The following is a 72,089-nucleotide window of genomic DNA, read 5'->3' as shown; positions in this document are numbered from 1 at the left end:
TAGCCTCAATTCGGCTGCTGTCATAGCAGGTGACCTTGTATTTTACTTTCTGAGACATGTATTCATTCACTAAGGCTCATCTCCTCTCCTGAGAAACTGGTGAATCACTGAGAGCTGTTCCTGGTCCCTTCCCACACCTCTCCCCAAACACATTGTCGTTTTCTGTCCCTCTCCTCATTTTCAACCTTTCCCTCTTTATTGGTTCCTTTTTCTTATCCCGTGAGTATGCTCAAGCCTCTTCTATCTTAAAAACAAAACAAAACAAAATCCTCAAAACAATCTCCCTATATTCCACACTCTCTTCTAGAAACCATTTCCCTTTCTCCTGTGGATAACAGTCAAGCTTCATGACTTCACATTCAGGCTTCAAGCCACTGCCTTTGATTTCCATCCCTGTGCTTCTGAAAATTTCTGGCAGACAGTATGAGGGAACATCTGAGACTCAATCCGGAAGACTTTACAAGCCCCATCTTGCATGACCTTTCAGAAATGTTTAGTCTTATTGAATATGTCTGAGGACAAATGAACAGATTTCATTGGCTTCCTTATGACATTAATGGTCATGGGCTTGGGCTATTATGGTAATAGGAGTGACTTGCAAAAAAACTGCTTCAGTGTGAAGATAGGCTTAGTTCATATAACTTTTGGAGAAACCTACTATTTGGTCCCGTCTTGAGATGTGATATTATTTACTCCCTAGACATTGGTGTATATCACATAATAGGTGCTGAATAAATACTGGCAAAATACATAAATGAGGTCAGCAGAGAATCTAAATAATGGATAAATTCATCACATTCCTGACTTCATTATATTGACTCTAGTGGTTTCTAAAGGCTGTAAGTACTTAATGTAGGCTGCTGGATGTAGAGCATGGAACCCAGACTGATGATCCTGGCACTGAATTTAAGCATATGACTCCAAACTCTTCAACCTCTAATCCCAAAGAACCAGGAAGGCTAAATGATTCTTTTGATATTTGACATATGTTTTCCATGCTTTATATAAGCACAAAAAGTCTTTCTGGATGCAAGTGAAGAAAACATAAGCTTTTCTCTTTTGTATCGCACATGCAACAGTGCCCTTGGCCAAGACAAAGTTAAGGTATGGAATGAAAGACACAGACAAACAAAAGCTCAGGACATTGTGAGGGAGAAGAAAGAGTATCTAATTGAATTATTTTCCAGAGATAAGAGACCAGGGGAGGAGAAAAATTGCAATCTATACATAGAGTCGATTCTATTGGTTTTTCTAAAAGGATTATGTCATCGTGACAAATGTTGGGCAGATGGCCCTGGATGCTCAAGTCCATAGCTGAGTCAGAGTGCATGTGTAATGCTGGGCACCACCAGGCTGCTTGCTCTGAGCTTGATCCCAGAATCCTCTCCAGGACGAAAGAGTCTATGTTAGGCTTTCGTGAATGATGCTAATTTGTGACGGTATTTAATAATGATGAAAATGATATTTGTCCAGTATTTTCTTCTTTTTCAAGCTTATTAAAAAACATTGTCTCTCTTTTAGATTGTTGTTTACATTTCAAGTTTCTTAAGCTTATTCCTGCTTTTTGGGCCTTACCTCCTACTTTTTATCTGAAATATAGCTTCCAATTCACCCCACATTGATCTTCTCTGACCCTTGAAACTGTCTTGTACTTTCCTGTCTTTATGTATATATGTACATATATATGTTCATTTTACTTGCAATGCCTCTTTTTTCCTTTTTATCTCCCCAAATTCTTAAAAACATAGCTCAAGCTTTATCTTTTCTCTGGAAAGTCTTCCCTTGAACTTCTACCCTGAACTCCCATAACACTCATTATCTGTGCATCTTACTTGGCAGGAGTCTCTGTGCATTATTTAGAACTCTTTGGTTGGTGAAACCCAACTCAAACTATCTTAACTAAAAGAAGGAGATCTTTTGAGGGAGGTCACAAAACAGGGAAATTAAAAATTTACATTAAGCTTTAGGAGCAGCTGAAGTTAGAGGCTCGGTGATATGTCAGGATGCTTGCAGTCTCTCTTCTTTTCTCACGTTGGCTTCTTTCTCAGACAGGCTTTCTCCATGTATTTGATAAGTTTCCATTGGCAGACTCTGGCCCTTCTTTTCCCAATTTAGGAAATTTAGGACTTCCTGGTGGTAGATGGGGGTTTTCTTAGAGACTTCTAGCATGAGATTCCTGGGGAGGATCCTCATTTCAAACTTAATCCCTGATCATTTCTGCACCAATTGCTGTGGCCGCTTGCATGAGTTACTGTGGTGCTTGTTCTATCTGAACCACAGAGAGATACTCCTTGTAGTAATAGAAGAATGAAGGAAGGCGGGCAAAAACAAAGGATATTCATACTATCTAGTAGGACAAAATTTGTCTCATGTATTTAGTGGTTTTCCTTTTCCCCAAGAATGTAAACCTTTAAGGTTTGAGAACATATCCCAAAGTCCTTTATTTCCCTGACCATTCGTTACACATACATTCTGTTCAAAAATATATCAGAATGATTTTGCCATAATTATGTAGTATATCTGCAGATGGTTATTTTGATTGACTATGGTATGGTTTGAAACAGACCAAGCTGCTGAATATTACCCACACAAAGGCTACTTACCTGTACATTCTTCCAGAGCCATGGAATAGTCCTGAGATCTCAGACAGCTATCTTGCAAATATAGCCATCGGGCTGAGGGTGAGGGTGGAGGTGCAAATGAGAGCCTGGAAATGGATCTCTGCAAATCTAATCCCTTTGTTGGAAAGGCAATTCCATGTGCACAGTCTGATGGTGTATTATCTTCAAAAGAGAAAAACATGATTAATAATAGAACATAATATATGATGCTAGGGTGGCTGGGGAAAAAAGCCAATTTTCTTTTCGGCACTTGGACCCCCTTGGAAGTAAGTTGCTTTGTAAATTCAAAAAAGTGTTGTATAAATCTGGTAAAATTTCTATTGGATTTGATGACCTATTTAGTCTATTACATCTCTAGTTTCTACAATTTTGAGATTTCTTGGGGCATGTGCAGAATGGAGCAATCAAAGAATAGCAAATTTCACAGTACGGTCCACCATCTGTATAGGAGCAGCAAGAAAACTGATGGGATTTCTCTCCCTGGCAGATATTTATTTCTCAAGTGCCTTTAAAACAGGAGGTCTGCAAAATTCTTCATGAGTGGTTAAAACATGAAGATTGATTTACAAATGTATATTTACTAGGAGGAAATATTTCACAATGTGCCTAAATTTCCATTAAAAAATCTAACTCAAATATTTCCAGCTTCTCCCCAGACCCCTTAGCTCCCACAATTTTAATAAATCAAGGAACATTTGTAAGTGCTAAATGTTAAATGGTTATTCACAGTTAATTTTTAATCAACTAACAACAGTTATGTGTTAATTGAATGCCATTAACAAACCATAACTTGATGCATTAGCTCTTTTGTTATGCAAAGAAACTTTTCCCTACAGCTTTTATATATTGTCTTACTTCCTTCTAAATAGAACATCAATATCTACAGACTGAATTTAACAAGTGCATTTTTTGACAGGTGTGTGCAAGTGTACGTGTTTGTGCACCCATTTAAAACAAGTCAGAATGCACTGAAGTACTGAAAATGAAATCCAGATTTAGTCCTATGAAAGAAATCAGATAACTAGCAGCAGAACTAGAAGTCAATTTGATGTTTTGGAATTTTAATCTTAACTCATTGTTTTTACTTTGAATTGCTGAATAAGTTGCTTAATATTTCTTTGGCTTCTATCCTCAAGAATTAACTTTTGAAAACATGACTGAATTGATTTTGATGGAGGATATTTCTTCATCATAGGTTGCAACAGAAAGCTAACACCATTCTTGCAACTAAAAAGACAAATACAAAACTAATATAGAGCATCACCCTAATATAGTTCTGAAAATGTAGCATAGCTTTGAGGTCAAAATAAGATACAGCCTGGATCACAGTGTGCAAATTATCATGGCTTCAGTGGAATAGGCCAGAGTCATCAAGGCCCTAAGAACAGGGTCCAGGGAAGATGAAGAGACAATACTTGCATGGTCTGCCTGGTTGTCATGGTTGTCAGACATCCTGTCTGTAACTCCCTGGGGGGAAATCCTGGGGCAAAATACCTCTAAAACCAAAATCAGTCAAAGGGAAAAATAAAGTTAAGAAACCTGTTTATTTCTTACAAGCAGTTGTCCTGTCTCTTTCTGGACCAGGCTGCAGCAGAAGAGAGCTCCACCCAACCTTCCCGGTCCAGATAAACCCTCGCATGCCCTTCTAATTACCTATTGATATGTAGATGGACCACTACTCTCCACCCCTTGAGATACCTATTGAAATACAGATGCACTAAAGCCAGGCAAGATATTCTGGAAATACTACAATTTTACCCACAGCCCACCCATTCCAGAAATCTCACCTCACAATCTACACATTCCCCATCTTCCACAATGGCCCTTGTGTGAGGAAACTAGAGCATTGTAACCAGGCTAGTAACATAAAATAGCAACAGCAATAAAATCATGATAATCCTCAAGCCAGATGATTCAGCTAGGTTCAAAGTCCTATGCAGATTAAGTCCATAGCTCGCCCATTCCAGAGGCAGGCAGCAGCTGAACAGGTAGGGAGTTCAGAGCAATCAGCATGTGGCAGCTGCAGCCAGGGGATGCATCCAGGCCACAAGGACTGTAGAAGAGAATAAGCTGAAGGTTGATAAGATACATGTATTAATGACACCAGCATAGGCAAATTTTGTCCATCAGGTAGGATACATGCAAGAGAGTGGTCCTGTGATAGGATAGTGACAGGAATGGGATCTCATCCTGGTCTAGTATGTCAGACTTTCACCCCCCTCCCTGTGAGAGTTACAGATGGGTCAGTATATAGGGCTATGGGAGGTATATGCACTGGCCATAAAGATAAAACAAAACTTCTCCGTAAGATGCTCTTACCTCTTGGACGTTTTAAGTACTCTAATGTGACCCCTGGCAGCTGCTGTGCTGTTACTACAGAAATACGCATGAGGCCAGCTTCCAGGCCTTTTCCCCAAGGTGCCAGAAGGCCCAGCCATCTCTGGTTCATGTGTCTAGTAGAGAGGGTGCTACGCTGCTGTAAATATGTACCCCATTTGGCCAGTGTAGGCCTCTGTGCCATGCTACTCCATGGCCTTTGGATCCAGTCTTGCACTCACCCTATGATGGGACAGTTTGTTGTTACCCTTGATGGAGCTGTTCTGGTGATGGGCTCCATAGCCAGCAAAGTGTGGCACACAGCAGCCAGTTGCTTCTCTTTCAGGGTGTACCAGACCTCTGCTCCTTTCCATACTTGTGACCAGAATCCAAAGGGTTGGCATGTCCATTCAAGCTGCTGCCAAAGACCCTGTGCATAACCATCTTTGGTTACATGAACATCTAGCTCACAGGGCCTTGATGAGACCATTACACTCAAGGCCTGTACAGCCTTGACTGCTTGCTTAGCAGCAGTAAAAGCAGCTGCACATGTTTCATCCCAGTCCCACCTAATGCCCTTTTGTACCAACTGGTAAAGGGTTTCAGAATTTGTGCCAAGTTTGGGATAAACACTCTCCAGTAGCTCAGAAGACCCAAAATCTCTTGTAATACTGCCACAGTGGTAGGGGTGGGGAAAGCCTGGGCCTTGTCTATGCTTTAGGAATAACTTTAGTTTTACCCTACCAGACAACCCCAAAGAATTTTACAGACAAACTAAGGTCTCTAAGCCTTAGTGCTGTTCACAGCCCATCCTTTCTCCTGTAGATGTTGTAGCAGTCTAGGAACTGCCTCTTCTAAATTTGAAGGAGTGTCAGATGTGAGCATAATATCATCAATGTAGTGATACAGCCACGCCATTTGTGGCTTCTTCCATGTGGCCAAGTCTTGGGCTAAAGTCCATGAGAAATGGTGGGACTGTGGAGGTCTCCCTGTGGGAGGACAGTGAATGTCCACTGCCGGCCTTTCCATATGAAGGTAAACTGTTCCTGACTTTCCTGTACTATGTCAATAGAGAAGAAAGCATTAGCAAGGTCCACAACATAATGCTATGTCCCCAGTTCATGACTTAGTGTGTCCATAAGGGCTGCTATTGAGGGACAGCAGCATGCAGAGGGGGTGTGGCTTTATTCAATTCTCTATAATCCTCAGTCATAACCCAGGAGCCATCTGGCTGTTTCACTGGCCACACTGGTGAAATTAAAAGGACTATGAATGGGCTTTATGATACCCACCTTCTCCAACTGCTGTAAAGTTTCTCCAATTTCCTTGTGCCCCTCAGGCAAATTATACTGCTTAGTATTTGTCACCCACTGAAGTACAAGCAGAGCTACAGGTGTATGTCCCCTCAGAACTGCCTTTACCACATGTACCCTCAGTCTGAACTCACCTGCAGTGGTCTGTAACCACAGGTCCTGCAGGATATAGACCTCCAAAATATATTCAGTGATGAGAGAAATGTACACAGTATACTCCTTGGGGAGTAAACATCCAATCTCCAGTGGGATTTGGGCTTTCTTCACTCTAATTGCCTTACCCCATAGCCATCTATCACAGCACGGTCCAAGGAAGACTCTCAGGGTTGCCGTAAAGCATAACACATTCAGCTCCTCTGTCCACCAGTGCCAGGACATGCTGTGCATTCATGGGGGGACCAATGAACTGCTAATTCTACATGTGGCCTCCAGTCCCTACCACATCCCCAAAGTGGGCACTTTGACCCCCACCTCAGTCAAACTGCAATGCACAATTGTCCTCCTGTGGGGTGAGGGCACAGTTGGGCTCTGAGTACTGCTCCCTACGAAGTCTTGCAGGGACACAGGCCAGACATGGTTCTTTGCCTCCAGCTTCCACGTCCTGGACCTCAGCAGCTGGAAGTGCTGCTCTGGCTTCTATTGGTGCCTCAGTTCTAACAAGATCCTACTGGCCTGCCCATCAAGTTTTTCTTTCACTACCCTGGCCTTTATCAAATCAACCCACACATGGGTCCTCGAGACCTTCACAAGGCTCTTTGCACTTCTCCTTTCAGTTGTACCCCATACTTCCTTCCGTGCTCTTATTGTTTTAACCTCCCCCAGATCTGCTAAAGTCTGACTAGACTCACTTATGGGGTGCCCTATGAGGGGGACAATAATAGTCACTAGAAACCCAAAGAGAGATGGGGGAGCTGTATGAAGCACCAGATCATTCATTCCTACAGTGAATAACTTCTCATCGGGGCCCTGGGGGTCCATATTATAGATAATATTTTTCATGCCCAATTCCCACAACACCTGTTGGAGCTCTGCCAACGTTTTCAAGCTTGTGGATAAGTATGGTAAATCACCCTGATTAGGCCAAACTGCCCTGATGGCTGCTGTCAGCCAGTCCAGAAGCATCTGATTCCCTGAGGTGTGATGGGCACTTTGCAACCACTGCCGGAGAGAAGGGTGAGTAGTCAGGGAAGCCAGTCTACTCATTTCAGAACCCAACATAACAATGTTTTCCATCCCCATATCCCAGAGACATAAAAGTCATGTAGGCAGAGGTTCTGATGGCTTTTGCCAATATTGGATGCTCATGTCCACCCGCTCATCCTGGGTATAGGGGCAGAGCACAGAGTAGTCCACAACCGGAGGAGGAAGGGGCAGCTCATCCCCCTCAGGAACCCGAGGTAGTTGTGTTTTTGCTTTCTTAATTACAACAGGGTAGGCCTGTGATACAGAAGAGGCTGGTGCCTCAGTCGGTGGCCTCAGCAACAGATCAGTTCTCGGCCCCTCATCCTCTCCTGACACCTTCTCCACATCTCCAGAGCTGAAGGCACTCCTCTTTCCTCCCCCTCCCCCACAACATTCTGCAAAGCGGACTCTCCTGCTGCCTCCCCCACGCACTGCTGCCAAGGAATTTTCCAGGAGCGTGACCCATCCTCTCGATGAGGATTAGAGGTCTACCCCATTAGAGACCCTATCTGGATGAAAAGAGATCCTGCAATGCCAGCTGCTACATGGCCACTCAGGGCCTCTAAGCAGTCTTTTACCTGACGGAGAACTTAGTCTGCAGCTTCCAGTATCTCCACTGTTCCCCAATTCTGGGGAAGGCCCCACCCCTCTAGGAGGTGCTTTACCCTAGACCAGTTCCTCATTAGAGGCTCCCCAATTTGAAGCCCCACATATAGGGACTTCCAGAGTGAAGCTGCACCCTCTATTTCTGCAGCCACTGGGGCCTCCCCATCTTCCCTGGAGGCAGTTGCACCCATTTAGTCAGATTTCAGGTTCAGAGGTCCTGCTGACTACAGCCAGATGTAACTCCAGGGGTAAAATCCCATGGCAAAATACCTCTAAAACCTAAATCAGTCAAAGGGGGAAATAAAGTTAAGAAACCCATTTATTTCTTACATGCAGTCGTCCCATCTCTCTCTTGACCCGGCTGCAGCAGAAGAGGGCTCCACCCAACCTCTCAGGTCCAGATGAACCCTCACATGCCCTTGTTATTACCTATTAATATGTAGATGAACCGCTTCTCTCCACCTCTTGAGACACCTATTGATATGCAGATACACTAAAGCCAGGTGAAAGATTCTGGAAATATTGCAATTTTACCCACACAACCAAAGGGATGTTTTACAAATACAGCCATGGGCCAACTCAGACCAAAACATACCATTGAAAGGTACTAAATTGTGAATCTTCTTCTTTTTCTCTGTGTATCTCCTCTGTTCACACTTATGTTTCACTGAATTACAGACTTATTTATAAAACACAGGTTTAAAGATAAGATTGTTAATAATAATTAAAACAGCATTAAACTAAGTGTGGGGCCTTTCTGAATGTGGGATGCTTGCGAGTGCCTATAAACCTGACTGTCACCCTGGCTTCTCATTGCTTCTAAAGATGTACAGGGAGTTTGCAGGTAATGGTGCTCATTAGGAAGAGTTGGGATGGGGCTAATTAAGGTAACAGGAGGTGTTTACAGCAAAACTAAACATATTATGCTTGATCCTTTGGAATATCCTTATACTATTTTGAAGTACCTGCAGTTATTACCATTTCATCTATTATTTACTTACCCTGAAGTGCTTGCTGACCAGCCTTAAAATGCCCTAAGACTCATTAAAGATGTACTTGAGGTTTTTGAGTCATGTGTAAAGGAAAATACAGTGCATTGTGTATTGTATTTATGCTATAATTAGAGAATCATTGTTTTTATTGAAAGACATATATAACCTTATTAGCATTATGACATGTAATGGGGTTCTAGCCAATCATAAAGATAGAAATATATTTCTTGGTTGTTCTTTTTGAAAGCAGTTGCATAATTTTGTCCATCAAACACCTCTAGAAGAAGAAGGTGAACGGCTACCCCTACCTTCTCCCCTGCGCTAACTTTTCCACTGCTTGAAAGGTGTTTAAGCCAGAAGCCAGATGTACTTTTTCATGCACTAGCTCTTGATTTCCAGTTTTAGGTAGATATTTACTTTCCTCAAATATAAAGTCTTTGCAGGACAAACTAATTTAATTCTGTGTCTTGCCCTGGTGCTAGATGTCTTCCACCAGGCATGGCAGGCACACTTCCATAATAATGGTGATAATGAATATTTGTGAGTTTCTGTCTAGGTGTTTAAAAAATCTTACCTCATTTAGCTCTGATGATGCTATCAACCTAGTAGTAAAAATTCCTCCAATTTACAGATGAGGAAACAAGGTAAGGGAGATTACCAGATTTCCTCAAGTCACTCATATGTTAAATGATGAAGCTGGGCCTTGAGTGGATTCTAATTCATTTTGCTACTTTAGAAAAACAGGCCAAGGCTTTAACAGCCCTTCATGGTTTCCTCCTATACCTGGATGACTAAAAAGTGGGAAAAGGAGATCTCCAAGGCCATATAAGATCCACCTCCGAGGTTCTCACTTATTTTCTTCCTCCCAGTCAACAGGATTGCTCATAGTCCTGCAGATGTACTTTGCATTTCTGCTTCTGGGGGCTTCTTCAGTGCACTACTCCTAATTTTCAACTATTGAAGTCTGCCTTTTCTTTGGTTGAAGTAATGTCCCCCCCCAACTCCCCCCTCCAAATATACACACTTATGGTTTAGGTTTTGCTTCTACTTCTCACTTGGACCTCATCTCCTATGTACCAAGGCCATCTTGTTTACAAGGCTAGGAGGACAGTAAGACTTCCTACATACCTCACAGCCTTTGTTGGGTTAGTTTTCAATGAATGTTGGTTGGCCACACTTTTAAACCATAGCTATTGCACTTCTCCTAGGTTTCTGTCAGTTGTGTCTCTTTCCTCATTTGCTATCTCATAAGGAAATACACACATTTTCTCTTCTGTATTCCTTAACAGAATTTAACACAGAGTACGTTTGCAATCTATACTTGCTGAATGTGTCATTAAGCTTGTGTTAGCCTGTGCTTTTCTTGGAGACCATGCAAAGTTAACTGTCATTCAAATTATGAAGTATGGTAGCTCAGCTGGGGTTTTCTTCTTTCATTTATTTCTTTCCCTCAGTAGCTCAGCTACTTGCTCTCTTCAAGTTGTAATCTGACCTTTTTAGGACTCACCTTTTTATATGTGCCTTCCCTGGACAGCACCCATGACTTCAGACTACCCTTCCAAGCACAGAGTGTAGGTCCCACTTCCTCAGGGTCCTACTATGCCAAGGCATTCATTCATGACTGCTACTCAATTCATGTGTTGGTCTTCCTAGAAGTAGCAACCTTATACCAGGGTCTTCTGAAGACAAAATGCTTTAAATTTTAGTGTTTTTGGAGCAATTCTCTAATGGTGAGAACTTTAGACACCACGATAGGCAAATAACAGAGTTTTCAAGGCACAAAAGTACTTTTCAGTCCTTATAAGGTGCACATCACGGGCATCTAAGTACAAATGTGGCATTGCCAACATCCCTGCCTTTTAAAGAAAAATAAGAAGGTGTAGAAGGAGAGATTCCAGGCCACCAAGTTCACCATGGGGTTTGATAGCTAATTGAAATCCCATGTGGAGATAAACTGTTTTTGTTTCTAAGTTGCTTGGGACTTGGGGAAGTCTGGTAACAAAGTGACTTCTCAGGAAAGACCAGGGAATTTAATCTCAATAAATACCTATGCAATTCCCCTCCCCACCTCACCCAAGAGAAAAAAGAAAGCTACTCTTTTTGCCCCCGCCAATCTGATGACACTTTCCTATTCCATGCATTCAATCTGTTTTATCTTATCACACTACATTGTTTTTCCCTGTGTGTCTCCCAGGAGGTAATAAGAGGAAGTAGGTAGAGACAAGGTTGCAAGAATGAGATCAGGTTGTTTTAACAACCTGGATCATTGCTTTGCCCAAGTTGTCTCAGTTGTAAAGCACACTAGTCCTTGAAGTTATCTTAGAGTCCCTGCCATTAGCATTGTTCCTTAGTGTAACAAAATACTGGCTCAGCTTCATCATAAGAGGGGATTGTGTTGTTGATCTTTAAGGCCTCTTTCAGCAACAAACATACTTATTTGAAGACAATTATTAATTGCCCTTCTGCTTTCCCTGGCTTTACCATTTGGGGAATAATTCCACAATTTAAAAACCCCCACCAATTCTTTATTTCTTTCTTTAAAATATTTATAAAATATTTCTAATCAGATACTTTCCAAGCTATTAATTACTAAACTAAGGATGAAATATTTAGGCCTGTCAAACTTGACAGTATCTCTTTAAATTGCTTTTTTCTCCCTCACAGCTAGAGCCACATCTGTAAATGTCCAAGTCGTGCTGCCAGCCAGTCTCGCCTACAGCTACTTGATTCTGGGAGTGCTTTCCATAAAACTGATTATAGCATTTCCCTGCCACACAGGGAAAAACAATGTAGTGTGATAAGATAAAACAGATTGAATGCAGGGAATAGGAAAGTGTCATCAGATTGGCGGGGGCAAAAAGAGTAGCTTTCTTTTTTCTCTTGGGTGAGGTGGGGAGGGGAATTGCATAGGTATTTATTGAGATTAAATTCCCTGGTCTTTCCTGAGAAGTCACTTTGTTACCAGAACTTTGCTCTCTTTCAGCTACTAGTGAATATTGTCAGCATCCTAGAAGTGTGTGTGTGTGTTATGATAGGGGAGACAAAAGAAGAAAGAGCATTAGTTGCTAAGTAGTCATCCATTGATTCTTTCTATGTATGTTAATTGAGATCCTCTGTCTTGATAAACGTCTGGGACTTAGTATGCACTCAGTTAAACTATTGAATGAGTAAAAACATACGTTTCTAATTCAGTAAAACAAAATGAGTATTTTATTTTGGGGAGAAATGACAATGCATTGATGGGGATTATGGTTCTGTGGATGGAAGATGCAAGGGGCTGGTCACTGTCCTCAGGAGATTCTAATTCATAAAATAAAGGGGTTTGTACAAGGTTTAAAAATAATTTAAGAAAGTAATTAAAATGACAATAATAAGGTTGTTTTAAGATAATACACTGTAAATGTTGACTGAGGGTGTGGCAATAAGACAGAAATTTAGGGTAGAGAGCTGTGCCTTGAGAGAGGGGGTGCAGGACAGGATACACAGAGGGGAATTTATTTAAACTGAAACATATTATTGAGTAACAGCTGCAGGCAAAGAATTCTGTTAGGTTCTGGGTCTCCAACACTAAGATTTAGGACATGAAGAACTCAGAATGTAAATTAGTGGCTCTCAAACTTTCATGGGTTAAAAGTCATCTGAGGTAGTTGTGACAGTGCAGATTCCCAGCACCTATCCAAAGAGAATCATATTCAGCAAGTCTGGAGTGGGACTCAGGAAACTGCATTTTGACAGTGGCCTATGCAATGCTTGAGTATAGATAGATTGGGGACTATGTTTTGGGAAACACTAATATATGACAGTACTCAAAACATGGTCCCCAGACCAGCAGCAGCACCTGGGAATTTGTCAGAAATGCAAATTCTTGCGATTCACCTTAGATCTATTGAATCAGAATGAATAAGATGGGCCACCCGCGTGTGATTTAGATGCTTACCGTGTATGAGAACTAGGTCTATGGGCTGTAGTGAGACTGGAGATAAATTTTGTCTCCTTCACAATTCCTCTGGGCCCATCAATGAATACTGTTTATTTCTTGAACATATATGTTCGTATTATTCTATCCGAAAGCACAGTGTGGTGTCAAAAATCCGACAATAAGTCCTCTTTGTGTGGGATTAAAATACAGAAAACTGGCCCAGATAAAGAAAATAATTAGAAAGAACTTCATAATACCAAGTATGTGTTCATCTGTTGGTAAGTAGCAGATCAGACATTGATTAAAGCAGAGGAGAGAGCTCAGCCAGCAAGGACATATATTTTTCCTTAATTGTCTTCCCCACTTGTACTTTTCCCCATGTTTCCTGTGTTTTGTCCTCACCCTTTACTGCAGGAAGGACAGTGTGATGTGGGGTAGCACAGAGACTTGAGTGAGGGTGCAGGAAGTCAATGACATTTACTAGCTCTGTCAGTCTTTGCTATGAACATAACTTCTTTCAACTCCAGTTTTCTCTTTAGTGTATAAATAATGCTCACATTATTTACCTCTCAGGGTGGTTGTAAAGATAATAATAGGAATAGCTAACATTTACTGAGGGCTTATTCTGTGCCAGACACTGTTCTAAATGTTTTACATGAATTATCTTTTTTAATCTTCCCAAGAACACTGTTATCATTAATGTACAAATGAGGAAATTGAGGCTTGGTGAGATTAAGCAAATTGCCTGAGGTCACACAGCTGTAAAATGGTGGAACCAGGATTTAAATACAGACTGTGACTCAGAGCTCATGCATGTAACAGTCATACTGGACTGTAAAGTTGGAGATGACATAACATACAAACTGCACATTGTCATTCACATTGAGGGAATGGAAAGTGTCCATGTGCTTTATTTTGTTTATTCATCACACCATCCAAAATATTATGCATGTCATAGGACCTCGACAAAAAACACTCGATTGGTGACAATGACGTATTCTTTAACTTTTTTTTTAACCAGAAGATCTTGTCTGATTATGTTCTCAATGTTATACAATAGACTTTAAGTGGGAATGGAAACCAAGAAGCTTCGAACAGTTGCTTGGGTAACACAGGCAGGGAGAATGTTCTCCGAAGTTTTTCTGCCCAGCTCTTGGGTCCCAGCTTCTTTCTCTCAGGTCTGAGGCAAGTGGGACATGTGCAGTGTGATTCTCCCTCCTTAGTATAATGAGAGCTGGGTTTTCATACCTATTGAATCATTATCAGTAAACTGGTTAAGTAATACACTGTCTCTGTATATCCAGAACTGTGCTAAACCCTGTGGGACATGAAAAATGTTTATACCTTGGAACTGTGGAACTAATCAACAATTTTGTAATCTATTGGACAGATAAGGTGGAGGATAAGGCATGCAAAATGGTACTATAATTAATAATATAGTTTTCAATGCTATCTTCTAATGAAAGAAGAAAGAGTTAGGGAAATACAATTACAGAGGCACTGAAAAAAATTCTAGAAAAGAGTCTATACAGTAGGAGCTTAATAAATGTGTGTTGAATGAATAAATAGATGGACAGCTAAGAATTAGAAGACAAGAATTCTAGTTATGGTCTTTACTATTATTCTATGACTTAATCTTCTTGGTCCTGTTTTCTCATTTGCAAAATGGTAAAATGATACCAATTCTAGCAACTTCCAAAATATATGATGATAATGAAATAATAGATGCAAATGTACTTTTTGTAATGGGAGAATGAAATACCATTTTAAATTATCATTTTCATTTTTGAATGTTTATGTCATTCAAAATGTTTAAACCACTGTTTTAAAATGTGCTACATGTGCACTAAAGGTAAACAAAAAATATGAAAATAAAAGGAGGTGGAGGCCTGCAGTGGGCTTTTTGAGTGAGAGTGCACTTGAAGAAGTGGCAATAGCCCCCTGCACAGAGTCTGACTCCGGCTGCCTTGCTGGTTGACTCAGGGAACACTTGTGTCCGTATTGAAACTTTAGACGTATTTAGACAATGATTCCAGAGTCAGCAGTCCAATATCTTTCGTCCAAGAACAGTTCTTGAAACGTCATCATCAGGTGCAAAGTGGACAGAAACAATGACTACCTAATACCAACCCCTTGTTTTAATTTCTGGGAATTTAAAACATAAAGAAGACTACATTGACTACTCTTTTTTTCTATAAATAATTATGTAAGTGATGTGTGAATTTTAATTCTATTTTTCAAAAAGAAAAATTAGAGTGGTAAGATAAAGTTTATTGTCTTCTTTGTCCACCATTTTCAATTCTGATCTTTTTTCCTCCTTACCACGTGGGATCATTATTGTGACCCCTCACAGTAATGGGTGAGCTCATTTTAAAAAGAACTTGCTTTGTTATGTCTTTAATATCCACAGAAATAGTAAACAGTGTATAATGTTCTATAATTTGTTTTTTACTCACTGATCTGTTTTGGATTTCTAGTCACTGGTAATAAAAGTATTTAGTTAATTTCCCTTAACTAGACAATGACCTATTAAAAATACATTTTCAAACCATGTCCAACTTTGTCCCCCCAACAGGCTCATTGCATTTAAGAAAACACATTTAGCATAGCTCTAGGATGCATTGAATTCCATTTCCAACAGGACAGGCGGAGCCTGACGAAAAGGGTAAAGAAATACTAAAGATGCTTTGTAATCAATATCATGAAACACAATTCAAACAATGGCCTGCTTCTGAAAGCCACTGTTCAGTTGACCTGAAAATAATCTCTCTGCTGCTCCCCGCCTGTACTCTGTTCTCTGCCCCATCGTCCCCTCCCCAGAGTCTTTGTGTGCTGAATCCAAATGAGTTAAGTCTGAGCTCTAGCTGCTCTCCCAAGAGTATTATTATTTTTCCCCCTTTAAACTTAAGGGTGCTAATTAATGTTGGAAAAGTTCTATGCCAAGTTTGCTTTGCCTGTGGTTTTCTTAGATTAAAGGCTATTGGCAACTCCAGCTCTGTCAGAAGGGCCAGTGCTGTATTCTTATCCCCTGAAGGAGGCTTCAGCTCTGCTGACTCAAGAAGACTTCAGCTTTTGATTTGAAGTTATTGGATATTGACCCATCACTCACAGCAGAGTTATGGGCCAGCTGCCCTGGATCCTGGGAACTGGGCTCTGGCTTTGCCTACAGCATCCCCCACCCCTCCCTTTTCAGTTTCTGTTGAACTTAAGCCTGCAAATGTCAATTTCATTTTGCAAAGGCCAGGCAGTTGTCAGTTCTTCCAGGGAATTCAGGGAGAAGGAGCTCAAGACAATGCCTTCAGCAACATTTTACAGTATTTTACTGCAGCTTCCAACTATCGCCTCTCCTTTCTTCCTTCTCTGCCCTGGTCTGGCCTCACCCAACCTACCACCATCTTCCCTCACCTTGGAGCCTATCTGTGAACCAGCTTCTCATCTAGCCTCACTGCAACCAGTTTCAAATCACTCCAATATCTGGCAGATATGTTGTGATACAATTTTAATACAAAGAAAGTTTTCATCCACAGAAAAATTTGCTGTAAGAGACTTGATAAAAACAAAACCCTAGTTGAGCAAGTAATGAGATTCATTGAGTATGGTAATTCTGATAATCTTAAAATGAGGGAAATCCTTTTATAAACTTAGGCTTCACAACCAGTCCACAGTTACTTCTCTTTAATTCTGATCATGGCAAGATTCCAGTTCAAAATGAGATTCCTATGTGTTCTATATCTACTGAACAGCTGGATTCAAGGACGTGCCAGAAGGAATTTCATGAAAGCCAGGCACTCTTTGGGGAGAAAACTCATGTTAAGGAATGAAGGAGCCAGGCATTGTGATCTTGACCCACTAGCAAAGCTTTGTGTTTGGAGTGATGCTGAGGGTCACAAGTAAAAGGCTCAAAACCTGGAGCCACCTAAATCTCTGTAACACAAAATGTATAAGCAACGGCATTTGAAAGCCCACTAGCAGACTTTGGCACAAGAATGGAATAGAAATCTGGAAGACTTCCTTCCCTTCCTAGTCTCCTTCTCCCTATCACTCCCAAATACTTTGGCTCTTTAAATAATCCATGTACCAGCAAAGGGACCTGGTGGGAAGTGCAGTCAATGGAGGGGCAGCTGTGGAGACAATGACCTCTGAATAGTGGCAGTACCTTCTGGGAGGTACTTCTAAGACATGGCCATGATACACAACAGAAGTGGATACTGCAGCAGGAATGATGGAACCTGGACGGAGCTGCCCGAGTGCGTAGTGGATATGGTGGAACCCAGTAGATGGGGCAACACCTTCTATGGGGGTGGGGAGGCACAGCAGAGGGAGCAGCATTGCCCAGTGTAGGCAGGTACTAGAGTGAACCAAGAATCAAACACCATGTGTGGGTGTCTTCTATGGCTTACAAAGCCACAGGAAAGGGGCATGCCACTGGCATGGCCTGATGATGTCTTTTAGGCTGTAGAGGGCTCAGTAGAAGACATTACCTAAAGGGACAGCAACAGTCATAGAGGTCAATGCTGGAAACCAGGCTACCATGTGTAGTAGACACCTTTGGGGTATCCAGCTCACAATGTCCTGCTATTCCCCAAATTTTGGTCAACAATGATCCACCCCTTCTTTTACTATTGTTTAATCAGTGGTAAGCATGTGACCCGGGCTAGACTAACTGTCCGCATTATCCATAAATTTGCAATTGGGCTCCAGAGCATTATTTATTCTCTCCTGGTAGCTGGATCCATGTATTGTACTTTCTAAAGTTATCAGTGGTCACATGGACTGAAGAATTAAAGAGCCCCACTGCAGAGGGACTGAGCAATGGGGAGGAGACCTGGATTTGGAGCAGCCCAGAGCAATTCAAGCCTTGAGCTCTGTGTTCTTCTAGTGTAATCCCTCTAACTTTTATTTCACAAGGTAGATTGAGTTGGCTTTTGTAATTTGTAACCATAAGAGTCTTACATTCCGGAAGATTTGAAGTCAAGAAGGGACTAGTGAAGGGTCCTCCGAATGGGGAGTAAAGCTCCCTGGACATTAGTGGGAAAGGGCTCAGGAACCAGGAACAAGGCAGAATCCCCTTAGTAGAATCAAAGACATGAAACAGAACTTTAGCTGGGAGATTGGGAACTCATGCTCAGGGAAGACTGGCAACCAGGATTGAGTGTGCTACTGGAAATGCTAGTTATTACCTTTCTCAATTCCAGATGGCCCTCGGAACTGGGGTGGGGCACAGCATATGGGAGGGAAGGGTGGAGAGGGTCAAGAGGCCCAAGAGGCCCAAAGGCCAGCAGTGGGAGTGAGGAAGGAGGCCAAAACTAACTGGAACACCATTACCACTCGAAATGTGACATTCATTAAATATCAGTTATGTGCTTCACATGTTTATGTGCTTTTACCTAATTACGATATAATCAAATTTCCAAGTACATATTCATTGTACGTATTGACTAAGCCACTAGGGATTTTGTCCCAGCTCTGAGAGCAAACCTGTTCTCAAGACACAAGATTATGTCAGTTTTTCGACATCAGAACATTCTGGCCTATATCAATATGTGATTGAAAGGCTTTATTGTATTTTTAGATGGGCCTAGTTAGTTGTGGATAATACTTCAAAAAAATTTCTAGAGCTTATATATAATAAGAGAGGCATCAGCATAATAATAATACCTTACTTCTTGGCAACACTTTTTGCACTGTGAAAATTTCTGTTTTAATGAATATTTCATTTAATCCTTATAATAATCCTGCAGGGAAGGCAGGAGAGAGGTTTTTCTTTTCCTCATTTTGAAAATGAACTCACAGAGAATTTGAATGACTTGCCAGAAGTTACTTAGCAAGTTAGTATTAGAACCAGACTGGATTGCGATCTCCTGAGGGAGGCGAGATGTGATCCAACTCCTGTCCTCCAAGGGCCACACATCTGACACATGACTTCCCTTGGTGCTCGCACAGTGCTGCGAGGTAGGATTGATTATTCCTTTTTATGGATGAGGAAACTGACTGTCAATGAGATAAAACCATTTATGATTACCCAACCACTCAGGCAGCAAAGATGAGTTAAACTTAGGTCCGTCTTTCTAGCTTGAAAGCTTTCTCCTTTCTCAGGTTCTCTCCATCCTCATGTTCTTCTGCTGTCTGCAATGCAACTGAAGAAACACCCATGTATTACAGCTCTCACACTGCAGAGGATTTTCTTGAAGGGTCTGGGATGCTGGTGAACAGAACTGGAATTCAGTGGAGCAGAGCCAGCTATAAGAAGTACCACCAGGTTTAAGTTTGCAGGGGAAGTTGCAGGAAAAGAGGAGTATAAAACATGGTTTACGAATAAATTTAAGAGCTGAGGGGATATGGGACACCCCTGAGATGGTGACCTCTGATCTTGTCTGGATGGGGACAGAAGGGCTGTTAGCACTGAGCACTTACCCAGTTGTGTAATTCGGAGCCTGAAAAAGTTCCCTCCTGATCTAGGATCAGCTTAAGCCTCGAAGCATGAAATGTGAATACTTTTTGCTCAGCATCCATTAAATAAATGTTATTCTTCTTTCTGGCAGAAAACACAAATTTCTCTGCTCGGAGTTACTGTGTAGCAGAAGGAACAGAATTTACAATATCCCTCTTTATGATAATGGCTCTCACCTTCCAAGGAGATGAGCTGGGAGGGAAGGAGCGCCACTGAGTGTCCAGTGATGAGCTGGCTGGGCTGCCTGCTGCCGCTAATTATCTGGCAGGGATGGAAGGCTGTGTCCCTGGAATACAGAGAAGGGGCTGTGAACTTCGGAGAACAGGCAAGGCACTTTGGTGTCTGTGTTATGCAAACTGGAGAACAGAACAGCCCCCACCAGGTCATGTCTGACCTTCACCTCTTCTTCACTACTGAGCAGACATTTTTGCCAATTATGATCCCAAATACCCTGAAAAATACCCTTGGTCACTGATGGTTTGCAAGGGAGAAGCAATGCCTCTGGAATAATACTGAGCTCAGGACAAAGAGGAACGGTAAACAAAGCATTACTTTGTGTTGCAAATAAATGGCTTTGTTAAATACTGGAGAAATCCCTTCGGTGTCCACCTTACACAGCTCTGATAAAAATGCATTTGCAATATGCTCAGTGTCAAGAAATCACATCTTACTGGGCCAAGGAGGTTAAGAGCATCTCGCCATCTACAGAATAAAACTCATTAAAATAGTCTTTCCAGCAAGAAAAGGCCTAGTTTACTACTCTCTTCACACCCTCCTCTTTTTTCTTGTAGACTATAATGTATTGCAGAGGTAGAGACATGATCAAAATAGCATAATCCACATTTGTATTAAAAATAATAAGCTTGGTAACAATGGGAAAAATTAATGGTAAACAGTATCAGAAAACACAGCAGAGGCAGAAGTTAACAGAACACACTTGACTGGCAGGTGATACATTAAAATGCTATTTTGGCAGACAGAATTGATAGCAGACTTGCTGAAAGAAAATCTGCACTGGTAAGTCGACAAATACAATCCTAATCCCTTTTTTCCTGCCACATGCTGCAGATGAGTGAAGCCCAGAGGAGAAATTCTTATTACAGCAAATAGGTGTGAGTCCAGAGGAAAAATTAAGTCAGGTTGACGATTTACAAGTTTCCTTTCAAGCATGAAAGGGGACTGAAACCAGGTTATTTATTTATTTATTTAAAATCCCCACCCTGGTGTTTGGTACTTGTTAATAAGACTGACTGAGAATAGGGGTATAGGAAAAGGTTTATTACCAACCCAGAAGTCATCTCTCAGAAATAAAGCCAGAATCAAATAACTTTTGTCACACAAGCAATATTAGGAAATCTAATACTGGGAAAAGGCATTTTCCCTGGTGCCTGGTGAGTATTGACAGACTGGCTGCTTGAGTCTAGTTAAGTCACTTCTGATGGGAATCAGAGGGGGAAGGCACTTGCACAGTTAACTATAGGACTGCTGGGTCAGGCAACAACCTTTGGGGATGTTTCTAGGAGTTGGGGTTTAGTCTCTGATATTTACATGGGCTTTCTATCAATGCTGCATAGCAGGTGTCTGTGCTCATCCAAGGGAAACTCATCTTCAGTGTGTCACCTCTGACTCAATGGAGTGTCACAGACGTGATGGAGTCCAAGCCCCAACATGAGACACGTAGAATATGGAGACGGGAGAATAGAGGATAAAGGCATATACAGTCAGGTTGTGGTTGTTTCTGAGAAACAAGGGTGAGCAGGGACCCAAAGTGAAGTTAATTTGAATCACATAGGCTGTGAGATGAGTCAGTGAAAAAGCATGGAGGCTGAAGTTCTAGTTTCACTGTTAGGTATTTCTTGTCTCTCTGTTTTTAGTGTTAATTTTATTTGTGATGTATATGAGTTATTTTAACTAGGGTGAACATAAATCCCTCTCTCCTTGGGTTTCTGTCTAATGTAATGATCAATAGTCCCTCTTTTACTCTCAAAGTGTCCCATTTTGGATAAAAGTTATATGATCACTCTACTTACAGACATTCTGGTGCTCAGTTACCATATTTGAGAATAAAGACACTATTCTAGAAACATGCATGGGCATTCCCTGTGTCCCACTGTGTTGAGTACGCCCTTGATCAGTAAGTGTAGTTGACAAGAGTCAAAAATAAGTTGTGGGGCATTAGGGTAAAGCCCTATCCAGGATATTTACCTTTCAGTAGGGGACTTATGAAAATAAAGTTTTTGTAATTCAAAATAGGGAATCTTTAATGTGAAATTATGGGCAACCTCGGCTCATAGCAGCCATTTTGTCTTCTTTGAGAATCACTGAAAGCTGAGCTGGTGGCCTTCAGTGGATATCCAGATCCAAAAATCAGTCATAGGCAGGCTGTATCCAAATGACCTGGTAAGTAAAAGCAAGCACATGTTCTTGGAATCTAACCCTCAAGATGGTAGTAAGGCCCCTAACTTAGAATTTCAGAAAGCTCCTTAGGTGTTTCAGACACACAGCCGGCACTGGAGACACAGCTCTATCCCAGAGCCTTGATTTCACAGAAGCAGGGGCTGAGACCCAGAAAGCAGAGCCCCAGTAATGACTATTTGTTTTCTGCTGTTTACCAAGTGCATCAGTGGACAGTATGTCTTCTAATCCTTTCCAGAGTTCCATAGGGTTTGAGATGTTAGCCCCATTTGTTAGGGGATAATATGAAACAAAATAAAGGAATGGGCCCAAAGTCACACAGCTAGTTAGTAGCAAATTCAGAATGAGTACTCATGTCTCCCAATTCCCATTCTGGACTGACACAGGTTGTTTGGGAAAAGCTTACATTTCCTTGACTGAAGTACTCAGCTCACTTTTCTTTGTTTTCCAAAGAGATGCACATTTAGGAGGTGGTTGTTTTCTTCCCAGTCTTGTTTTCTATTTTTTTGGATGAACATTTAGTTCTGCTCTCCCCTCTCCCTGTGTGGTGTAGGGGGCTGCCTGGCAGAGATGGTGGGAGATGTTTTCATGCGCAATCAAGGACATAGATGCATTGGCTGCCAGCCTCAGGCAGGGACACAGACTTGTCTCCCACCAGCAGAGCGATGATGCGTTTCCCCAGAATGTTCCAAGGATGGCCTGGAATGTGACTAGACAAGGTCCATGCGGCCCCATGAATGGCTTCACACTGCACCGGCTAGAAAACAAATACAACAGTAATTCTTGGATTAGCATGAAAACACTTCCAAAGGGGGCTCAAAGACAGACTTTTGTCCCTTTCATAAAAGAGAAGAGATGAGGTGTGACAAATGGTCTGTTGGATGGCTTTTTGTGCCAGGCAGAGGTCAATTTAGAAGGGCACCACAGACACGATCAGTTTAATAGACAAGAAATGGACTCAAAGCTAAAGGACAAAGAACATTTCAGAAGAGCTGAGGTGATGTCTAAAGAAGACAGTTTAAATTAAAATAGTAAAGGGAGATAGCATGATTTATGTATGTATTCAAAAACACACTGTCTTTTGCATTGAGACCCCAGAGAGTCAATGATGTGGGACTTTTGTAGTCAGGAGATGTAGGTATCCCAACCTTCACCAAAATGCTCTGAAATTCTGGGCTTCATTTTGCAGCCATAAAATAAGGCTAATAATACCTACTCTGCCTGGTTGCTATGAAAATTAAATAAGATTAGAGGTAGGAGGGCAGGAGGATGTGGGTGGGGGAAGAGAACACATGCTGGGGTGCAGGCAACCTGGGCTTGGATCCTTGTTTTGCAGAGATGAGGTGATATGGGCCAAGCGATTTTGCCTGAATAGCCTTCGAGTTTTTCAAACCTTTTCGGGCATGTCTGTGGAACCAGAATTTAACAAATTACTTCTTAAGCAAAATCCCAATATATAAAGCAGATAGATGTGGTGCTGCCCTATTGGAAGCACTGGTGGGCGGGGAGGAGGTGTTGAGGCTCCCCCACACCTCCATCTCTTTCTCCAATCTTGTCTTCCTTCTGTGACATGGCTGAGACAGCTTTTCTGTTTCCATTCTCTAGGAATTGTCTATTTCTCAGCTTTGCTGCCTTTCTTGAACTTCCCGGCATGAATTGGGAAGTAATTCTTTCAAAACTACTAAAACTTCAACTGAATGGCCATATTTCCTCATCTATGTCGATCATACAAACAAGTATGAAAAAGTAGATCCAGATAAATGAATATCTGCATGACAGAGTTAAATACCTCTGATTGACTTAGTTCTGCTTCCCAGGGAATGGAATTTAAAAAGTGCTCCTAGATTCATAGACGCAAAATCATTGTCATTGCCCAAAATGCTTATCTATTTATTTACTTGTAGTTGAAGGAGGAGTATAAATTTGAGAATCTGACTATAAATCTCATAGTTAAGGAGTCCCTTTGAATTTCAGAGTACCTAAGTGACTATATAGAGGACTAATCCCAATCTGAAGTCAATAGTGCCACATAAAAAATAAATGTGGTTTTCTGCCTTTCATTTTCATAGCATGATCTATCTCATGTTGCCCTTCTATTATTTCACATTATGGGCATGTGTGTGTATATGTGCACACACACATGCATGCACATGCACATATATACATTGCCATGGCAAGTTCTCCACCAGCATCTGGAGTACCAAGACAGAATTAATGAAATCTGAACGAACCTGTCAGAAGTTCTCATAACGTCATGTTACTTCAAAAACATTTCTTTTGTTTCTGCTGTAGGTTCTATATATATCTTAATTTATGGCGATCAGATAAATATTCAAAGCTTTGAAGACAGAGGAGGAGAATTATATATCTGGAGCCATTCCAAGAAAAATAAACAAAGAACTCCTCCTCTTTGCATTATGTAAAATAAATGTGTCTTAATTCTATGTCATGAGTCCTGATTCTACCATTCTTTTACTGTATAATACTGGGCAATTGTTTTGAACCTGTGGCTCAGTCATTCTCATCTATAAAATGGGGATAAATAATGCTTTGTGAGGATCAAATGAAACAATATATATATAAGATTTTGAAAAGTATAAAAATGCTAGTCAAATGTGATCTTTATGATTTAAAATATAAAATGTAATCATTGTTCATGCTTGGGTAATATTTTTTATAAATAAAGATATAAAAAGGAGAGCTATTCCTCCTTCTGCTAATAATCAGAGCAGCACAAACTTGTATCTGGCAATAAACAGAGTCATTAATCTTCAGTACAAGTGGGATTTCATTGAAGATAAGAGGGTTTACCGGAAGTGGCATAGAATGTAAGCACACTACTTTATTGTCTAGTGAGTTCTCTGAGAACTATTCAAAAATTCCTGGTTTTATCAGAAGGAATTTGAGTTAGTAGATTGGATCTATATTCTGCAGCTGTTGCCCTGTGACATCTGGTGGGAAGTTGGGCCTTTCTAGTCTTGAGCTCTGCCAAGCCTCTTCAGGGACGTAAGAATAGAAATTTCTCAGCATTGGCACCAAAAAGAAGAAAAACGGATATTTGGAGTTCCCAGTTCCAATTCTACCTTCGATGTGCCTGCCTTCCCATTGCTCGTATTTCTCTTCACTGGAGGAAATCCATCTGATCAGTTCCTTTGCCTTGAATGGTTTCCAACTGAATGTCAGTCGGAAAGGAGAAAGCAGGCACCTGGCAGTGAGGCCAAATCCACCCCAACCACATGGCTGAGACTGGGAACAAGGAAGCATCTAAAAAGGAAATAAGGACGTTAGTAGGGAGCGGGGTAGCTGCTGGGCAGCTTCACAAAACAAGCACTTCCTCTCTCTGATTCGTCTGATTACAGCAACGCCCACTTGTTTTAGCTATCATGTTTCTGGTGACAGTTTGGGCTGGAGTTTCTGTCATTGCTCCTGAGAAGCAGCATTGCTCTCATGGGGCATTGGAATGAGTCAGGAGACAGGGGCTCTGATGCTCGCAGGTTACCGATGAGTTGAATGACCTTGGGCAGTGTTGTTTTACCTCTCTGGTTCTGGCCTTCCCTTTTCATAAAATGAGTTTGAATATAGAAATTTTTCAAGGTGTCTTCCAGCTCTGCACACAGTAATTATTTTCTATTTATTGAGTTCTGTAGATGGTGTGTGGCTTAACTCTCATATGTAGGTTACTACTCAAAATAACGGGGAGATGAAAAGCCCTGCAAAGTTGGTCACCGTGTATGTGTCCTTCCTCTGGTTTCTTTTCACCCTTAACATGGGAGGGCAGGAGTGATGTGTTATTTGCGTTCTACACAGATGCATATCTGGCATCTGATTCCTGATCATTCTAAGTGATGTTCATATCAGGCTAGCTAAAGTGAGCATAGGATATCACCGGGAGAGGAACCTTATTGCTCTGGCAGTGATCTTTGTTCTTTTAATTGCTGTGAAATGAAAAAACAACTCCATTCTGGAAATGTAAATGGCGGCAGCTGACTGCTTTCCTGCTTGAACGGCTTAGATAGCAGCCTAACCAGAGGCAAGACGATGGAAGAGGTGACCTCTGGGAGTCCCGTCCTAGTCCCTCCATTCTCCAAAGTGCAGGCCCTGAAGGAGAAGTGTCACACGTCTTCTCCCATGTCCTGTCTCACACTGAGTAATGTTGCCCCTCTGCCCCCAGCGGAGTGTTTTAATGATAACGGCTGTCTTCAGGGACAGATTGCGACTTGTCTTTTAAAGGAAGATGAAATCTATTAAGACAGTGAGGACAGGAAAGGAAAGCTATGTCCCTGAGAGGAGAGCTCTAAAGGAGAGCATGGTTAGCTCCTTTCTGACACCCTCCCCCCATCTGTTTCTCTCTTTGTTAGAAGACTGTACCCTTCAACTGCTCTGTTTTGTGTCTGGATTATTATGGTTGTTGGTGTATAAAATTGCTGCTGGTGTGTATAATTTATAAGCTCTAAAAAATGATAAATAGTCTCAAGTAAGAAGAGTGATTTGTGTTAAAGTCCTTAGGGTACTTTTGTAAAGGAATTTAATTTCTTGGGGGAAATTGTCTATAACTTCCTGTGGAATGTTAGTTAACTGGTTGATAGCTGGCATTTATTTTCTGTTGTCTCTTTTCTTCCTGTTACTGGCTTAGATAGGTTTACCTAGGCAAATGATGTTATATAACAAAGTCATGATGAATGGGAAGCTTAGGGAAATAGAGAAGCTAGTTAATTTTTCTTAGTTTTCTTTCAAACCTATTGTTAAGATCCTTCTGAGTTTATTTTTGTGCTGTAGTCCAGTGCTTTTCAACGGGGGACAATTTTACCATCCAGATTACATTTGGCAATATCTGCAGACATTTTTGGTCATTACAACTAGGGGGTTGATAGTGGCACATGGTGGGTAGAGGTCGTGGATGCTGCTATACAGACTCTAGTGCACAGAACAGCCACCCTGAGTTCCCCAGCATCAGATAATTATTAGACCTAAAATGCTATAGTGTCAAGGTTAAGAAATCCAATGTAGTCAGTCCAGAGACCATAATTTAATATTCTTTTCTTTCACCAAGGACTTTCTATGGAATCTCACCAACTTTTTTTTTTTTCAACTTGAATTCTCATCACAGGGATGGAGATAGGAAAAAGAAAATGCTGTTGCTGGGCAAAATGTAATAAGTCCCACAGTATATAGAATCCAGTACTTTTTTCTTTTTTAGAGAAATACATGAGTATACCTGTTTTACTATCATTATTTCACATTTCCTTAATATTTAAGTTCAATTGCAAAATTTTACTTACTTGAGGCTTCTTGAAAGTACTTCTCAACAAAAAAAGGTGAAGGATGGAAACTTGTGACCCTAAACTTGCACTGTATGTGTGCAGCTATGGAGATTCAGAACAAAGGTTGGGCAAGGGCTGTTTAATAGTGGAAATAGGATGTCAGGAGCAAAGATCACAGGGCCTAATCCACTGTATTTTGCCCAACATTAAGCATGGTAGTTATTGTTGAGATTAATGGATTGACTGAAAATGCAATAAACACATCTACATGTTAGTATTTTACTATGCAACTAGGAATAGCCTTAGAGTACTTATACTGGTATTCAAGACTCACTACATCGATCCCAGCTTCTTACTAACTCTCCTACTTAACTCTTCTCTTTAGTCAAATTTTGTACCCGATGCCTCATAAACTCAACTTGCATGTTCATAGATGGTCATATGCCCACTCCATTGCTTATGCCCATTTCTTCTATTGGTCAATAATATTTCCACTATCCTTCAAGAGTGAGATGAAATTCTATCTCCTTTGTCAGTCAACCAGCCAGAAACATGAGTCCCTTGCTCCTTCCCTCCTTCCTTCAATGACAAAATGATAAAGTTTATTAATTGTGAGTTGTCATTTTTTTTCCATTTTTCTGTATTTAAATTTTAAAAAGTGTACAGTCATTAAAGGGACCCCCAGTTCTGAAGTGATGTGATAAAACTTGTTTAACCCAAAATGAGTTACTTAACCTCTCTGAACCTCAGGTATTTTGTTTATAAAATAGGCACAGTAGTTCTTATTCTACTTCTCTCAAAAGGTAGTTTTGGATCAAGTGAGATAATGAACACAAAAAGTTATTTTTGAATGACTTGGAAAATATAAGGAACTATATAAATGTAAGGCATTATTACTGTCTTACCAATATGCAAAACCATAGTGAATCCTACAAAGTGCTAATGTTGTACATATTCTGCAAAGCACTTAGCTATAGTCTGCACTTGATAAGTGAGAGTTCACGCAAGTGAATTGTTTCCAAAGTTAAGACAGACCGGCAGGAATAGCAGTTAGAGACAGGAGGCTGGGTAAGAGGTTACTACCTGTATTGATAGAGAAGCTATTAAAAGCAGAATGTGATTTTTAACATCCCCAGGACCATGATAGAAATGAATAAAATTTTGTGCGCTTTATCATTTGTGACCCAGAAAAGGGAACCCTGAAGGCATGAAAAGTCTTAAAATAAATTATATGTGCACAAAATGAGGCAACATATTCCACTGATTTGACAATTTCAGTTGCTCCATTAAGGTACAAATAGAAGATGGGGTCGCTTAGGCAAAATGCTCTCTGATTTGTTAAAGCCTTTCCTGATTACAAATTAATAAGCCCCAATTCAGTTTTGTGGCTCATAATTGGCTCAATGTCCAAACTTCCCTCCTTGATTGGTGGGAGGAGGGTAGAATTTGGATGTGCCTAGGGGTGTGGTCTGGTTCCTCAGGGGTTGAGATCAGGGGATAAGGACATTAAATGAACAATAGATTAATCTATTGCCTTAGGACTAAATTTGTTATATTTTTGTTATGTGAATATATTATAAAATGAGACAGGATAGCGTGTAGGAAGAGTTTAGACTCAGCTAGACCACTTTTGTTCAATTTCTGTCACTGCCATGGATTAACTAGAAGATGTGACCTTAAGTAAGTTACTCAGGGTCTCCAGGCCTCATTTTTCTCATCTATAATGCAGGAATAATAATCCTTACTTCTCAGTGTAGTTGTGCAGATTAAATGAAATAATGAATGCGCATTGCACAGTGCTTGGCAACAAGAAAGTCCTCAGCAATTGTTAACCACTGTTACGGCATGGTCAGCAAACGGCCGCAGCCCAACATTCTTGTATTTATTTCTTCTTCTGCCTCTCCAGCTTTGTCCATCTTGTTTAAATAAATGTTTAGAATTGAAGCATTATAAGAGATTTTTTGTAGGTTTATTAAAATCTAATTGACGTATCACACTGTAAAAGTTTAAGGTGTATAATGTGATAAATCAATAAGCATACATATTGTGAGATATTTAGCACAATGAGGTTAGTTATATCCTTTACCTCACCTAATTATCATTTTGTTGTTGTTATGATGAAAACATTAAAGCTCTACTCTCTTAGCAACTTTCAATTATACAATACAGTATTGTTCACTATAGTCGCTATGCTGTGAGGGATTTTGAGGGCAGTTAGTGCCTTGCTACTCAAAGTGTGTTCCTTAGTCCAGCAACATTGGCGCTGCTTGGAGCTCATTAGAAATGTAAGATATGCTCACCTAGCCAGACCTATTGACTCAGAACCTGTATTTTAACCAGGGCGCTGGTGATTCCTGGGATGACTGAACCTTGAGTACACCAATGAAACATTGTGGTTCCTAGCTTCCCCCCATTATCAAGTCCCCACCACATACCCCATTACAGTCACAGTCACTGTCCATCAGCGTAGTAAGATGTTATAGAATCACTACTTGTCTTCTCTGTGCTATACTGCCTTCCCCATGCCACCCACCCCACTACATTATGTGTGCTAATAGTAATGCCCCTTATTTCCCTTGTCCCTCCCTTCCCACCCACCCTACCCCCAGTGCCTTTCCCTTTGGCAACTGTTGGTCCATTCTTGAGTTCTGTGAGTCTTCTGCTGTTTTGTTCCTTCAGTTTTTCCTTTGTTCTTATGCTCCACAGATGAGTGAAATCATTTGGTACTTGTCTTTCTCCACCTGGCTTATTTCACTGAACAAACAGGGCTTTTGGAAAAAAAGAGAGAGGAGAGAGAAAAAGACAGAGAGAGAGGGAGAGAAAAGGATGGAAGAAGTAAAGGAAAAGAAAGAGAAACCATATACTCTTGAGCAGTTTGAGATTGATCTGTCCTAATATATTGGGTCAAAATGAAAAAGCAAAATGTTAAGATAAGAATGAAATGTTGTGCAAGCACAGTCATGACTGCAGAGCATTTATGGCAAGATTTGTTTAAGGCTGAGATTATACAGTGAGACCTAGAGTGGATATGACATGTTGAAAGACCTCTCAGAAGTCCACTTTCTTTAATGTTTTATAAAAATGTATGAGTAGAACGAAAAATAAATTAAGCATTATTACATTTTTTAACCTCATTATCTTACTTTTCATATTATCCTTTACTATTCAAATAGATAGTAGATGACAATTTAGGGATTGGTAAAGAGATAAACCCAAAAAACACTTTCCTACCATGCATATTCTATACTGTGTATACAGCTGTGTCCACAGAGATGGCTTCTTTCATTTCTCCACTGTGCAGGAATTCAGTTGTATATAAAATTGCACCTCCTCAAAAGCTGAGGGAGCCTAGAAATGATGGGTCATTATTGTCTTGTATTGTTACACAATGCAAACACTGGTGCAGCTACCAGCATGTAATTTGGGGAGACTGCAAACAAGGCTTTCTTTTGAAGTTAAACTAAAGCAACTTCTTAGGTTCCTTAGGTTTTGTAATCTGTGCAGAAATATATGGATTGTGGAGAGGTTTATGATTTGGTCTCCACCAGTTACCAGTGCAGTCTACAATTGCCTAGTCTGGCAGGACTCTATAAGACAGCCTGGTCTCTCTGTTTTAAGTGTTTTAGTCCTTTCACTACATCTTCTCTTCAGTGAAGCACACCACTAGGTTATGTGAAGAGAGTTGTTCCCAGTTGTAGCATAATGTATGGACTACCTGGTGCTCATGTTCAATCAGAACCCCTTCTACAGTTTTTCTCATTCCAATTTATCAAATTCTTCCCTCACGCACTGAAATCGGCTGCAACAGAGCTGTCCTCATAGAGGGGCTCTTCTGTACCAAAAATCTAATTGTTAAGAGGGTACAGGCTGACAGTGCTCCAGGGAGAGGGGCTTGGTCTGCTGGATGTACTTGTGCTGAATGGGTTGATGCCCTCTGTCCTCAAGGCCAGCTGGTCTGCGCCTGGGCAGCACCATGCTGCTGATCTCGGTTGGGCACTGGTGGCCAGCAGAAAGGGGGAGGCGGGACACTTTCTCTCTGCTGGAGGCATTTATTTGCATCCCGCTCAGCAGCAGCTGCCCGCCGTTAACATGAAAGCACCAATAATCTTTGATTATAGTAGATTCTAACCAAATATTTATAGATGGACATTTGCCTGCCCAAATAATACCATGGTCAAAGTATTGAATTAAACAGCCTACTAAGTTGGCGTGAGCAATATGCTTTTTTTCTGATAACCTGAAAATAGTTTTTTTTTCTGATAACCTTTTCCTTTTTCAGAAACACAATGAAATTTTCACACTTGTGGTATATGTGGCTTATTCCCTTTGGCACTTGATGACATTCTTTTGTATTTTAAAAAAATTATTATGTGTTGTGTTATGTCTTGCATCTTCAGTTAGATGGCAAGCTTAGTAGAGGGCAGGAAAATTACATTTTTGGTAGTTCCTCTATCATCTAGCATAATGTTGTATTTGTATATTGAGTTGAAACATTTTTAGAATTGAATTAATACACACCTAAAAGAAAATACTTTAACATGGAGTGGCTTATGGTAGGAATAAATACTTCAATTTATTGATTATTTACTGTGAGTCAGGCACTGTGGTAAGTGCTTATGCGGTCTCATGTGATTCTCTTAATGACTTTATGAAGTAGCCCATCTCATCCCCACCTTACAAATGGTAATACTGGGGCTCAGGGGAGTTAAGTGACTTTCTCAGATTCAAAGACATCTAACAACTATGCTGTTCCCTCTTCCCCAATAAGAAGCAGGTGGGATACAAAGTTTGTACTATTTCCTATGAGGGGAATTTGTAGGAAAGACATCACTAGCATTATTAGACTCCAGGTGACAAGATCAAAGAAAACTAGAATTCTCCTGGGAGATCCTTTGAAGAAATTTTATTTCTCCTTTTTTTTTTGGTTTGGGTTACATGTGACTAGTCTCTTTGGGCTTTGAGCTTCTTTACAAACTCTTTGGGGCCAAGACACAGCTTGCAGGTGACACTGCATTAACACTATAATTAAGTGGCCATGTTGCACATTAGCTAGTGAGATTTAAGTCTAGTGAGGCTTATGCTTTGAACTTTACCTTCTCTAAAATCCTTCCCTGATTCTCTACTTGCTTTATTTTCCCTTTCTTTCTAGCTTATTTTAGATTTTGCTCTGTGTTGGACATGCACATTACATTGTATTCCTAGTTGGTTGGAGAACCAGATGTCAGCTTTGGCCTGCTTTCTTCTTCCTGTCTAGGTTGACCTATATTCCTGCTCTATGCCTTCCATAAAATCCATTGCCCTCCTCAAGATTTTCAAGACTTCAAGGGTAGGTTATGTTGTCAAGGTCACCGTATGGCTCCAACTTCTTGTCTTCTCTGAATTCTAGATTTTCCATCTTGTGTTTTCTCCCTGTTCATTCCACTGTGGCCTCTATCCAAGTAAGGATCTTAGCCCATTTCTCTGATTTCCACAAAAACACCAGTTTTTTTTTTCATTTTTGTTTTTGTGTTTTACATTTTGCAGACTTTACAGAAAGTTTGGGGAAAAGAAGGAGTCTATATCCTAGCAAAGCAAATCTTGTAATCAAATATTAGTCCTGTTTCTCATCGAAAGTCCTCACCATTCTCTAAATGGCTGGGACATTCTCTCCCTTCTCCTTTCTCCTTTCTTCTCTACCCCCAATGCCAACAAAATCCAGTATTAACTCCCCCCACCTTTTTTTATGCGAAGAGATTTAGTTCTTATCTGTCCCTATCTCCATATTTGTGTCTTGGCCTTTCTTTGCATAGCTAAACACTGCAGAGCTTCTTAATTATCAGTCTCCTGGAAATAGCAAGGATTTCTTTTTTCAGTTGCTTATTAATAAAAATATAAATTTATTTCCCCACATAAAGGCAAATTTCCTTAAACATAAGGACAGAATCTCCTTTGCTACTCCTTTAGAAAATTCAGCAGTTTTCTACTTGTTTGGCTGAATTCATTCATACTTGTTTGGCTGAATAAATAGACAAGAAAAAGAACTAGGTATAAAGAACAGAAGAAAAGAGAAACAAGATGGCTTCATTACCTCACCTGTTACTCAAGCGGGTCCTGAAATACTGTACACGTGGAGGCACTATCCAGTAGTGTCTTTGGTGTCTGGGTAGCTTAACTTTTTCTTTCTGCCTTGAAATGCTTCTTGCTTTTTACCCCTCTACTTGGATTCCTTCTTTTTCAGATTAGTTTCTGTCATCTTTCCTACTAATTGCTTTGCCCTTCAGATATGAATAATTTCCCTTTTTAAAATAACATAAGTAATGATTGTTATTATTTTGATGAATCTACTTTCTAGCTAACTCAATTTATGTTCCTCTGGAAGGACAAGGGGAAGGTTACAGTAACTAGATATTTTGGCCATGGGTTTCCCCAGAGTTGGGGACTGGAGCTGCGACTTCTGGCTTAGATAACCCAGATATCCAAGCTAAAAGAAACAGTATGGGGAAGTGGAAATCTGTAGGTCCAGATTGGGAGGCCAGAAGGTCATCTGAACCAAAGTGGACCAGAGGCAAGTTCTGAAGTCAAGGTATGCAGCTGAGAATTCTGAAACGAGATAAACAAGGAAATGCAAATGGATGATCTGGGTGGAAGAGAGATGTGGGTTTTATAGGTTCCAAACAATTTTTAAAACACCCATTGCTTTTCATAATTTTTTGTTTTTATTTTGTTTTTGTTTTTTGTTATGAGCAGGATAAAGGAAATTTATGTTCAAGCTGAAAGAGTTCAGTGTAGGATAGGTGTTGGTAACTCTTTCTTTTGATGAATATAGATTTAAAAAATTTTATTGGAAACAAACTATGTACTGGAAGCTATGTGAGACTTTTGCCCTCTTTTTCACTTTTTAAAACACAAAATTATGTATACTTAGTGTAAAAACCCTAAGCAGACAGATTCTGTGTGTGTGCATGCATGTGTATACGAGAGAGAGAGAGAGAGAGAGAGAGAGAGAGAGAGAGAGAGAGAGAGGAAAGGCAGAGACAGAAAAATGTAGAGTAGTAGAAAGTTCTTCATCTCAGTATCCTCCTACCCAAGTCAGATTCCCCTATAGAGCTCTACCATGAACAACAATGTCAGTATTGCTAAGACTCAGAATAGTCCATTTATTTGATATTAGAAGGGACACATTTCTTTTTTCTTTTCTGACCTTTGGAAGGGACCTGTTTTTTGTTCTCTCATGAAATAATCTTCTCAAAGCTTCCTTTACTTATGACCTATGTTTTTAGGCCACAAATGTACTTAGATCCAAATATTTGGACAGTCTTCATTATATGAAAAGTGTACATGGTTTTCTACTGTGCTATTTTGTTTGTTGTGACACTGTAGTCTTCTATATGGGTAGCACCAGGCTATTTCATGCTGTACTGTGCACAAAGGGAAATACTGGGATCATAAGAAATTGTTTTACAGGTCAGCCAAGCCACAACATATAAGCATTATTCTACTGATGACCTTTCATGCACTATTGACATAGAATAAAATAAGTGATTCTTTTAATGAAGAGGAAATGCCTGGTTCAATGAAGGAAGCAAAAATACCACCTCCTACTTTCAAAATTGGACCAGTCGGTTGAACATATGTGTTACTTTATTTTCTGCTGATCAGAAGCTTTACGTAGGTATTACAAAATCCTTACTGAATTTGGGAGTGTAACCATAGAAAAGGAAAGTTGAAAAAAAAGGTAAATTTTAAGAGACAAATTTACATCTGAGAGGTATGTGATTCCAAGAATGCTCAAGCAGCAGGCCAAGTAGTTGTTAGTGATAAATTGGGGCTAAGATGGTGACAAAGAAGGGCTGACCGAGGCAGAAGCCCAAGCCATAAAGCTGATGTTTGCTCTCCACAGTCTTCAGGTAGTGCTTCCTGGTTTCCTTCCAGTGGTGTGTTAATGCCTGATTGAGAAGCTTTGGACTTCAGTACTGCTTGTATGTAGTCAAGAAGCTAGGGATAAGATAATTGTATACTTCCCCATTTTCCTTAGAGACCTAAGAAATGGGCTTTTATCATATAAGTGAATTAGGTTACCCAAGTGCTAAGCTTTTTGAGAATAAGAACTGGGACTTTGTTTGTATTTTGAATTCTCTGTCACAGAGCACAGTGACAGGCACCAGATGGACAATAATATACACTTTGTGTTTGTGTTCGTTTGTTGTTAAATATAAAGAGAATTGACTGACAGTTTGATTCTGATTGACATGGACTGAGAGCTATTGAAAAGAAGGTAGCTTGATGTCAATCTGAGATTGTATAGGTGGGTGCTTGGCAAAGGCTGTGGAAAGAGTCAAATGACCATTCAAACTCTTGTCTCATCTAAAGAACCCACTATTCAATCTACATACTTATGATAAACTGTAATAGGAGGAAACAGTCATAAAATGATCCTTTTCCAATTGCTTCAGAGACAAGCAAATTAACACTTTGTCACAGACCCATTTATTTTAATTGTTCTCTCCTAGGTAATATCAAAAAGTCAACATGGGTAGAGAAAACAGAAAAAAAAATTTGTTCCTCATTAAATGTTAGAAAAGTCCAAGATAAACCTATTTAAAATTGATCTGATAAGCCCCGAGAACCTGATGCACTGATGTGTTTTCCTTGGCTAATGGTCTTCAGCTAATATTTATCCATTGCTTTGAGTAACCATTAATCTCTTGTGTTGAGAAACTCCACAAATGCAATTTCTAGGGCATTTAACCTTTCCACGTTTGCTATCTCGTGAGTCTGGGTGACTCAGTTGTGGTGTATACTCAATTTCATTTAGTTTTCTTGGGTCCCAATTGCCAAGATAATAGCACCAAGCCCATTTAAAATTAGTCTTTCTCCTTCCACAACCCAGCGATATGTTCCTGAGGTGTAATGAAGTTAAATTCTTTTTGCCTTCCTACACTTACACTCTTATCCATTACTACTTTCTGTTCCCTGCCATACATTCCCTGTTAGTTTTCTCCTCTGTAATTTGACATCAGGAACGGCCACACAGGAAACATCTGAGCAGTGTAAATGCCTTTCTAATGATCTCAAAACTTCACTACAAGCTTAATAATATTAATGTCTTCAGAGCAATCTTCAGTGGTTTTTTAAAAAAAAATTATTGATGTTGAAAAATTCCCATATGTTTAAATATGTAGCCAATGTAAATTCATTTTTAAACCTCAGGGTATCAGATCTCCCCTTCTCTTCCTCCCTTCTCTCTTTTCTCTCTCCTGTTACCCAGTCTGGGCCTGACAAGTAAGGCTTTTGAAAAAAATGACCGCAGTTTTGAACAAAGCCTGTTGTTGCAGGTAATTGTTGAAATATCAAGGGTATTGCGTCCTCCATTACTTAAACTCTCATTTGTGGTTTTCATGGTTTTGAGGAATGTTTATGGCTGACAGTCCTTTACGGCTCTATCCTTCAAGCTCCGGCTGAGACTGCTGAGACTGACCGCTTGAGTGACTGATAAAATGTCAAGATGCCATTATTTCCAAGAGAGTGTTTGGGAGCAATAAGATCTGTTTCAATTTATCTCATCCACCAGAATTTAAGTCTTCAGGTTTAACTTCATTGGCTGCTACAACCAAATTGTCTCTGAGTTTTGAGAGCACAGCCATCATGGAATGCAGAGAGGGTTGTAATGATGGTCGGGCCATGGCAGTTGTGTTGTATTTCACTGTGCACATTGGTGCAATATTTTGAACTTAATTAATACTCTCCAGGAACCTCAGTTTATGGATGGCAATAACCATATTTTAGATCATGTGAAATACTGCAACAAAAATTCAATTCATAAGGCAGATGGCAAAGCCTAGTTTGAAGAACAACAAAACAGGAAGATTTACAGTGAGTTTCAGAACTCTTCAACTGGAATCCAGCCGCTGCCAAAGCTCTGTTATTTCACTGGAGGGTAACAATCTGTGAGGGTCATTAGTGTCCTCATAAAAACTGAGATTAAAAAGTAGTCACATGAAATGAATAAATAGTCGAGGCTTTCTCTGTGCAATGGAAGCAGAATTGTGTAAAAAGCAAGGTTTCTAAATGTTAAAGAAAATAATTCTGTAGTATTTGTTTTCAACCTGGAATTTACTTAAGTAATAATTTCTAATGGATTGAGAAGGATCTTGTTACATTCTCAAGTGTGTGGCATACGAGAAAACATTTCATCCACAGGCACATGTCTCTCTGTCTCTCTCTTTCAGAGCTCAGGAAAGAACTGTGTGGAAACAGGAAGAAGAGGAAAGGCTAATGAAGAGGATGTTAGTAACATCACTGCCCAGATGCCTTGGTGTTCCTGATTTTGGCACTGCTGCAAGCACTCTATAAAAATGAAGTATATCTCACATAGGCTTTAATCTGATGAAGGATAATGTTCATAAATAGTTTAGATGCCTTTCAAGTTTTCTGAGACTAGCTAGGGAAGGCTACTAAGGCTGAGCTCTGACCACCTACAGATGACTCAGCAAGCACTTTGTCTATGCCTAGGTGCTAAAGAAAATGATGCAGTGAAATTAAATTTTAAAAAAATATAAAAAGTAAGAGGCTTGCAATATCATAGGATTTTAATTATTTCAGGATAGACTTTTATGAGTGCTTTTGTGTGTGTGTGGGTGTGTGTATGGAATTTGGAGTAGGTATTCACGTTAATATTTTTTCTATTCTAAAAATCACAGTTCTGTTTAGTCATTGTGGAAGTTAGTGGGTGGGGAGGGAGAGTGGGATAGAACAATGATTTAAACTTGCCATTTTCTAAGACCCAATATCTTGGAAGAATCTGAAAAGTAGAGACACCAGGTAGTTATACATAAGGCAACTGGACATCTTCACATCTAACATCTGTTCACATCTCACAGACCCGATAGTGGACTATCTTTCTTCTAATTACTGCCACTGACAAAATGGCTGAGATGATCCAAGTACCTTAGGGAGAGTCAGAAATTCAGATGTTACTCCTGTAAATCTGCTATTTGAGTTAGTGGACTCTAGACCTGAGCTCTCCCTTGGTGTTCCCCTGGCAACACTGAAATACTGTGAATGGGTTGTAGGTATGCCAAAATACTGATCCTGTAGCTTTCTTGGTGGCCAAGCAAGGCTGAGAGCAGACAGTGTCCCAGATGGTCCCCTTTAGGCACAAGCAGCATTTACAGATTATCCCATTGCGCCATAAAAATGTGTTCATGTTCTGTGTTGTCATGACATGTACATGGTTGGGAAGTACTGCTCTGGACCTGGATTTCCCGTGAAATGAGAGGGGCTAAACAAGATGATTCTCAAGGTATATTCCACCCCTACAATTCTGTGAGCATATATCAGCCTGCAGTTAAAACATCCAGAACTCCCTGTTCCGTTAGCCATAGTTCCGTCAGCCACACAGGCTCATAAAAATTGAATTAAAAAACATGGAAAAAATGTAGCAGAGTGTATTTCATGTACTGGAAATCTACTACCTGATTTTTACTGGACTCTGTGCACCACAGGCAATCCTTGCTTTTGTGTTAGAAAAGGGGCCCAAGGATCTATAACACAATCTATTATTTAAAAATATTGTTACATTAAAAGACTTGTGACCTACCTCTGTGATCCATCCAGTTCTCTGCATCCTCTACCTGATTTGTTGCTTTTGGCCATCCTCAGCAGTTAGCTAGATGAGCTCCCAAATTTTATGCAGAGAAGGCCTTGAAAGGAGAAAAGCAATTATTGGCCCATTTCATTAGTCACCATGGAGGAGTATGTAAGGAAAAAGAGAAAGACAATGGAACTGGCTTTTACATGTTCAGTAACAATTTCTTTCAAAGAGATCAGATTTAATTATTTGTAGAAAAGGATATATAATAATTTTCTTCTAGACTCAGCACAGTGGTAGTGGAAAATCTTTTTTGTCTTCATTTTACTTTTAGTTGCCTTTCAGAATTCCATGTCAGATTTGCAATCATCTGACATCTTCCAGATCCTACTTATTCCCTTGGAGAGACATTGTTCTTTATAGATCTCATAGACAAAGACAAAGTAAAATGATATCATTTTCACCCTGCAAAACTTCACTTTAGCAGACAATTACTTCTGAAGCCTTCCTTGACTGATTAGAATAAAGTTGGTAATTTATTCCTTGATATATAGCTCTAACATTTTTCAATTACTCTATGTTCCTTAGAATATCTTTTTCTGAGGTAAATGAGATAATGGTTATGAAAGGGCTTTGAAAACTATATAATACCTTATCAATAAAAGACTTTGTTATTATCATTTAGTTAATGAGAACATAAATACAATAAATTACTATATTAATTTGTTCAATTCTGACCCCCCCTCCCATTTTGCCATCATACTTATTTCCTTTAAATGTTACTCTGTAATTAATTCTTGCATTTTTTTTTTTACAAATAGAATGAAGGCAAAAGTAAGCTCAAGACCCTTAAAAACTGGCTGGCCAAGTATTTCTGACTATATTCTGTGTTCTCACTGTGTGCAAGGAAGAGGAACAGGAAATGTGTTCACTGCCCTTATCTACAATGATACATTTAAATGAGGAAAGAAGATCAATATATGTGAAACCATCACAGAAAAACAGAAAGAACTAATAAAGTTCTAAAGTACCCTGGACCTTTGGTATCATGGGAGTTTGAGGAGACATGGTGATTTAGATAGCTGTGAGCTGGGGGGATCAGGGGAGACCCCTCTGAAGCTGGTGCTGAGCTGGTCCTTAGCATGGAAATAGGATTCATGTATTTAGATGGGGGAAATGTGCATGAATAAATACTTTTCTTAAAAATACCATGACACACTGTTGCTACCAAAATGTCCACTCTTTACGTCAGAATCATGTTTTTTGGAAAGAATGTTAATAACAGTAGTATGGTATCCATAATTATACTACTGCCACTAGAATGTGAGGTGAGCATTATTAAAGCAAAAAATACTTTCAATCACTCCCTATTTATAAGGGTCATGCACTTACAAATACATGTTATAAGAAATAAAAAGATATAAGTACAAAGCACCTGATTACTTTATTAAAGAGTAAATAATCTACGAGGCTGGAAATATTATTTTAATATTACAGGCCTAGAAAGAAGAGAGAAGATAGTGTAAGCCAGAGGGAGGGAGTTAGTTGATGTCTGGTGAGTGGGTAAAATTTTAAGTGGCAGAAATAGAGAGGAATATAATTCCAAGCAGTTGGAAGAGGAATGAGAACAAGGATAAAGTTAAGAGAGTTTGGCTTTTTTTGAATCATCCCCAAACTTAGTGACTTAAAAAACAATTGATTATTTTTCCATCATGGTTCTCCAGGTTGATGAGGCTCAGCTGGGGACTTTTTCATAGGGAGTCGTAAGCAGTTGTATTCAGGGAATAGCTGGGGCCTGATCACCTGAAGGCTCGACTGAACTGGACATGCAAGATGGCTGCCATTTCGCTCACAGGTCTGGGGCCTTCGGACCCTTCTGACTACTTACCCACAAGAGTAGCATAGGCTTTTACATGGGCTCAGGAGAACAGAGTTGGAAGATGCCAGCCCAGTTAGGCATTATGCCAGGAAGGGACACCTCATCTCTTTGTCAGTCAAATCTGCCCTAGAGTCCATCCAGATTCAAGGTGGAGAAATAGACTCTACCTCTGATTGGGGAGGGGTAAGAACACATGGCAGAGGAGAAATTGCTACAGCCCTCTTGGAAAATACACTGTACCACAGGCTTTTTTCTGGAAATAGTAAGGAGTGTGTGTAGGTCACAGAAAGCAGGATATGGGTTTTTACATAGTAAGGAAAGTTAGCCTAAGCCCAGAAAGCTTGGAGTGCATGACCTCATTAGAGTTTTAATAAAAGGTGGCCATTCTATCAGTAGGCAATTCATGCTGGCATAGTGGCTCTCTTTCAACTCTGTTGAAGCTTTTTGTTTTAGTATAGGTTTGTTCTACACTAACCTATTTTGCCAAAGTTGTGTACCTTATGAGTGGGTATCAAGATGTCTCTTTATTTTTTTATTTTAAATACAATCATTCATCTTAAGACAACATGGAAGCTGAGAAAACTGATCAAGTAGGTATACCTTCTGTAATATTTGATAGATTTCAGTGAAATTTAGTGCACAAATAGGGGTTATAAGAATAACAGATTGCATTGGGTGATGGCTACAGTTCACCGAACTGCTAGGGTAGCTGTCTCTGAATACTTTCCAAAAAATGGTTTGCAGTAATTGATGCCCTGGGAGAAACTAATGTATTGGCAGAGGGGACAAAAATATAAGAAAACTATGCTGTGATTTGGTTGATGACATAGCCAGACCATATAAATTTAGACACAACTGCCATTTTAGTGAAAACAAGTTTTTTTTTTTTTTAATTCTCTGCCAAAGTTTCTAAATAATTATATCGCTACACCAGGATACTTAGACAGGTACAGCTTCTGGGTCCAAGAAATCTTAGGAAGCATTTCAAAAGCCAGAGCACTGTAAGTAACAGCCCATCTGTCCCCTAATTTTAGAGTTTTTTTAAAAACAAAATTCTCTTCTGTTTTTATGTTCACCTCTAAACTACAATGCAAATGATGCAGCAGGCTACTCTGGGAGTTGATAAACAAATGTTACTTGATAATTTCCTGATCCATTGCCTAAGTTATCTACACAAGTAATGAGAATGTTACAGAAATGCTATTAATATGTTGAACTTTGGTGCCGTATCCGTGGCCACTGACTTTCTAAGAAGCAGTCCTATGAAAATTAATGCTTTCATAACATGAATGTATTTCTTTAAAAAGATGTTGTCTGCTATATGAAGGTGTTTTTCCATGAGGACTCTATCCAAAAGAATCCACTTCTCCTGGGCATTTGGCTTAGGCTTTATCTTCCAAACACTAAGTGATGTGACTAACTTCTCTTTTTTTTATTGTACTTCTCTTGGAAGCTTGGACACAAATGTATGTTCCATTTCCAGTAAATGCACTTTATTACAGTATGTATATGTTTGAAATCCTCTTTAAATCCTTCTAGGAAGAACCAGGTACAGAATAAATGACTGATCACTCAGTGCATTAATCTCAAGATGATTGAGTCAGGCTTCATTTGCTGTAACAGTTGCTTATTAACCGTACATATGGATGTTGCCCCATAGGGTACTGGGAGTGCAAGTCCCCTTCTTGAGTCATACAAATTCATTAATCTTTAAGGTGACTTGAAACACATATGTTTGGTTACCCTGAATAATGTGTGGCTATAGTGATGGTTTAAGAAACAGCCAGCTGTTTGAAGAATTGTGTGGTAAAGTAATTAGGGTTTCTGGCTTCTGCACATGGGGACTTACCTTTAAATTGACTTCAGTTGGTAAATATAGAAAAACTAAATTCTGTCAAGGGCTCTGAATTACTCTTCTGCTCATTGAGAGAATGTTCACACTAATCCCACATTTTGTATGGATTGTCTCACATATCTTCCCTGCTGAGACTGTCAGGGAAGCTGTGAGATATGAGTCCAGGAGTAGTGTCCTATACTAAATATGTGCCAAGGGTAGGGGGTGGGGGATGAATTTTTGTTCCACTGACTGATATAAGTGAGGAAAAAGTGTAGATTAACAGAACAGATCCTCTGAACAAAATATCCAAACTTGGATACCAAAACAGTATTCATTCGAGTCTTCATGTCTTTATTTGTAAAATGTATGAAGTGTTCCCATTGTTTAGCCTATGGGTTTATGCACATTGTAAAAACAACAAATAACACTTTATGATGGAAATAAACCATGTTTGTGGTTCACTACCACCCAAACAGTGATGACACTGACTCCCAATCTCTTTGACTTTGGATTCAAAACACAGGGACAAATGCTAGCCAGCTGTCTGTCAGAAATAAATTTCTGGATTAAATTAACAGGGCTTCATTTCAACCTGGGTAGAATTGTGGCAATGGGCATAAGGGCATGATTCTGAGGAACTCACCTGAAATGCAGAGACTCATGCAATAGTATCTCAGAGAACCAAGAAAATGTAAGTAGGTGTGGGTTAGTTTCCTGGATAAGAAATGAACACACCCTCCCCACCTCAAACCTGTGTTCCATAATAGGGAACATGCATTGTTTCCCTGCGGAAATCCCTTGTCTGCAGGATGTGAATAGAACTTTGAATCAGTCACTCAAACAATGACCAAGCTGTAAGTACCCACCAACCACAATAAGTATCTCAGCAGTGGATACGATTATGTGTAAGACACTAATCTTCCCTTGACCAGTTTAACATCTACTTGGGAAGATGAGCTACGGGCATAAAGCAGAAGTAAATTACAGACAAGTAATATGGAGAGAAGGCTCATGGAAGTTGAAAAAGATTTGAGCTGTTTTACAAAAGGGAAAGTAGATATTTCTACACCCTTGTCATGTCTTTTTTGGTTTACTGATGCAAGGCACTATTTACCTCTGAACTTCTTGTGAATTTAGCAATGAATGGTCCCTTAAATCTGAGTTGCTTTTAGTTAGCTATTTTGCTATTTGCAGATGAAAGTGTTGTGCCATGAAAAACAGCTCTTTAAGGTTTAATCTCCTGAGAGTTCTGATGTATTCTGACTTGTGTAGAATCATTTAAAATGCTCCCTTGGGATGTTGCCATTTTTTAGAATACTTTATGCTTTGGTCCACTTAGAGCATATATTTGCTAATTCATAAAATATGCTTTTTAAAAAATGATCTTTTATGAGATATGCCCCATGCTGTGCACTGGAAATTTAAAGATTAATGAGATGTCCTTCCCTTCACAGAGCTCACAGTCTACTTGGCAGGGGGTGAGAGGAGACAGAAACAACTAATTTTAATGAATTTTGCTAAGTTCTGATAGAAATATAAGTAAGGTACTCTGAGGTAATGAAACAGAAAGAAGGGATATGGAAGGGAAATAGTGGAACGGCCTCCCTAGAGAACACTTCTCCAGGACATTTCGAGGAGTCCTTTAATGATGGGCATCGTAGATTCTGTGGCAGGATGGAGCCATCATTTGAAAGCCATGCTTCCTTTCGTCTAGAAATAATGTTTTGTGGAGGGCATATGGAAACATTTTCTGTTCAACAAAGAAAGAAAGATCTCTCCCAGAGATGACAAGAGCCTTGAATGCAAAGCTATGAGCTAGTAGGAGCTGGACCCATCTCTGCCATTTACTTACTCCTTAACTTACTTTGATGTTCATTTCTGTTCCTGAACTCTTTTGCTCTCACTTCTCAAGTGAAGATCATGAAACTTGCTTTTAGACATAGGTGTGAGGCTGGTTCAGAGAAAAGGAGGAGATGACAGAAAGGGTGCTTCTAGTGACTGAAGGGGGCAACTGGGTGTTGGGCATGAATCGTAGGCTCAGGAAAACCAAAATGGAAATAATAAGAAAAGGCCAACAGAGTTTGCCATGTGCCAGGCATTTACTTAAATCCTTTACTTGTATTAACAAATTTTGTCCTCACAATAATCTTTTTAGGTAGACACTGTTCTTATCCTCATATTACTGATGGGTAAACTGAGACCCGGGTAAGCTATGTATCTTACCCTAGGTCACAAAGTATTGTAACCTCAGTGTATAGGCTTTAGAGTCTGCACTTGTAATACTTCTCTGTACTCTTGAGCCCTCATTATTGATACCATGAAGGAAGAGAAATTGTGAATGAGACAGAAGATAAATTCCAATTGCAAAATTAAGGATAGCATGTTGTAGCAGACACTGTTGCTATGTTCTTGAGAATATAGCCTAATTTTTAATCTGTAACTAATCTGAAGATCAAAGTAGAGTGACTACATGGAACTAACAGTAACATGTTTTGTCTGATGGAAATAATTTGGCTATAACGGGAAAGTAATGATTGTATTTTGGGTGTCATTCTGATGTATCTTTTAAGGTTAGGGGTGGAATGGAGAAATAGTCCATGTGCAAGGAGGTGGTGACCTGAATTAAGGTATCAGCAATGGAAATAGAGAGAAGTGAATAGATTTGAGTTATGGAGGAAGGAAAAGCTACTGGACTTGGTGATTAGTGGGGAGGGAGGAGAGTAAGAAAAGAGAAGAAAGAATTGGTAATGACTACCAGGTTTCTGCTTCAGTTAAGTAGGTAGATGGACTTAATAGAGATAAAGAATATTAAAGGAGTGGGTGTTTGGGGGAGTGGGATAATGAGTTCTTTTTTTTGAAATGTTGGATTTGGGGTGCCTCTAGGATGTTCAAATGGAGGTGTTCGCTATATGGCATATTAGTTCCAGATCTCAGGAGAGAAATATGGCTAGAGATTGTGAAAATCATCAGTATAGAAATTTCTGGGCATAGATTAATTCACCCAGGAAAACAAAGTAAAATGAGCAGGGAAATAACAACTCACATATTTAAGTCGTGGTAAAAGAAGATAATCCCTGAAGAGATGGCTAGAGAGGTAGAAGAAAATCAAATAACTGAGGTTTCCAGGAAGAGAAAGAGAGACAGCAAAAGTGGGAACAATGTCCACTGCTGCAGAGGGGCCACATCAGATCTGCTGAGCAAAATGTCCACTGGCAGCAGAGACCATTGCTGACCTTTTATGCAAACAGACTCACTGGAGCAGTGGGGTGAGGAGGAACTGGAAGGTGAGAGGAAGCGAAGATTGTGATTGTGGACAACACTTTAAGGTACTGAGTGGAGAAGTACGAGAGAGGGAGGTATCTCGATAGAACAGACTTGGGCATAATTTAATGATGATTGGAAGAGCTAGTTAGCAAAGGAACTTTTAAGACAGAGAACACAGGGTGAGCATTCTGAGTGATGAGAAAAAAGATGCAAAATGAACAACATTAACAAGTGAAAAACAAATTATTTTTACATATGCCTCTTTATCAGGACACCAACAGGAACTTCTGTCTAGGACAGCTGGCTGAGGTGTCCCAGAATGATTTGCAGAAATGTTAGATTAGTATGTCTTAGGGAACAGTTTCTTTCTCTGAAAAGGATCACAGGACCAATACTGAACCCCCAAAACTCATGGTCTTCTCTGTAGGAGTGAATGGGGGTATGGAGAGAACCTCCCCACATACTCTATAAAGAGGAGTGCAGATAAGAAATAAATCAATATGAGAAAGGGTGGTTTATTAGCAATGCTGACTAAAACAATAAGCAATGAAGAGGAATGTGTAACACTATTAAATTTAATGAGTCTGGCCTGGTAAACCTTGGGCCAGTGAGGTGAAGTGTAAATCATGTTTCTTTGGCAATAAGAATATAGTCCAGTGAGCTGTGTATGTGAAAATGGCTTGGAGGGCAACAAAAGAAAAAACAGAACAAAACACCACCACCCGCTGGTCTTGGGATGGAGCATCAACTCCCTGAGCTGCTATGATATCTCTGTTTTTAAAAGAAGAATATTAATCTACCTTATTCCTTTTCTCTCATTCATTCATTCATTCATTCATTTAGTTAGTCTGGCCTTTGACTAAGTGCCAAGCACTGTGTTGGGTTTTGGCAACTCAAAAGTGAAGAAAATGCCATTCTTATTTCACTGGGTCATAATTTCCTAGGAAAGTCAGACATAAAGACAGTTTCTGTGCAGTGTGGTAACTGCCATAAGTAATAAAGGGATGCGGAAGGAACCATACAACCTCATACTTCCTGGACTAAGAAAAAAGTTCAGACAAGAGGCATAAGATCTTCCCTTTAATTTGATACTACATAAAATAACTGAATCTATTTCAGTCATGCTTTTTCAAAAAGGCATTTTTTTTCCAAATTAAAAAAAAAATGTATCTTGTATGTCAACGAGGAACTTTTTATTCCGTTTATACTTGCTGAATATGTTTCCATGAAGGTATTAAAGGATCATGGAATTCCACAGCTGTATGAGACCTGAGCAACCATTCCTGTTAACTGAAAAGACTACTATTATTCAAGCTGTGATCACCCATATAAGTCACCCATTACCAAATTACTCCAAAGCAATTATTTTCAAGTGTTGTATAGTGTCCCTATTTATACACCTGTATATTTGTATGGTTACTGAAATAAAAATGCAATAAAACATTTTTCTACTGTTATTTAACATTGAATTAGAAATGTTTTCCATATTATTAAAGTTCTTATAATTTTACTTTGAATGGCTACATGATGGTCTATTGTCTTGATCTATCTTAAGTTACTAAATCATTCCCAAAATTTTGGACATGTACAACCACACACTTTATAGATGAAAAAACTGAGGCCAGGAAAGATAATTCATACTTTTTGTCTCTGCAAGTCCTTTTTTTTTGCCATGTTGTCACTTTTGTATGGAATATGAAAGTTTTAGAAAATTCAAAATTATTGGTAGAAAGTCCTGTGAAGTCGGTTTCCTTAATGGTGGTGCACCATTTGGTGTTTGTAAAAAACTGAATCATAAGGAAAAGCAGATAGCTGTGGAAAATTGAGGAGACTGGTCAACAGACAAGGGATTATGGGCCACTTTTTCCTTTGATCAGACATTAGCTTCTTTAGCCATGTTGGGCAGATTCCATGAAGATCCTGCATTCTCACATACGCATGTGAATGGACAGCATGAGCGAGGATAAATGAGGCTAAGACTGATACAGGTAGAAGCTGGTAGGATAGGTCCATCCATTGGATACCAGTTTAGGCATGTCTTGGAGGAAGAGAATATCACCATGGGGGAAAGGAAGGTCTTGAGAACTTAAGTATGGATACTAGAATGTTAGTGCTAGATGGGACATCAGAGATCATCTTCACTTTTCCAAATGCCTACTTAGAGAGCAAAAGTTGAACTAAAAGTCCGATATCATAATGTGAAGTTGAATGCATTGTCCATCACAGAATGAACAATACCAATAACAGACTTTTCCTAAGTTACTAAGGACTTTCATATGTGATTTCAACTCCTTTTTTAAAATCTCTGGTCACCCCATTTCTATTTACAGATGCCAGAAAAATATGTTTGACTCTGCTCCTCCTGCATATACTGGAGACAGGAAAAAACACATCCAAACTGAAGACTCTGTGATTGGGTCTTCCATCTTGTTTCGATATGTCTTGAAATATGTTTTTAAATGCAGACAACTTAAATAGACTAGTATGAGACTCATTCAGGAGCACATTTTAAAACCCTCTTTCTGGAGATGATGGGATAACTGGTCAGGGTTGAAGGAACATGTACATAAGACCTGGAGGCAGGAAGGAAAGGAGTGGGAAAGTGCAAGGGAACTTCCCATCCTGGCAACCTAAAGGATCTGTAAATAAAGGATCTGCAAGTAAAACAGTAAAACAAAATAATGGAATTTTAGTTTTAGAATCTTTATCAAAAAGCATGTTATTTAATCTTTTCATTATTTGGTTGGAAAACTGAAACTTGAAAAGACTTGTCTGGGTTTCAAGGCCTTATTAATAGCAATGTAAGTCCTGCATGTTTACTTTGACTCTTAATCTAGTGCTTTTTGTCAACTAATGGAGTAATTTTTCTGTTACTACTGTTGCCACAAAATATGATGAGTATTATGGTGCATAAAAGAATGAGAAGGAAACATGGTACTATTCTTAAGTCTTTACCAATACGTATTGCCTACTAAGAAAACAGTATAGATTCAGGAGCTTGATCATGGCATTCAGTTGGCAAGTCTGAGAGAAATTCATGGGAGACTGGTTTGGAAGAAATGGAGCTTGTGGGGGTGGGAACTGAGCTAGGCTCTAAGGGATATGATTGGACTAGCAGGTGGTAGTCGAGGGAGAGTGTATTTCAGGCAGTAAGTATTAGCATTGCCATAGGAAGAATCTGTGACTGCAGAGAACGTTCATTTCATTCTGTACAGTATTTTAATATTCTCATTTTAACCCATGTGAATAACTTTGGGCAAGTTACTTAGCTACTCTTGTCCTCTGTTTCTTTAGTTGCAAAGAGGGAATAACAAAGCAGGGCTGCATTACAGGGAAACCAGGAGGCATCGTGAATATGAAGCATTATAAAGGGTTTTATTCACATAAAGGGGAAGGAGAATATGCTCCACAAAATTCTACAGCCAGAATTTCAAAGCATCATTGTTGCCTAATGATGGTTTTAGCTTTGCCCTTGGTGGATATATAGTTGGAGTTTTGCAACTGAAAAATATCTTTGTTATGTTTTGCCTGGATCAAAGCACACATAAAGCCTGATCAAATGGAAAAAAAGGCGAAAGATACAGGCGAGCGCCTCAGCATGACAACCAGCGGCCCTCAGGTTTTTGCAGATGCCCTAACCGGTTAAAACGTTCTGAAACCTTTGTAGGCAAGAGCTTTGTAAGCAAAATCCAACAAAATTACCATATGTGTGTGTGTGTGTGTATAATATCCAGAATGGGTGTTAATACCTTAACGGAGATCAGAGTTGCTACAGAGAGAAAAACCAACACTTGGAGCCCTTCTCTGCAACAGGCTGTAGGCCATGCCCTAAAAGACGAGTTATTTATTAGAAGAAAAGTCAAACTGCAGATAGCTGGAAGATTGTAGGAAAGGGTAGAAATAAGTAAATCTGTTTAATATAAGAGTCTGTGTAACAAAATCTATTTTTTTCAGTCCTAGATACACGGTATTTTCCTTAAGATAAGGAAGTTTTATAAACGGAAGTATCTTATAAGGAATTTATCAGTTGTTCATCTATAAATGAGATTTTAAATGAGAACCAGAGAAATTTTTCTTAGAATTGTGAGATTGGTGTTTCTGTTGACACTGGGCAGAGGAATATCTTCCTGTTCTCCTAAACTGTAGTTTCTAATGGCACCTGCACTCGCTGAAGAGCTAGCTATCTTTTATCATGATCCCAGATAGAAATGAAAGCAGGAGTTATTACCATTAGATCTAGTAAAAACTGGAAGAGTCATATTGGGAATGAGAATTCTTGTACTTATTTCTATAAGTATTGGCATATTATCTTCTTTAGAGAACTAATTAATGTCTACTTGTCATTAATCCTTGAACCTTTTCTTTACTTTTGTCAACAATTCTCTTAAGATCTTCTGGTAATATCACATTATTTTTTCCTGCCTAAAGGAAAATTCTTTGGAGTACCAAATTTCCTTTGCTATCTATGGGTTTTATGTAATGGGACAAATGAAAAAGTAGGAAATTCAGTTTAGAAAAGAAACATGGTTTTTGAGCTCCAAAACATCAAAAACAAAGAAAGAAACAAAAACTCAACCCAATTTGATTGGCTATTTTTTTCTCATTGGAATGACTATATAATAAAAATTCAACTGCATTGTAAGTTTCTGTTAGGGAATCTTTTTAATGCTTTCTTTCATTTTTAACCCATGCTGCTGCACATACCTCAATATTAGCATAAAATTTCATCCTTAGAAAATGTTTAATAAATACAGATTGACTGAATGATTATTTTTTTACCTAATTGACTAGTTTACCAATATGTCATAGACATTGCTTGGCTCAGAATTGTTGGGGGTTTTGAAAAGAGGCATAGATAGATCTTCAGGGACCATGCTGTATTTATCTTTATGTCCCTTACATTGGTTAACCTCATGCTCTGTCAGTGCTTCTGATAGGTAGATGCTTCATTTCTGTTTATTGAATAAAAAATTGTTTCTATTGTTGAGCAATAGAATCTCAGTTAAGTTCTGTTATGATAACTTGTATCACCAGATTAAATTAAAAAGCAACACAGCATTGTTGCACTATGAACAGACCTTCCAGTATTGAGAATCTAATATAATAACAAAAGGTTATTGCCTTCAGGGTATATTATCTCTCTAGACAGATGCTCATTGTTGCATGCATGACATGCTCCTTAGAGCTAAAAGGTTCTCCCTTATGGATGGAGGAAAAAAATGAAAACCACTTACCTGGTCAACATTATTTCATAGGGTGCTGAGGAATAAATCAGGCTTGGTGTGACTTTCATTGAAATTTCAGATTTATTTACAGAGGTTTGTGCTGATTGCTTTATCTACTGGAGGCTTGGTTTTCCCTTGGTGACTCATAAGCAATGTGGTCCATGCAAACCTGTGTAAATAGAGTTACTATTTCAAGGGAGGTCATGCTATGTACTCTTTCCCTGAGAATGTGATGGCTGACTGCTGGGCTGATATGAAGCTTATCTTTGGAAGGGAGAAGAGGGATTGTGTGGCCCACAGCCCAGGGCAGCATCCAGGGTTTGTGAATCCTTCAAAGGGGTGGAAGTACTTTGGATCCACTTATGGGCAAAGATTGACAAACAAAAACAAGATAACTCACTCGTCAAGTTTTCAATACTATACAAAGTCATCATTAATTTTTCTGTTTTTGTATATTTTTTCCTTTGAACCCTAAATCCAGTGGTCCCCAAAGAAGAGTTTAGACCCTCCAGAAAATAGATCTTTAAGCTGGTTACCTCTATCAATTCTGCTTCTTCTCTTCCTTTACCCTACTTTCAGTCCCTCACCACACCTTTTTCTCTGCCGTCTAGTATATTTTGCTAGCATTTTTTGCACATAAGTAGCTCATTTCCCCTATTGTACACAGGCCTCTACAATCAGTACCCCTCCTAATTTACCACTCAGAGACTTCTCATACATATGCACACACTCATTCATCTACTTGCACTACAGAGTGCATGTACGGCTTTCAGAAAACAAACAAAAAAACTCTTTGTAAAATGTTGGGGTAAAATATAAAATTCTGTTCTCTAGGATTTCTTATCTCTGCTTTATGATGCATGATGGCATTAAACTTTTTGTGTTATTGATTGAAACATTTAGAAGGAAGCCAGACTCTATCGTGTTAGAATTAATGCAGAAATACATATAAAGAACATTCTAAGGCCTCAGTATGTTGTTGTTTACCATGTGAGATAAGGATCTTCCCCTCACATAGCTTACAACATGTTAGGGTAAACAAGATTAACAATCAGGAAACAATACTAAAAAACACAAGTCTGTATAAAATTAGCTCTGTGGTATGGACTTGACATTCTAAATACATACATGGTCATTCCATGCTCCTTAAAATCCATCACCCTGGGAAGAAAGGCCAGACTCCTTTACAGCTCTTGGATCCACAACAGCTTTGTGACCTGGTCCCAGTCATCCAACCACGTCTCCTTCATGCCTGAGAAACTGTGTTCCAGCTTCACTGGAGACATCTAAACCCTATTATATTGATTTGGGGATGAGAAGCTAAAGATAAATAACTTGTGTAAGATCAAAGCACATATTAATTCTTTGGCGTGTAAGGTCCTTTCTGAATGTGTTACATTATTACCTTTATCTTTTTTCAGCTTGGAGTGCCTTCCACCACCATCTCCAGTGGAACATATTGGTGTCTCACATCCCCCCAGAGCTGAATGAGTCATTTCTTCCCCTGAGCTCACATAGCGCTTGCTTCTACTCCACGGCCTTTTAAGTTATCTCTTTATCACACTCCCCCACTAGACCACGAGCTTTTTGAGGGCAAATACTGTGTTTTATTCACTGTGGACTCCCCAGTGTGTAACACCAGAATGTTTTATGGGCGAGTAAATTCTCAGAAAGTGGAAGCATGATCTCCTAAATGAATAGAGAATGTAGCCACCTCATGAGGCCTGAGAGCTGCTAACAGAACCTTCCCACTAAAATATTCCTTCCTTCACCCTGACCATGTAGCAAGAGAATCCACTCACATTCCTTGGTGCTAAGGCTGACTTGGTCTTGATCCTGTGACCTGGGGCAGATTACTTACACTTACCATTGTCATAGAATCTTGTATCATCATTATCTGAATCATCATTTTTAACAACACCAGCAGCAAGGAACATTTACTGAGTGTCTCTGGGGCCCTGTGCCAGGTAGAGCCGGTATAGATGGTCATTAAACCCTTCTCCATAGAATCTTATATAATAGCAGGAAAAAGAAACTAATTTTATATGATGGCACAGAGTTTTACATGGAATACTACTATCTCAGAACACTTGAAAATGAGGATGCTTAGAATAAATAAATTGCTGTATCCCTTTCCTAGAGATTTGTAATGTACAATATCATGATAGGAGCTTTTTGAAGTTTTATGATAAAGGTATATGTTAATGTCTTTATTGAGATATAGTTACAAACAACTGTTAAAAAGAAAATCATAGTCCTAACATGGGGTCACTTCTTCCAGGCCAAGTCACCAAACTGGGGCTTAATGCCCATCCTAACTGCAGTTTCAGCCTCTCCCAGAGATGGAATTTTAAAACAATCAATTTGGACTTCCTAGTGAAGTCATCTGCATAAGACCCCCTGCTCCTCCTAAGGGAGGGTGACTTTACTTGAAAAAATCCCGAATCTCTTTTGCTAGTAACTTTTTGCTCTGCCCTCTTGTCTGTAAAAACCTTCCACCTTTTTTACAACTATTGGGAGCATTTCTCTACTTGTTAGATAAGATGCTACCTGATTCATAAATTACTTAATAAAACCAGTTAGACTCTCAAATTTACCTGGTTGAATTTTGTTTTTTAACACAGCAAAATATACAGATTTTAAGTATAGAGCTCAAGTCCTGACCAATGGATACACTCTTACAACCCACTCAAAATACAGAATATTTCTCTCACTTTGGAAAGTTTCCTCGTGACTCTCCCCAGTCAGCCCTCTTCCTCCTTGCCTGCCCTACTCTGATTTCTAAGCCCACAGAGTTTTTGTCTGTTTTTCACACATAATAGGCAATCCTTTTTTCAAAAAGGTAATATCTTTAATATTATGCATATTTATTACACAGTGGAATGTGCTTTGAAAAATGCTAGATTATCACTTTATAGCTTTCAATGGATTTTCATAATCCATCATCTGATTCATTTCAAAATAATAACATAAGGTTACCAGAAGTGCCAAATGAGTGATTCATACAGTGGTTGCCATAGGAATTGGGACTAAAACATGTGATTTAGGGGTAGTTTGAACTGGGAAAGCTTCCCAATGGTTGTCAGTCAAACTTCATCTGGACTTTCAGGATGGGTAGGATGTAGACAAGTGGAGAGAAGAGCAGAGGGAGTTCCACCGTGCAGGAATGGGGTAGGCAAGGATTTAACCATAGTGACATGTATTAAAAAACAACAAGGAGAATAATACAGTGGGAATAAAGCTGAAATTCACACACCTCGGTTCCTGTTCCACAGCCCTGTGGGCACCTCTATGCACCTGGAGAGGCCCTGCTGGTGAGATGTGCTCCCTGCATGATCTTATCAGATGTGATTCCTCCGCAGCGCTAAGGTCACGTAAACCCCTTTTAGGGACTGAGCTCATCTGGTATTTGAGTTCTATTTCTCTTCTCACACTCAGGGATTGTATTGCTGGAGGAGGTCATGGAGAGGACAGGGGGGCCGGGTGACTCACTAGCTGGCCCTGGAAGGTCTGAGCCTCCTCGTACACTCTTGTGTCCTGGAATGTATGTTTTGCCTACCATGTCCACAGTGGTAGGCATCATTTTCAAGGACACGCAGCTTTGTGGGAGCAATGTGGTGTGAGACCCGCTGGACTGAACACCTGACTGAGCCCCACTGAGGCCTCTAGATGAACTTTAAGATTTGGTGGGATTGGGGGTGGGGACGGGGGGAGGGGGTGGGGTGTGTGCTGAGGTCTAGTCATCTTGTGGTGTCCAAGACAAGCCCTCTAGGTGAGGTCCCTTGCTTTTTAAAACCACTGCCTGCCAGTCTGGAGGGGCCTGCCTCTCTCCCTCTCTAGTTTCGAATTCCGCCCAGGGATCACTGGAGGTTGCAAACCAACAGCTACAAACAAACTTTCTCCATGTTTGCCCTTTTAGTGAACTTTAATGGAAAAGGAAACTGCTGACAGCTTTGTTGTTAAATTTTATCATAGGGGAAATGTTTGCAAGGATTTCTCCTGTCTTGGAGATGGTAGGGAGTTCAGATCTTGCTTGGGTGGTTTTTTCATGCCACTCTTTTCTCTAGTCACAGGTGTTATCTCCCTGCTCTGGGCTGTCCCTTGCTCAGCCTTCCTCAGCCATTCAGAGGAAGGCAGTGTTTGAGGTGAAGAACTGTGGACTGAGAAAATGCAGGTCCCCACTGGTGAGCAACAGGTGGCTTTCTTGGCGGGATGTCCCCTACATCCTAGAGAATTCCTCTGCAAACAGGTAGGCAGGATTTTTGGTAATTCATCCAAGTGGGGGTCACATCGTTTATCCTGAATTGCTGACTCTGAAAATCTTTAGACAAGGGCTGAGGCATGAGGTCTAACTTAAAATTGTTTTCCTTTATGAAAACTAGTGGTAAGGAAAACAGAAGAGACACACATACAGATAAGTGTGGTCAACAGTGTGAAAGTGGTGCTGTCTTAAGTCGCAGGTAAGAGGGAAATGGATACTATGTCGGGTTAGTTCTAGAGGAATAAAAATTGGCACAGCTGTCTTTGGCAATTTCTTGCCTTTGTGCCTTCCACATCCACCCACCTGAGCCTTTGTGCCCGGTTACTGCTCCCCACAGTGGTCAGTACCCCCACTGCCCCATCCTGCGGTGGGAGCAGCAGAGAGAAGACCATAAGAAGATGGGATGGATGAGGTTCATGCCTTGTCCTTTATTCATCCAGCATAAGACATGAGAAATATGCACAAAATCATAAAATATTAGCAACCGTCCATATTATATATCCCTGTACCCTAATTTCACAGACAAGGGAACAGATATGAAAAAGGAACTATCTTTTCAAGTTCACAGAGTGAGTTTGCTCTAGGAGCAGGGCTAACATGCAGCAACCTGGCTCCTTATTTATATCCCATTTTCCTGCATGCTCGTAACTCATTAAATGGAAAGACAGTGACTTTGTGCGTGGTTTTCTGCCAGGGGAAACCATTGCGCCCTCCTCGGAGCTCCATCCCCTCCCACCCTCTACCTAGCTGGCTCCTCCCCATCCTCTATGTCTATGGGAAAATGTGACTTTTTTATGGAAAAACATCCTTAGTTCCAGGCTGCTTGTTATAGGCTTCAGTGGCGCCCTGCCTTTCTTCACTACACAAGACACAAGACACTTTTAATTACCGGGTCAACTGTCCTCCCTGCTCCACTGTGAGCTGCTCGAGGGCAGACTGCCTGACACCATAGTCTGTGCTCCGTAGGTATTTGTTTGTTGAATGCATGAATAGAGATTGAGCCCTTAGGTGGGCCTCTATGTCTCAGACACTTGCATACAGGCATCTCGTTACTCAGTTTAGTTTCTTTTTGTTATTGTTTTAGGCAACTCTGGCTTACTAAAGCAGAAATGAAATTTAAAGAAAGATACTGCTCATTCACAGAGGAGGCCAAGAAGCTAGCTTGCAAGAGGACAAGACCTGAGACAGCTTTGGAGGAGCAGGAACAGTAACGACTGAGACAGTCTCATAGCAGGGAGAGCTGGGTCAGGGGCCATGGATATAATCAGTGGATTCCTACTATTTAAAATCTCTCTGTCACTGGGAACAACTTACATGTGTCAGGTAAAGAGCACCCAATTAGTGTAGGCCAAGTCTGCTCCTTGGCCCATTGGAGAAAGAATAAATTTCTTCAAAGCATATTCTATGAGGAAAGTGGAATGAGCTGTGAGCGACAGCAATGGAAGAGCAAAATAAGACCCCTGTCCACCCCGTATATACATAGATGAGCTGCCTTAGGTCTGTCTGTGCTTTCACAGACTGGGTGAGGTGCCCCCAAGCACTTTGGGGACCCGTCACACAAGGGTGCAGTTCTGGCAAGATCTCTGCCTTCTGCAGGAGTGTGTGCACTCCTGAGGCCTGTCATCTAGTTGGAATACAATACACATGTGCTGAATGATGAGAGAATGAATGGCAAATAGTTGAAGTGGTGATTGTCAGAGAGGCGATCAGAGAGGATGCCAGAGACAGAGACAACATTAATGTAGATGTGGGCAATGATAAGCATTGGGCTTCAAGTGTATGCTTAGTGATCAAGTATTTCTCACAACCACCTTGTAAAATAGGCAGGGCAATTATATTCCTATGTTACTGATGAAGAAATTAGGCTTAGTGAGATTAAATGATTAATACTGGGTCACAAAACTAATTACTGGCAAAGTTGGGATCAGAATATAGGTCACCTGTCTCCTACTCCAGTGCTCAGTATAATGGTTGAGTAACTATATTTTTCATTCGTCTATTCAAATATTTGGTGATGGATGATAAGTCTGCAATGAGTATGGGGTTTTGTAAAGGAAAAAAAGAAGTTTGAGGACATTTGAAAATAATAAGCAGTCTGGGAAATGAAGCTAATGAGGAGCACCATGTTTATGTGTTTATGGAGCATGAGGGTGGAAGGAGTTGTGTGTGCAGGTGTGTGTTTAAAGTGGAACATTTATGTAGAGATTCTCTTGGAAATGGGACTCTGAGAGAGGGAGAAAAGAGAATGTGGAATCTTTAAAAAGTTCTATTTCACTCTTCTAGTTCCTGAGCATTAAGATTTTTGTTGTTATTAAATTATTGTATTTTAAGGAATTATTATTGAAACAGATGCCTTTGCTGTTTACATTGTATAATATATACCCTAGTAACAGCAACCGCAATGACAAGATAACAGAAAACCAGCAACGATTGTTACAGAGAGAAGCTTGTGTTCTTGGAGAAGCAGTTTATGGATAGAGTGGACTCATTAAACACATTCAAGTATTTTAGACTAAGTAGTCATGTGGTGCACAATTATTGCTATGGGATAAAAGGCCCCGAACAGAAGATGTGACTACCCTGAATATGGACACAAGGCCTTTGGAGGGGACCAGAAAGTTTCTCGCACACCCACACCACAGCACAGTCGGGATCTGACAGCCCTCTTGAACCAGGTGCCCCCGCAGCCCTTGTGGGTACATTACCTGGCCTCCCTTTGTGGTTCAGATGGCATCTGCCATTGTAGAGAGATGAGGATATCTAGAACGCTCGCAATCCCAGCTTGGGCAGGTGAAACACAGAAAGCCTTCTAGTTTAGAAGTTTATGTTCCAGCCAAATCTGTCTCAACTCCCCGTTCTGGGCTAGACTTGTCACCTCAAGCATATTACTTAAAAATTTGGATTCTTAGGCTGCCTGTGAGGATTAATTTAAGATGGAGAAGGAAATGGGGTATTTAAGCAGTTGACCCCTTTGGTGGGTGTTCTCTAATCTCCATCTGTAACTCCAGCACACTGTCCATTTGGTGAATTAACTTCTGTATGTGAGAGAGAAAGGAGAAGCACTAGAAAGAAGCAAGAACAATGGCTATGGTTATCCCTAAATCATTACGATTGGAGGAAAACAGTATGGAGGTTCTTCAAAAAGTTAAGAAATAGAACTACTGTATGATCCAGCAAGCCCACTTCTGTGTATAGAGCTAAAGGAAATGAAATTAGCATCTTGAATAGCCATCTATATTCCCATGTTCATTGCTGCATTATTCACAATGGCCAAGATATACAAACAACTTAAGTGTTTACTGATGGATGAATGGATAAAGAAAATGAGAGACACACACACATAGTAGTATTATTCAGCCATAAAAAATAGAAGGAAATCTTGCCATTTATGACAATATGAATGAACACAAGGACATTATGCTTATAGAAATAAACCAGACACAGAAAGACAAATTCATCATGGTCTCACTTATATGTGGAGTCTAAAAGAGTAAGACTCACAGAAACAGTGGCTGGGAGGTGGGAGAGATGGGGAGATGCTAGTTCAAGGGTACAAAGGTTCAGTTATGTGAGATGAATAAGTTCTGGATAGCTAATATACATCATGGTGACTGTGGTTAATAATGATGTATTATATACTTGAAATTTGCTAAGGGAGTTAATATTAAGTGTTCTCACCACACATACAATATCATAACTATGTGTGGTGATAGAAATGTTAATTAGTTTGATTGTGTTACTCATTTCACAATGTCTACATCTACTAAAACATCAATTGCACACCTATATAAATATATACAAGTTTTATTTGTCAAGTATACTTCAATAAAGCTAGAAAAAAAATCAGAGTGAGCAGATTCTCAGAGACGAGACTCCTGGAAGCAAAAAGGCCAAGGAAAAGGCAAGAAAGAAGAAAGCCAGAGGCAAATGGGGACCTTAGCATGACGCAGACATGACCTGTAGGCAAGAGCCCTTAATGGAAAAGGGACCCCAAAGGAAGCTTCAGCCAGAACAGGAAAAGGAAAGTATTAAACTCCAGTCTCATTGGATTCTTGAGAAACTCATCTCCCATAGACTGTGCTACTCACAGGAGGTGGGTGTGGGGGAGGGAGGAAGAGGGGAAGAGTCGGTGGGGGGGGGAGAGAGAATGAGAGGGAGAGGAAGAACATTCGCAGGATTCATTGTAGGCAGCATTTTGATAATGAGAATGACGGATCTATTCAGAGATTCAGCTTCAGAAAAGGGTTCTGTCATTTGGCAGTCTGGCAACTAAGTAAAGAAGGAAAAATCAGCACTTAAAACTGGTGGGCTTTACCTTCTGTCCTAAGTTCTTTTAGCTCAGTTTTCTTGAGGCAAAAGAAGAAAGTTACGTATCCCCCCAAATTTTTGCAAACTGTAAATGTAAAGAGGAAAGGATTCCTGAGATGTATGTTTTGTCTTTCTATAGAGAGCAAAAATTGGCATTCAGCCTCCTTGTTACAAGTCTCATTTTGATCTTTTTTTAATTGCCAGTGAAAAGGTAATGAAGAGCAATTCTAATTTAGCCACAAAAATCCTACAAATGATAAAAAGGTCGAGCTGACAGGTATGCTGAAAAAGGCCTTTCCCCTCCCTGTGAGTCTAACTGCAGCTAATAATGGTTGGGAGTCAGCCTTTGAACTGTTTGTGGTGTCTTTCATATGTAGAGTTCAAAGGCTTTTACAAACAGTTAATAATGAGATCTCACAAGTGTTCAAGGAAGGAACACGAGAATTACACTGTACCCATTTTACAGTTGCATAATGGATCACCAAAGGCCCAGAGCTGGCCATGAAAACACAATCTTCTCTGAGTCCTCTGCCCTTGAATTTCTCACCCTGGGGCACCTTAACCTCCCACACTCTCCTAAGAGAAGTCACTGCCCACATTCTCACCTTTACCCTGTGCCAAAACCACTGATTTAATCACCTGTCTCCCATCTTCTGTTTTCTATTTCTGATCACTCCTCTCTTTTGCCTGCTTCTGGAATAATCAGTCTCTGCTGCTTTGGGAGAATCATTATATCTGTGGTGTACCCTGCACTTAACAAATTAGAATAAACTACTACTGCCTTTTAAGAATCAGTCAGTGAATAAGTGTTTCTTGGTTACCTCGAGGTCTGCAGCAATGGCCCAGCACTGCAGGAGCGACGGAGGAAGCAGAAAACACAGATCCTTCCTGGGAGAAGCTGGAGGCAGATGAAAAGCCAGGACTGAGATCCAGGGTACAGCAGGGAGCCAGGCCCTGCGGCAAAGTGTCACTGTGTTTTGAGTTTTAGGGATACAGGGATTCAGAAGGAAGAGCTGGGAAGTCATATAGGCTTTTGGGGGGAGCTTGGGTTTAGTGGAAATTGAGAAAATTGGGTGCGTAGAAGATTTAGGAGAGGACAAAAGGTAACCTGGAGTGAGGGGGCGTCAGCTTGCTAGGGGCAATAACAGAATAATAAAATAGCATCGGTCTGCAGCCTGCTGCCTGGGCCCTGCACATACACTAGTTACTCAGGGAAATGGGGTGTATTTCTGACATGTGGAATAGCAGGTACAGAACTCAGTGAAGCCCTTTGCACACTGATTGGAAACTCAGTCTAGTAACCTGCAAAGCAGAGATTTTCCTCCTGTCAAGCAAAGTAAAGGTAACTTTCTCTTAATGAACGTCTTTATCTCCACTTTATTTCAACTTCCCTCTTATGCTGGGGATATTGAAGATTGTTTCATTTGTCTGGAGGCAGAGGCAGGGCTCTATGTATGTCAGAATCCCTGGGCAGAGAAGGGAAAACAACAGATTCTGGTGGGCTTTGTTCAGTGCTGGCCTCCAGGAGGAGATAAAATATGAGCTGAACTTGGCTAAGGGTTGATAAAGAGCAGGGCATGGGTCCTGGGAGGAATGAATTGAGGCCTCACAATGTGGCAATACTAGGGCGTTATCTGTAAGAATATGTATCACTTTGCAGTTTTCAGAAGCCTTTTCTATCTACATTATTTCATTTGATCCTTATGACATTCTTGGGAAGTAGGTGTGGCAGGTTTTATTACCCCATTTGCAGATAAGGAAAATGAGATTGGATAGTTTAAGCTTCCCCTGAAGCTAATGTAGATATCTAGCAGCAATTTAGGTCTAGAATGTAATACTTCCCTGTCCCTTAACCCAGGGCTCTTTGCATTAGGGAAGTGCAGCAGGCATGAAGCAGAGTGGGGCACTGCCAAGATCCTGGACCCGTCAGCAGTCAGGAGATGTTTCTCCTCCTGGCTCTAGGAATGGAGAAGCAGCTGAGAATCCAGGATGCAAAGCTGGTCCAGGCTCTTTTGGCTGGAGTCTCTGGCTGAGCTGCTATTTTAGCAGTGTTTCTCTGCTACCCAGGCAATTTAGTGCAGGGCCCTGCACACAGTAGGTGTTCATAAATATTTGTTGATGCTGTGAATGTAGTACAACTGGTTCACAGCAGGCCCACTATACCTACCCGCCTCAGAAAGGACTGGGAAGAGATTGAAAATAAAAACCTCATCAATAATAGAGTCTGTTGTTTTCCCTTCTCTGCCCAGGGAGATTTTGATTCCTTGGTTGCATTTCCAGTATTTTAAGATGGGAATAATTTTCACAGTGGCAGGTTCATCTGGTGAGATGCTGCTTTAATACAAAGGAAAATGCTAGAATAGAATTTAAGAATATTAAGAAGGGATTTGGTTTCTGACAGAAATATTAGCTGTAAAGGCCGGTATGAAGATTTTAGAGAAATTTAATTAAAATTTAATCTTCTTTCTAATTAAAGTTTCCTTTAATTAAACTTAAAATTAAATTTGCTTTAATTGGAGGAATTTAAAGGGTATTACCTTTTAAGTGTCAATCATTTTGAAAGAAAAAAAATTATGCTGCTTTGTCTAGTTTAAAATGAGGACTGGTGTCAAGTTTTCAGAAAAGTAATAAAAATATTGTATTTAAATATAAATCAGCCCTCCTTGGTGTTTGGCTCCCCATTTGCCTGGTTCAAAACATTTGGCTTGAACCTCAGTTTCCCTCTGTGTGGAAGACCTCTGGAGAAGGCAGGTTTAGACCATCAGGGGCCTCAGTACGGGAGTCCAGCATTTCTCTCTCCACTATTCAGGCCCCCTGGGGACTGGATTGCAATACCCCTTCTGGTTGGATTGCTCTAAGTCTCCATCATTGCTTTTTTTTAGGAGAACCTACTCCATGGATAAATCTGGGGAAGTGGTTGCCTCCTGTCGTTCCCTGTTGCTTCCAGCCACTTCACATTCGTTCCTTCCACAGAACCTTTTCCATGTGATGTATTAGATCCTTCCAAGCTCCCAGATATCATCACCTCAAAAACTTAGGCTGCAAGTGAGTTAATCTCTTCTCCCAGAACGACTCCCTCTTACAACTTCACCATTTCCGATGACAACATCTTAAAAAGAGGTGCTTCATTCTCCCTTTACAACCTCTTCGATTATCAAATCCTTCAGGGTAGCCAACACAACCAATGGCTTCACTTTAGGTCCTTATCTCATTCCTAGATGGACAAAAGCAGTAGTTTCTAGGAGGTTCTGTCTGCTTCCCATTCTCTCTCTATTCTGTATATTATTGCCAAATCATGAGTCTAGAAATACTGCTTCTTGTTTCCTGGGTAACACCAACTTCCCACCCTGGCATTTAAACTTCCAATAGTGTGGCTTCATTTACCTTTTTCACTTTCATCTCTCTTGGCTTTGCTAACATATGCAGTCTGCTCCTTAAACATACCTCAACTTTTGTCTTCTGCAATTTTTTCCACACCATTCTTCCAGTCTAGAGTGTTTTCTCTTTCTTCAAGGTCCTGATGAAATTTCAAATCATTTACAAAGCCACCTTTTACCAATCTGGCCTGGTATGATCGCTCATTCTTCTGCAGCCCTGTAATGTTTAATCTGCACACTAACTTTTGCATCCTTTATACACATGTATCCTGTATTTGACAATTTCTGAAGCTTGGAATACGTTAGCTTCCCACTTGATCATTGGAGCCAGCTGTGAGATATGTTGCAGAAATATTATTGTTATTCATATTTGTGACCAGTATGAGGCTCTGAAGGGTTTTGGCTTCCTCAAGATTTCATAGTCAGTGAGTGATTGGATGAGAATTAGAACCCAGGTTCTTTCCTGGCTTATGTCTGCAGATTCACTTTACCTTTCCATCCATAGGTTTCCTGTAAAACTCTGGATTTTGGCTGTTTTGTTCAAATAGACTAAATACTTGAGAAGACAGAAGGACAAAGATCTTTTAAGAACTCCAATTTGAAAACTGTTGGGACTTGCTGAGCTAATTATAAAGGTAATCTTTTGCTGTTTTATTCAAAGTATCACCCAAATAAAGATCTTCAGAGGAGGATAAATGGCTGACTGCCTACTGACTTGTCATCACTAGTGGAGAGATGCCTGCAATCACAAGCACATCTCTGTTTCCTCCCTCCCTCCTTGCCTTCTTCTTCCTTCTTTCAGAAAAGAACAAAAATAATTATAGTAATGGACACAATGCTGTGGGGAAAAGAAGGTATTAAAGAGGTAGATAAAGTGGACTAGGCTTTTAGGACACAGAATTAGAATTCAGAGTTCAAGTTTGTGTCTTCCTTTGGATACTTTGAGCCAGTGAGATCCTTGATGTAGCTAAAAAATGCTTACATCAGGGCATCCAGAGCACAGGATCTACTGAAGTCAAGTAAGGTGGGTGGATATGGATTGGGTTAGCCTTGGGGTCCATGAAACTGTCTTTTTACACTAACATTGAGGAGGGATCTCTGAAGTGCTAAGGGACTACTATGTTCACATTTCCCTTTAAGGGAAAGTGACCTCAAGCAATGCTTGCATAGTTTATGGACCTTCTGCTCTGAGTGTTGAAAACAGAACCCACTCTCCCACCTTTGTCTGGATCAAAGAATGGTCTCTGCCAAGGGTAACAACCATGGACAGGCTGGACATACAGGAGCCTAGCCACATACTTTGTGGAATAAATCTTGCTCCATATTAGATGGTAACAATTCAATCCAACCAGATAGTCTTTCTTGGGGGAAATGAATGAAATGGGCACAAAGGGCTGGCCTCTCCTCAGAGATCTTGATGAGTCCTGGACTAGATGAACTGCCTTCCTTGAAGTTTGGAAGTCTTGTGACCCAGAATGGCTATACTGCTCCTGAGCCAGTTACCTTGCTGCCCTGCTTCTCTTTGTGATCTTACAATAAATGATCATTACAGAATGCATTTGAGAATGTCTTTTCTTTGAAATAAAAAAAAAAACCCAGGATCTTGACTATGTCACATTAAGTCTCAAAATCTTTCAAAGTTCTGATCCAGTACCTTTCAAATTATGAATGACTAAGCCGGTTTTTTGAAGACTTCTGGCACTTACCTATCTTTCTAAAAAATTCCTCTGTTACTTCCCTAGATCAGGAGACACAAAGCATTTCCTGTTAAAGGTGTGATAGTAAACGTTTAGGCTTGTGGACCTGGTAATCTATGTTGTAACTACTCAGTTCTCTGAAAGTAGCCATGGACAATACAAAGTGAATGAACATGACCATGTTCCAATAAACATTTATTAATGGACACTGAAATTTCATATGAGCTTATACATTTCATATAATTTTCATGTCATGAAATATTATTCTTTCAGAATTTTTTTCAACTACTTAAACATGTAAATATCATTCTTCAGTTATTAGCTATTAAGAAAATGAGTGGCAGGCCAGATTAGACTTTAGGGCCTAAATTTACCAGCCCCGCCCTCTCCATAGATGCTCTTATCTCACCGGGTCACTTCTTTCCCTTGGGGATATCTCTTGTTTTCTTACTTCCGCAATTTTGTTGATGTTGGACTTTTAAACTGAAAAATTTATCTTCATTCCAGTCTTGTTGAAATTCTGCCTCAAGTTCAAAATCTAGTTTAAATATAGAATTGAGATTAAATTTCAGATTTCCTAGCAATACAAGCTACACAGGGAATAGGAAGTAGTTAGGGCTTTGAAATCAGACTACCTGGGTCTCAATTCTGGTCTCACTGTGGTGTTGGATGACTGAATCTTATTAAGCCTCATCTGAAAAATGGAGATAATAATAGTACTCAATTCAGAGTTCAGAGGGCTATTGTGAGGATAAAATATAAGCAGGTTAAGAGTTTAGCACAGTACCTGACCAGGATGAAGTAATCTGTTCATGTTATCAGTTGGCAGCTCTTTGTTTGGGGTCCTGTGCTAAATGGTATAATATTTCTCTGCAGAAGAAACAATTTTGCACTGAGAACAAACTCAATGCAATATCCTCTGTTTTAGCAAATGTCTTCATTCTTATGTTAGGCAGAAAATAGATATGAGTGGGTGAAGGGAGAACAGGCCAGTAAAGCCCACTTAAAGGGAGATCCCAAGAGTTAACCAGATGAAACTAGAGAGCCAGAAAGGACTCACCGAGTTAATGAATTAAATAGTTGAAGCTCTAAAGGCCAGGAATAACTTAGAATGTCCAGATATTCCCTAGATAAAGAAAAGTGTCCGAGTGCAGCTGCTGTCTTCAGTGTATCATTTAGATCATGCCATTGTAAGACTGACTTTAGCCTGCTAAAAGGCCCAGATTATTCTTTAATTTAACCTATATGCTGCTTTTAACTCTTCCTCCAGCCCCTAATCGATTAACTTTGTAACCAGGGCAGAAGACAGACCTTAGAAGTGTAAATAAACCTATGTGGGCAAAGAATGCCAGGATCCAAAGTAGTCACTTAAAAAACCCCATTCTTCAGAAAAACCTCCAAAAGAATTATACATCACCTGTATACATCATGCCTTATCCTTATGCTAACCTTTACCCAAAAAAGCCCTACAAAACCCCAGGCCCTACACCCCTAAGCGCACCTCCTCTTTGAGATTGCCCACACTCGCCTTTCTTTGAGAGTGTCACTCTCTCTGTCCTACTTCAGGTAGTAGGGACAGGCTACTGAGAGCTGTGATTTGGGCTTGCAAGTTCCCATTGCCTGGGTGACCCAGACAGAATTGCAGCTGTATGATTATGCCTGAAATTCTCCTTTCTTTGCCATTGGGAAGTTCTCAGAATATAATCTCACTCCATCCAGTGCTCTGTGGCTCCCCGAAATCCTGGGGTTGTAGGGGCTCAGTTCCCATGCCGTGCAGAACCAAGTGGGCCCTGGACACCAGGTGATACTGGCTTTAGGAGTTGGCAGGGGCTTTGCCCTCTGCTGAGCATCAGTTCAATGAGCTTCCATTTGTTCCCTCTATTTTTCCTTTCTCTCTGCTTTATTCAAATAAACCTGCCTTTATCTACCCTGGCTCTAGCTTGCTCCTCCTTTGGAGTGTATTCAAATAAACTTTCATTTTACTTCACTACTTTGTCCCTACCCTTCAGTTCTTTTGTTGCAGCAAGACAAGAACTGAGGAAAATAAACTCAGCACCCTCAACACTTACATGTACATTCTAATGGCTTCCACCTGGTTTGGAAATAACTAAAACTAATATTTTTTCCCCTCCTTTGTCTTTGCTAACCCCCACAAATGAAACGTAATTATCTCTTTAAAAAAATATTAGGTTTGTTATATGTGGTGATATAATTAATATAGTTTCTCCCTTTAACAAAATTTTGTGCTCTCAAAATCTTATCCAACTACAACCTCTTGGTTTAGGTACTTAAGGCATTAATTTGTATCAATCCAGTTCCAGGAATAATGTTGGTTTATTAATTCTTTCTGTAGAGTATAGAAGCAGGGCCAGGAAACTGCAGAAAGAAATTATTTACTTTCACTTGCCTTTTGATAAAGTGTAAAGAACATCAGATAATTAGGAGTAGGAGGGTAAATTTGAAAAAAAATTTAAAATAATTTTAAACCATGTTTGGTACATGTTGAAAACCAGTTTAAAGTTTTTGAATTAAAGTGTAATTTTTTTATAATCAAAGATATTTGCTGTGGGTAAAATTATAACATTTCCAGAATATCTCGCTTGGCTTTGGCTCATTTGCATATCCTCAGGGGTGGAGAGAAGTTCATCTCCATGTCAGTGGTAATTACTTGGGCAACTGAGGGCATGAGAGATTAAGGGGAGGGGCTTACTTGCTTGCTGGCTTCTTCCAGAGAAGAGGAGAAAAACGGCTTGGGACTGCAGTTTGTGGGCAATAAACAGGTTTTAAACTTTATTTCTCCCTTTGACTGGTTTCGGTTTTTAGAGGTATTTTGCCCTGGGATTTCCTCTCTCCAGACTTACATTTGCCTTCTATGGTTACTTCATTCATTCAGGGCATTTAATGAACACTTAGAGACACCTTGGCTAGGTTATCTAGAGGTACGAAGATCAATGAGGGGCAATCATAATGAACTTCAGTAGCTTCCAGGCCACAAGAGTGCATAACCATACAAACAATGAGCTATAACAGCAGGCAGACTGAGATGCCCTAGGGTAGGCAGACAGCCACTGTGTAGTAGGAAAGAGTAGCTAATCCTGATGGTACAAAGGAAAAAGGTGTAAGGGCAGTTAGACTGACCTGAGGATTGGCGAAAGGAATCTCCAGCTAATGCAATAGCATGTGTGTGGAGGTGTATGGCAAGTTCAGGAAAAAAAAAAGATGGTGTGTGTGACTAGAACAGATAATGTGTAGAGGGATACAAAGAGAGATGGGACTGAGAAATTTGCACCCACCACTGAAAAGCTCTCTGCACCCTGCAAAGAACCGCTTTTGGAAGAAGGCAAGACAACCAATGAAGAGTCTTTTCAGTTCAGAAAATGTTCTGAAAACATGTATAGAATCAGAATGGAAATTTGAAAATTCCTGATTATCAATGGTCAATTATTTAAATTGTCATCACCAAAGACAATGTTTAGGAATGAAACGTACACCTTTTGAAAAGCATTGTCATCTTCAAGCTAAAGAATCATAAAAGCCTAACATAGAAAGGAACTATGAAAGCCCTCTGAAGTATTTCCAAACATTGTTTAATGTGAGGATCCCTTAAAAACTCCTTAAGTATCCCAGATTCTACACATAATAGTTGTTTCTCTGATTAAAAACTTCATAATTACAAAAAGCAACTATGGATTTAGTGACACTGTTCAGTAAATCTGGATCTTATTCACCTCTGCAATCTACATTATACTGAAGACAAATTGCCATAAAGTGTGTGTAAAATATATTATTTATTCAGGCTATAGCCAATGCTAGTATTCAAAATATATGTGATCTCTTTGCATAACTGGAGAGAACAGTGTCCTCCCATATCCCAGGCCTCTAGTCCCTGTCATCTCCACTGACTCTCGTAAGTGTCACGTTCCTAGGTCACTAGTGGAAGAGTCAGGACAAGACTTCAGAAAGATTCGTTAAGTTCAGCTTTCATTAATCACTTCCTATGTATTTATTATTGTGTCCAGGTTCTGATGGGCCCAGAAGAGCACCAGAAGATGGGGTGGGTGCCGTAAAGGATTTGTGGCTTGCTTGTTGTTGCTCAGTGGGTATCTTTATAGAAAGGATGCTAGAAATACATTATCTTTAAAATTTCTCAGTAAGGATTCAATATTAATTAATGATGCATATGAACAAATGGTAAGAAACATTGGAAAATAGCATCTGTGGTTTTTATGAGCTGTGGATTTAGTTTGTAACTGGAGCCCCAAACACAACATTTCGGTTTATACCTCTTCTGGAAACGCCCCACCCAGGACATCAGGGACAACTCTGCTCTGGCACACCATTCTGGGAGGGCATGTTTGGGCAGAAACATTACTTCTTTTCTCCACCAAAGGTCACTTTAAGTGTTGCTATGTTGGAATTCAACAGGAACAGTGTTGAACTGTCTTGACTTGATTGGGCAAAACTTTTATGGATTCAGGGAAAGGCATTAAATGAAACTCTATGGAAAACCACTTATAAACAATTAATGAGCTGACAAATTATGCTGTGGTGAAAAAGGCATGGGGCTAGCTGTCTGAGGACCTTGGTTTTCTTCTTCAATTATCAGTCCCTTTATCCAGATGGTGGTATACCAAAGTGGTAAAGAGCATGGACCCCAGATGAGACCACCAGAGTGCAAATGTCAGCTGTGCTCCTCATTAGCTGTGTGGCCTTGTTCTCTGCCATCTCTGTGTGACAGTTTCCTCCTCTGTAAAATGGCTACAGTCCCTGTAGTAACAGTGCTTGCATCATGAACCAGCCAACATAAGTTATGCACTTAAATCGATGCCTATCGATAATGTTCAGAAAAATTCACTCTTATGATGTGTTATAAAATAACAAAGTTTGAATTTTCTGACCATTGGAGCTGGACCAGTGGCATTCGGTGGGTTTGAATTCTGGCTGTGTCACTTACAAATTGGGAGATTTGTGGTAAGTTTTTTCTTTTTTTCTTATTTCTCTAAGCCTCAGTCTATTTTGTAAAATGGGGACAATAATATCTATTACACTGTTCTGAAAGTTAGATGAAATGATAACACAAATTTCTTAGCATAGTCTCTGATACATGGTACACAGACAATGGTTTGCACTCATTTTCATTTATAATAGCATTTGATGATTGTGATTTTGAGGCACATTTATGGGTAGTTGCTGTGTAGAATATCTAGTATTAAAAGTTTTGAGGAATACAGTGTTCTCTGTCTTCATAGAATTGACTAGCTAGCTAGAGTGGTAAGAAATACAAATTACTAACATATAAAAGTGAAATACATGTCATGCAAAAGATAGTACCAGACAAGGTATGATTAACTGTCAAATGTCTTATGAGTTCAAATGAAGCAAAGACCCAGCAAAGACCTGTGATTATGTGATAAACCAAGACCCGATCATAGAAATATATTTTTGGAAGATGGCAGCAAGCCACATTTCTCCCCTCACAAGTTTCAGAGATTCTTCATCACATGTTCAAAAAATGAATAGCAGTTTTTCCCTTGGCCAGAGTCTGAGAATGACAGATGTCCAAGCTGGGAAATCTGCTATTACCATGTGCTAACAAAACTGGGCCCTTTGTGTGGAATGTTGCTTCTAGTTTATTTTGGTCACTTTGTGGGGTTTGCCTGCATTGACCCTGCTGCTGTCATTCTTGTTGTTTCCCCACAGAAGTTATCCCGCAGTTTCAACTGCTTTTGGTTAGGAACTCTTCCCTTACAATAGTGCACCTATTTCCTTTCTTTCAATCTCATTTCATTGTTCTGACTAATGTCCTCTTGGGTGACATAGAGCTCTTTTTCACCTCTTTTGGGACTTGAGATCTTTCAATAGTTGCCCATGGTCCCCTCCCCCCAGCACTGACGCCCCATCTCAATAACTTAGTTCAGTATTAGTATAAATATTCTCAATTTCAATGCTGAATCACTAGGTTATTTTTAAGGACTGCATGCTGGGAGAAGTGACGAGGGACCAAGGAAAGGCTGTTCATTTTGAGGAGTGGATGGCAAGCCTGCAGAGGTGAATGACCAAGTGTGTCTGATGAACTACTTGCCATGTTGCCCAGCTGGTGAGGAGGGCAGAAGTGGCAGGAGTCAACAAGAGTCCAATTAAAGTCTGACCTCTACATCGGCGGGTCCTGGATGTGGGTATCTGGGCCAGGCAGGTGGCCTCTAACTATCTCTCAACCTATGCAACTGGTTTAGAAGCTTTTATGCTGAGGTTGGATGAAGGGGTGGAGGGGCATGCTGGTTCGAGAACGGTTTTCGATAACCGTTCAATGTCCCCCATTGGAAGCAGACAGTGAAGATGACTAAAACTTTCAGGGAGAAAGGCAAGCAGAAGGTACTGGGAGGAAAAAGTGCAGGGGAGCAAACTGGGCCCAGCCTATTTGTTTTAGCAAACAAGGGGGAGAATTTTCAAGGACAAAGAGAGGAAGCAAAAGAGGACATGAACAGATACCCTGTACACACAACACACTCACAGACTCACACCCCACATTCAGGAGGTTTTGTGATGTTCTGTGCAGCAGGACTGACAGATTCTCATCTGCAGGATCTCTTTGTCATCCAGAGTTTATTGAACAGGCAGTTGGAAGAAGGCACTTTTCTGTGATGACAGTGTTAATGATTAAGGACTTTCTTGTTGACTTTAGCTTTCCTGACAAACTGGTGTTATCGTAATTAAATGCATTAAACCTCCCTCCTACCCTTCCAATTACCATTACATGAGGTTATTTTTTTGTTTGCTTCAGTGGCTCCTAGCACCTCTCCCCTTGAACTCCTCCCTTCAAGAAAAATTTATTCAGAATTCATAATTACTTTTTTTTTCTGAAAATTACCTGTTTCCTTAGTCCTGCTGAACAGAAGTCAGATTGTTGAGTATTTCCAATGCCAGTACGCTAGAGATGTCTCAGGCTGTCCAGGGCACCTAGTGTCAAAGGTGAATATTGTACAAGGCCACCTCCAAATTTTCTGAAATTTCATGCTTTGGTTGTAAGAGCTCCAACCTCATCATTAATTAGTTCTGCATTTTGACCCTATTGAGTAGGCATATTTTAGCATAAATTGGTAAGATAATTATGTTGTAATTTTAAAACAAGGAACTTACCTACTAGTTACTCCATTTTTCAGACTTGTTTCCAAATAATTTCCGACATGCTCCTTTTGATAGAATGAGGATAATTTCTAGGAAGTCCAAACATTCCAAGCTTCAGCCCTTTGCCTGTTGTAGTTCTGTTTCACTTAAGTGTATTCCAATTCTATCCTCTGTCAAGATCCAGATAAGGCCCACCTCTTCCAGGAAGCCTTCTATGACTGCCTATTTTTATTCTAGATGAACTTTTATCTCCCTATCATCTATCTATTTACTTATTTAAATAGACTTTATTTTTTAGGGCAGTTTTATGATCACAGCAAAATTGAGTGAGAGGTACAGAGAATTGCCATATACTCCTTGGCCCTCACATGTATCCCATTTATTTTTCATTTAGTCAGAACAATCTTATATTTTTTGAGCTTATATTTTCTGTGTGTATGTGTGTGTAAGTCTTATCTTCCCATTAGGGAG

At 40.0% G+C, this 72,089-nt stretch overlaps 1 pseudogene; it reads right to left on the bottom strand.

Annotated features, from left to right (window-relative positions):
* Positions 1-30,381: 30,381 nt before the first annotated feature.
* On the bottom strand, positions 30,382-31,135 carry LOC118912191 (cleavage and polyadenylation specificity factor subunit 5-like; annotated as a pseudogene).
* Positions 31,136-72,089: the final 40,954 nt, after the last annotated feature.

Source organism: Manis pentadactyla, chromosome 6, assembly GCF_030020395.1.
Source record: "Manis pentadactyla isolate mManPen7 chromosome 6, mManPen7.hap1, whole genome shotgun sequence".
NCBI lineage: Eukaryota > Metazoa > Chordata > Mammalia > Pholidota > Manidae > Manis > Manis pentadactyla.
The sequence above is the reverse complement of the archived record's forward strand: the minus strand, read 5'-3'. Positions and strand labels throughout refer to the sequence as shown.